The sequence below is a fragment of the Astatotilapia calliptera genome, chromosome 18 (genome assembly GCF_964374335.1).
Source record: "Astatotilapia calliptera chromosome 18, fAstCal68.1, whole genome shotgun sequence".
In the NCBI taxonomy this organism is placed as follows: Eukaryota; Metazoa; Chordata; class Actinopteri; order Cichliformes; family Cichlidae; genus Astatotilapia; species Astatotilapia calliptera.
In genome coordinates, this window is record NC_137439.1 from 31,156,999 (window position 1) to 31,229,087 (window position 72,089).

Consider the following 72,089-nt stretch of genomic DNA (forward strand, 5'->3'; position numbering starts at 1 on the left):
CTTAGCTCAAACAGCTGCAAAACCTGTTTTCCCAGCACGGAGACCTTGAGTTCTATAAGATAAAGCCATAAACATGTTTGTCTGAGTCTTCTATCAAAAGTTACAGCTATTCATATGAAGTTGTACAAAATAGCTTTCTTTCGCCAAGACAGTGCGTTTCTCACTGTTACATGCATTTGAATGGGGAACTCGACCGAAACAAAGTATAGGTTTTCATTATGTGAATAACTTGGAAATCTTAGCTCAAACAGCTGCAAAACCTGTTTTCCCAGCACGGAGACCTTGAGTTCTATAAGATAAAGCCATAAACATGTGTATCCGAGTCTTCTATCAAAAGTTACAGCTATTTATATGAAGTTGTACAAAAACGCTTTCTTTCGCCAAGACAGTGCGTTTCTCACTGTTACATGCATTTGAATGGGGAACTCCACCGAAACAAAGTATAGGTTTTCATTATGTGAATAACTTGGAAATCTTAGCTCAAACAACTGCAAAACCTGTTTTCCCAGCACGGAGACCTTGAGTTCTATAATATAAAGCCATAAACATGTGTATCCGAGTCTTCTATCAAAAGTTACAGCTATTTATATGAAGTTGTACAAAATAGCTTTCTTTCGCCAAGACAGTGCGTTTCTCACTGTTACATGCATTTGAATGGGGAACTCGACCGAAACAAAGTATAAGTTTTCATTATGTGAATAACTTGGAAATCTTAGCTCAAACAGCTGCAAAACCTGTTTTCCCAGCACGGAGACCTTGAGTTCTATAATATAAAGCCATAAACATGTGTATCCGAGTCTTCTATCAAAAGTTACAGCTATTTATATGAAGTTGTACAAAATAGCTTTTAACGCCAAGACAGTGCGTTTCTCACTGTTACATGCATTTGAATGGGGAACTCGACCGAAACAAAGTATAGGTTTTCATTATGTGAATAACTTGGAAATCTTAGCTCAAACAGCTGCAAAACCTGTTTGCTCAGCACGGGAACCTTGAGTTCTATAAGATAAAGCCATAAACATGTGTATCCGAGTCTTCTATCAAAAGTTACAGCTATTTATATGAAGTTGTACAAAATAGCTTTCTTTCGCCAAGAAAGTGCGTTTCTCACTGTTACATGCATTTGAATGGGGAACTCGACCGAAACAAAGTATAAGTTTTCATTATGTGAATAACTTGGAAATCTTAGCTCAAACAGCTGCAAAACCTGTTTTCCCAGCACGGAGACCTTGAGTTCTATAATATAAAGCCATAAACATGTGTATCCGAGTCTTCTATCAAAAGTTACAGCTATTTATATGAAGTTGTACAAAATAGCTTTCTTTCGCCAAGACAGTGCGTTTCTCACTGTTACATGCATTTGAATGGGGAACTCGACCGAAACAAAGTATAAGTTTTCATTATGTGAATAACTTGGAAATCTTAGCTCAAACAGCTGCAAAACCTGTTTTCCCAGCACGGAGACCTTGAGTTCTATAATATAAAGCCATAAACATGTGTATCCGAGTCTTCTATCAAAAGTTACAGCTATTCATATGAAGTTGTACAAAATAGCTTTCTTTCACCAAGACAGTGCGTTTCTCACTGTTACATGCATTTGAATGGGGAACTCGACCGAAACAAAGTATAAGTTTTCATTATGTGAATAACTTGGAAATCTTAGCTCAAACAGCTGCAAAACCTGTATTCCCAGCACGGAGACCTTGAGTTCTATAATATAAAGCCATAAACATGTGTATCCGAGTCTTCTATCAAAAGTTACAGCTATTTATATGAAGTTGTACAAAATAGCTTTTAACGCCAAGACAGTGCGTTTCTCACTGTTACATGCATTTGAATGGGGAACTCGACCGAAACAAAGTATAGGTTTTCATTATGTGAATAACTTGGAAATCTTAGCTCAAACAACTGCAAAACCTGTTTTCCCAGCACGGAGACCTTGAGTTTTATAATATAAAGCCATAAACATGTGTATCCGAGTCTTCTATCAAAAGTTACAGCTATTTATATGAAGTTGTACAAAAACGCTTTCTTTCGCCAAGACAGTGCGTTTCTCACTGTTACATGCATTTGAATGGGGAACTCGACCGAAACAAAGTATACGTTTTCATTATGTGAATAACTTGGAAATCTTAGCTCAAACAGCTGCAAAACCTGTTTTCCCAGCATGGAGACCTTGAGTTCTATAAGATAAAGCCATAAACATGTGTATCCGAGTCTTCTATCAAAAGTTACAGCTATTTATATGAAGTTGTACAAAAACGCTTTCTTTCGCCAAGACAGTGCGTTTCTCACTGTTACATGCATTTGAATGGGGAACTCGACCGAAACAAAGTATAGGTTTTCATTATGTGAATAACTTGGAAATCTTAGCTCAAACAGCTGCAAAACCTGTTTGCTCAGCACGGGAACCTTGAGTTCTATAATATAAAGCCATAAACATGTGTATCCGAGTCTTCTATCAAAAGTTACAGCTATTTATATGAAGTTGTACAAAAACGCTTTCTTTCGCCAAGACAGTGCGTTTCTCACTGTTACATGCATTTGAATGGGGAACTCCACCGAAACAAAGTATAGGTTTTCATTATGTGAATAACTTGGAAATCTTAGCTCAAACAGCTGCAAAACCTGTTTTCCCAGCACGGAGACCTTGAGTTCTATAATATAAAGCCATAAACATGTGTATCCGAGTCTTCTATCAAAAGTTACAGCTATTTATATGAAGTTGTACAAAAACGCTTTCTTTCGCCAAGACAGTGCGTTTCTCACTGTTACATGCATTTGAATGGGGAACTCCACCGAAACAAAGTATAGGTTTTCATTATGTGAATAACTTGGAAATCTTAGCTCAAACAGCTGCAAAACCTGTTTTCCCAGCACGGAGACCTTGAGTTCTATAATATAAAGCCATAAACATGTGTATCCGAGTCTTCTATCAAAAGTTACAGCTATTTATATGAAGTTGTACAAAATAGCTTTCTTTCGCCAAGACAGTGCGTTTCTCACTGTTACATGCATTTGAATGGGGAACTCGACCGAAACAAAGTATAGGTTTTCATTATGTGAATAACTTGGAAATCTTAGCTCAAACAGCTGCAAAACCTGTTTTCCCAGCACGGAGACCTTGAGTTCTATAATATAAAGCCATAAACATGTGTATCCGAGTCTTCTATCAAAAGTTACAGCTATTTATATGAAGTTGTACAAAATAGCTTTTAACGCCAAGACAGTGCGTTTCTCACTGTTACATGCATTTGAATGGGGAACTCGACCGAAACAAAGTATAGGTTTTCATTATGTGAATAACTTGGAAATCTTAGCTCAAACAGCTGCAAAACCTGTTTTCCCAGCACGGAGACCTTGAGTTCTATAAGATAAAGCCATAAACATGTTTGTCTGAGTCTTCTATCAAAAGTTACAGCTATTCATATGAAGTTGTACAAAATAGCTTTCTTTCGCCAAGACAGTGCGTTTCTCACTGTTACATGCATTTGAATGGGGAACTCGACCGAAACAAAGTATAAGTTTTCATTATGTGAATAACTTGGAAATCTTAGCTCAAACAACTGCAAAACCTGTTTTCCCAGCACGGAGACCTTGAGTTTTATAATATAAAGCCATAAACATGTGTATCCGAGTCTTCTATCAAAAGTTACAGCTATTTATATGAAGTTGTACAAAAACGCTTTCTTTCGCCAAGACAGTGCGTTTCTCACTGTTACATGCATTTGAATGGGGAACTCGACCGAAACAAAGTATAGGTTTTCATTATGTGAATAACTTGGAAATCTTAGCTCAAACAGCTGCAAAACCTGTTTTCCCAGCATGGAGACCTTGAGTTCTATAAGATAAAGCCATAAACATGTGTATCCGAGTCTTCTATCAAAAGTTACAGCTATTTATATGAAGTTGTACAAAAACGCTTTCTTTCGCCAAGACAGTGCGTTTCTCACTGTTACATGCATTTGAATGGGGAACTCGACCGAAACAAAGTATAAGTTTTCATTATGTGAATAACTTGGAAATCTTAGCTCAAACAGCTGCAAAACCTGTTTTCCCAGCACGGAGACCTTGAGTTCTATAATATAAAGCCATAAACATGTGTATCCGAGTCTTCTATCAAAAGTTACAGCTATTTATATGAAGTTGTACAAAAACGCTTTCTTTCGCCAAGACAGTGCGTTTCTCACTGTTACATGCATTTGAATGGGGAACTCGACCGAAACAAAGTATAGGTTTTCATTATGTGAATAACTTGGAAATCTTAGCTCAAACAGCTGCAAAACCTGTTTGCCCAGCACGGAGACCTTGAGTTCTACAAGATAAAGCCATAAACATGTGTATCCGAGTCTTCTATCAAAAGTTACAGCTATTTATATGAAGTTGTACAAAATAGCTTTCTTTCGCCAAGACAGTGCGTTTCTCACTGTTACATGCATTTGAATGGGGAACTCGACCGAAACAAAGTATAAGTTTTCATTATGTGAATAACTTGGAAATCTTAGCTCAAACAACTGCAAAACCTGTTTTCCCAGCACGGAGACCTTGAGTTCTATAAGATAAAGCCATAAACATGTTTGTCTGAGTCTTCTATCAAAAGTTACAGCTATTTATATGAAGTTGTACAAAAACGCTTTCTTTCGCCAAGACAGTGCGTTTCTCACTGTTACATGCATTTGAATGAGAACTTGACCGAAACAAAGTATAAGTTTTCATTATGTGAATAACTTGGAAATCTTAGCTCAAACAGCTGCAAGACCTGTTTTCCCAGCACGGGGACCTTGAGTTTTATAAGATAAAGCCATAAACATGTGTATCCGAGTCTTCTATCAAAAGTTACAGCTATTTATATGAAGTTGTACAAAAACACTTTCTTTCGCCAAGACAGTGCTTTTCTCACTGTTACATGCATTTGAATGGGGAACTCGACCGAAACAAAGTATAAGTTTTCATTATGTGAATAACTTGGAAATCTTAGCTCAAATAGCTGCAAAACCTGTTTGCCCAGCACGGCAACCTTGAGTTCTATAAGATAAAGCCATAAACATGTGTATCCGAGTCTTCTATCAAAAGTTACAGCTATTTATATGAAGTTGTACAAAAACACTTTCTTTCGCCAAGACAGTGCTTTTCTCACTGTTACATGCATTTGAATGGAAACTCGACCGAAACAAAGTATAAGTTTTCATTATGTGAATAACTTGGAAATCTTAGCTCAAACAGCTGCAAAACCTGTTTTCCCAGCACGGGAACCTTGAGTTCTATAAGATAAAGCCATAAACATGTGTATCCGAGTCTTCTATCAAAAGTTACAGCTATTTATATGAAGTTGTACAAAAACGCTTTCTTTCACCAAGACAGTGCGTTTCTCACTGTTACATGCATTTGAATGGGGAACTCGACCGAAACAAAGTATAGGTTTTCATTATGTGAATAACTTGGAAATCTTAGCTCAAACAGCTGCAAAACCTGTTTTCCCAGCACGGAGACCTTGAGTTCTATAATATAAAGCCATAAACATGTGTATCCGAGTCTTCTATCAAAAGTTACAGCTATTTATATGAAGTTGTACAAAATAGCTTTTAACGCCAAGACAGTGCGTTTCTCACTGTTACATGCATTTGAATGGGGAACTCGACCGAAACAAAGTATAGGTTTTCATTATGTGAATAACTTGGAAATCTTAGCTCAAACAGCTGCAAAACCTGTTTTCCCAGCACGGAGACCTTGAGTTCTATAAGATAAAGCCATAAACATGTTTGTCTGAGTCTTCTATCAAAAGTTACAGCTATTCATATGAAGTTGTACAAAATAGCTTTCTTTCGCCAAGACAGTGCGTTTCTCACTGTTACATGCATTTGAATGGGGAACTCGACCGAAACAAAGTATAAGTTTTCATTATGTGAATAACTTGGAAATCTTAGCTCAAACAACTGCAAAACCTGTTTTCCCAGCACGGAGACCTTGAGTTTTATAATATAAAGCCATAAACATGTGTATCCGAGTCTTCTATCAAAAGTTACAGCTATTTATATGAAGTTGTACAAAAACGCTTTCTTTCGCCAAGACAGTGCGTTTCTCACTGTTACATGCATTTGAATGGGGAACTCGACCGAAACAAAGTATAGGTTTTCATTATGTGAATAACTTGGAAATCTTAGCTCAAACAGCTGCAAAACCTGTTTTCCCAGCATGGAGACCTTGAGTTCTATAAGATAAAGCCATAAACATGTGTATCCGAGTCTTCTATCAAAAGTTACAGCTATTTATATGAAGTTGTACAAAAACGCTTTCTTTCGCCAAGACAGTGCGTTTCTCACTGTTACATGCATTTGAATGGGGAACTCGACCGAAACAAAGTATAAGTTTTCATTATGTGAATAACTTGGAAATCTTAGCTCAAACAGCTGCAAAACCTGTTTTCCCAGCACGGAGACCTTGAGTTCTATAATATAAAGCCATAAACATGTGTATCCGAGTCTTCTATCAAAAGTTACAGCTATTTATATGAAGTTGTACAAAATAGCTTTCTTTCGCCAAGACAGTGCGTTTCTCACTGTTACATGCATTTGAATGGGGAACTCGACCGAAACAAAGTATAAGTTTTCATTATGTGAATAACTTGGAAATCTTAGCTCAAACAACTGCAAAACCTGTTTTCCCAGCACGGAGACCTTGAGTTCTATAAGATAAAGCCATAAACATGTTTGTCTGAGTCTTCTATCAAAAGTTACAGCTATTTATATGAAGTTGTACAAAAACGCTTTCTTTCGCCAAGACAGTGCGTTTCTCACTGTTACATGCATTTGAATGAGAACTTGACCGAAACAAAGTATAAGTTTTCATTATGTGAATAACTTGGAAATCTTAGCTCAAACAGCTGCAAGACCTGTTTTCCCAGCACGGGGACCTTGAGTTTTATAAGATAAAGCCATAAACATGTGTATCCGAGTCTTCTATCAAAAGTTACAGCTATTTATATGAAGTTGTACAAAAACACTTTCTTTCGCCAAGACAGTGCTTTTCTCACTGTTACATGCATTTGAATGGGGAACTCGACCGAAACAAAGTATAAGTTTTCATTATGTGAATAACTTGGAAATCTTAGCTCAAATAGCTGCAAAACCTGTTTGCCCAGCACGGCAACCTTGAGTTCTATAAGATAAAGCCATAAACATGTGTATCCGAGTCTTCTATCAAAAGTTACAGCTATTTATATGAAGTTGTACAAAAACACTTTCTTTCGCCAAGACAGTGCTTTTCTCACTGTTACATGCATTTGAATGGAAACTCGACCGAAACAAAGTATAAGTTTTCATTATGTGAATAACTTGGAAATCTTAGCTCAAACAGCTGCAAAACCTGTTTTCCCAGCACGGGAACCTTGAGTTCTATAAGATAAAGCCATAAACATGTGTATCCGAGTCTTCTATCAAAAGTTACAGCTATTTATATGAAGTTGTACAAAAACGCTTTCTTTCACCAAGACAGTGCGTTTCTCACTGTTACATGCATTTGAATGGGGAACTCGACCGAAACAAAGTATAGGTTTTCATTATGTGAATAACTTGGAAATCTTAGCTCAAACAGCTGCAAAACCTCTTTTCCCAGCACGGAGACCTTGGGTTCTATAAGATAAAGCCATAAACATGTTTGTCTGAGTCTTCTATCAAAAGTTACAGCTATTTATATGAAGTTGTACAAAAACGCTTTCTTTCGCCAAGACAGTGCGTTTCTCACTGTTACATGCATTTGAATGGGGAACTCGACCGAAACAAAGTATAAGTTTTCATTATGTGAATAACTTGGAAATCTTAGCTCAAACAGCTGCAAAACCTGTTTTCCCAGCACGGAGACCTTGAGTTCTATAAGATAAAGCCATAAACATGTTTGTCTGAGTCTTCTATCAAAAGTTACAGCTATTTATATGAAGTTGTACAAAAACGCTTTCTTTCGCCAAGACAGTGCGTTTCTCACTGTTACATGCATTTGAATGAGAACTTGACCGAAACAAAGTATAAGTTTTCATTATGTGAATAACTTGGAAATCTTAGCTCAAACAGCTGCAAGACCTGTTTTCCCAGCACGGGGACCTTGAGTTCTATAAAGATAAAGCCATTAACATGTGTATCCGAGTCTTCTATCAAAAGAACACGGGGACCTTGAGTTTTATAAGATAAAGCCATAAACATGTGTATCCGAGTCTTCTATCAAAAGTTACAGCTATTTATATGAAGTTGTACAAAAACACTTTCTTTCGCCAAGACAGTGCTTTTCTCACTGTTACATGCATTTGAATGGGGAACTCGACCGAAACAAAGTATAAGTTTTCATTATGTGAATAACTTGGAAATCTTAGCTCAAACAGCTGCAAAACCTTTTTGCCCAGCAGGGGAATCTTGAGTTCTATAAGATAAAGCCATAAACATGTGTATCCGAGTCTTCTATCAAAAGTTACAGCTATTTATATGAAGTTGTACAAAAACGCTTTCTTTCGCCAAGACAGTGCGTTTCTCACTGTTACATGCATTTGAATGGGGAACTCGACCGAAACAAAGTATAAGTTTTCATTATGTGAATAACTTGGAAATCTTAGCTCAAACAACTGCAAAACCTGTTTTCCCAGCACGGAGACCTTGAGTTCTATAATATAAAGCCATAAACATGTGTATCCGAGTCTTCTATCAAAAGTTACAGCTATTTATATGAAGTTGTACAAAATACCTTTCTTTCGCCAAGACAGTGCGTTTCTCACTGTTACATGCATTTGAATGGGGAACTCGACCGAAACAAAGTATAGGTTTTCATTATGTGAATAACTTGGAAATCTTAGCTCAAACAGCTGCAAAACCTGTTTTCCCAGCACGGAGACCTTGAGTTCTATAAGATAAAGCCATAAACATGTTTGTCTGAGTCTTCTATCAAAAGTTACAGCTATTTATATGAAGTTGTACAAAAACGCTTTCTTTCGCCAAGACAGTGCGTTTCTCACTGTTACATGCATTTGAATGAGAACTTGACCGAAACAAAGTATAAGTTTTCATTATGTGAATAACTTGGAAATCTTAGCTCAAACAGCTGCAAGACCTGTTTTCCCAGCACGGGGACCTTGAGTTCTATAAAGATAAAGCCATTAACATGTGTATCCGAGTCTTCTATCAAAAGAACACGGGGACCTTGAGTTTTATAAGATAAAGCCATAAACATGTGTATCCGAGTCTTCTATCAAAAGTTACAGCTATTTATATGAAGTTGTACAAAAACACTTTCTTTCGCCAAGACAGTGCTTTTCTCACTGTTACATGCATTTGAATGGGGAACTCGACCGAAACAAAGTATAAGTTTTCATTATGTGAATAACTTGGAAATCTTAGCTCAAACAGCTGCAAAACCTGTTTTCCCAGCACGGGAACCTTGAGTTCTATAAGATAAAGCCATAAACATGTGTATCCGAGTCTTCTATCAAAAGTTACAGCTATTTATATGAAGTTGTACAAAAACACTTTCTTTCGCCAAGACAGTGCTTTTCTCACTGTTACATGCATTTGAATGGAAACTCGACCGAAACAAAGTATAAGTTTTCATTATGTGAATAACTTGGAAATCTTAGCTCAAACAGCTGCAAAACCTGTTTTCCCAGCACGGGAACCTTGAGTTCTATAAGATAAAGCCATAAACATGTGTATCCGAGTCTTCTATCAAAAGTTACAGCTATTTATATGAAGTTGTACAAAAACGCTTTCTTTCACCAAGACAGTGCGTTTCTCACTGTTACATGCATTTGAATGGGGAACTCGACCGAAACAAAGTATAGGTTTTCATTATGTGAATAACTTGGAAATCTTAGCTCAAACAGCTGCAAAACCTCTTTTCCCAGCACGGAGACCTTGGGTTCTATAAGATAAAGCCATAAACATGTTTGTCTGAGTCTTCTATCAAAAGTTACAGCTATTTATATGAAGTTGTACAAAAACGCTTTCTTTCGCCAAGACAGTGCGTTTCTCACTGTTACATGCATTTGAATGGGGAACTCGACCGAAACAAAGTATAAGTTTTCATTATGTGAATAACTTGGAAATCTTAGCTCAAACAGCTGCAAAACCTGTTTTCCCAGCACGGAGACCTTGAGTTCTATAAGATAAAGCCATAAACATGTTTGTCTGAGTCTTCTATCAAAAGTTACAGCTATTTATATGAAGTTGTACAAAAACGCTTTCTTTCACCAAGACAGTGCGTTTCTCACTGTTACATGCATTTGAATGGGGAACTCGACCGAAACAAAGTATAGGTTTTCATTATGTGAATAACTTGGAAATCTTAGCTCAAACAGATGCAAAACCTGTTTTCCCAGCACGGAGACCTTGGGTTCTATAAGATAAAGCCATAAACATGTTTGTCTGAGTCTTCTATCAAAAGTTACAGCTATTTATATGAAGTTGTACAAAAACGCTTTCTTTCGCCAAGACAGTGCGTTTCTCACTGTTACATGCATTTGAATGCGAACTTGACCGAAACAAAGTATAAGTTTTCATTATGTGAATAACTTGGAAATCTTAGCTCAAACAGCTGCAAAACCTGTTTGCCCAGCACGGGAACCTTGAGTTCTATAAGATAAAGCCATAAACATGTGTATCCGAGTCTTCTATCAAAAGTTACAGCTATTTATATGAAGTTGTACAAAAACGCTTTCTTTCTCCAAGACAGTGCGTTTCTCACTGTTACATGCATTTGAATGGGGAACTCGACCGAAACAAAGTATAGGTTTTCATTATGTGAATAACTTGGAAATCTTAGCTCAAACAGCTGCAAAACCTGTTTTCCCAGCACGGAGACCTTGAGTTCTATAAGATAAAGCCATAAACATGTTTGTCTGAGTCTTCTATCAAAAGTTACAGCTATTTATATGAAGTTGTACAAAATAGCTTTCTTTCGCCAAGACAGTGCGTTTCTCACTGTTACATGCATTTGAATGGGGAACTCGACCGAAACAAAGTATAGGTTTTCATTATGTGAATAACTTGGAAATCTTAGCTCAAACAGCTGCAAAACCTGTTTTCCCAGCACGGAGACCTTGAGTTCTATAAGATAAAGCCATAAACATGTTTGTCTGAGTCTTCTATCAAAAGTTACAGCTATTTATATGAAGTTGTACAAAATACCTTTCTTTCGCCAAGACAGTGCGTTTCTCACTGTTACATGCATTTGAATGGGGAACTCGACCGAAACAAAGTATAGGTTTTCATTATGTGAATAACTTGGAAATCTTAGCTCAAACAGCTGCAAAACCTGTTTTCCCAGCACGGAGACCTTGAGTTCTATAAGATAAAGCCATAAACATGTTTGTCTGAGTCTTCTATCAAAAGTTACAGCTATTTATATGAAGTTGTACAAAAACGCTTTCTTTCGCCAAGACAGTGCGTTTCTCACTGTTACATGCATTTGAATGGGGAACTCGACCGAAACAAAGTATAGGTTTTCATTATGTGAATAACTTGGAAATCTTAGTTCAAACAGCTGCAAAACCTGTTTTCCCAGCACGGAGACCTTGAGTTCTATAATATAAAGCCATAAACATGTGTATCCGAGTCTTCTATCAAAAGTTACAGCTATTTATATGAAGTTGTACAAAATACCTTTCTTTCGCCAAGACAGTGCGTTTCTCACTGTTACATGCATTTGAATGGGGAACTCGACCGAAACAAAGTATAGGTTTTCATTATGTGAATAACTTGGAAATCTTAGCTCAAACAGCTGCAAAACCTGTTTTCCCAGCACGGAGACCTTGAGTTCTATAAGATAAAGCCATAAACATGTTTGTCTGAGTCTTCTATCAAAAGTTACAGCTATTTATATGAAGTTGTACAAAAACGCTTTCTTTCGCCAAGACAGTGCGTTTCTCACTGTTACATGCATTTGAATGAGAACTTGACCGAAACAAAGTATAAGTTTTCATTATGTGAATAACTTGGAAATCTTAGCTCAAACAGCTGCAAGACCTGTTTTCCCAGCACGGGTACCTTGAGTTCTATAAAGATAAAGCCATTAACATGTGTATCCGAGTCTTCTATCAAAAGAACACGGGGACCTTGAGTTTTATAAGATAAAGCCATAAACATGTGTATCCGAGTCTTCTATCAAAAGTTACAGCTATTTATATGAAGTTGTACAAAAACGCTTTCTTTCGCCAAGACAGTGCGTTTCTCACTGTTACATGCATTTGAATGGGGAACTCGACCGAAACAAAGTATAAGTTTTCATTATGTGAATAACTTGGAAATCTTAGCTCAAATAGCTGCAAAACCTTTTTGCCCAGCACGGCAACCTTGAGTTCTATAAGATAAAGCCATAAACATGTGTATCCGAGTCTTCTATCAAAAGTTACAGCTATTTATATGAAGTTGTACAAAAACACTTTCTTTCGCCAAGACAGTGCTTTTCTCACTGTTACATGCATTTGAATGGAAACTCGACCGAAACAAAGTATAAGTTTTCATTATGTGAATAACTTGTAAAATCTTAGCTCAAACAGCTGCAAAACCTTTTTGCCCAGCACGGGAACCTTGAGTTCTATAAGATAAAGCCATAAACATGTGTATCCGAGTCTTCTATCAAAAGTTACAGCTATTTATATGAAGTTGTACAAAAACGCTTTCTTTCACCAAGACAGTGCGTTTCTCACTGTTACATGCATTTGAATGGGGAACTCGACCGAAACAAAGTATAGGTTTTCATTATGTGAATAACTTGGAAATCTTAGCTCAAACAGCTGCAAAACCTGTTTTCCCAGCACGGAGACCTTGAGTTCTATAAGATAAAGCCATAAACATGTGTATCCGAGTCTTCTATCAAAAGTTACAGCTATTTATATGAAGTTGTACAAAATAGCTTTCTTTCGCCAAGACAGTGCGTTTCTCACTGTTACATGCATTTGAATGGGGAACTCGACCGAAACAAAGTATAGGTTTTCATTATGTGAATAACTTGGAAATCTTAGCTCAAACAGCTGCAAAACCTGTTTTCCCAGCACGGAGACCTTGAGTTCTATAAGATAAAGCCATAAACATGTTTGTCTGAGTCTTCTATCAAAAGTTACAGCTATTTATATGAAGTTGTACAAAAACGCTTTCTTTCGCCAAGACAGTGCGTTTCTCACTGTTACATGCATTTGAATGAGAACTTGACCGAAACAAAGTATAAGTTTTCATTATGTGAATAACTTGGAAATCTTAGCTCAAACAGCTGCAAGACCTGTTTTCCCAGCACGGGGACCTTGAGTTCTATAAAGATAAAGCCATTAACATGTGTATCCGAGTCTTCTATCAAAAGTTACAGCTATTTATATGAAGTTGTACAAAAACGCTTTCTTTCACCAAGACAGTGCGTTTCTCACTGTTACATGCATTTGAATGGGGAACTCGACCGAAACAAAGTATAGGTTTTCATTATGTGAATAACTTGGAAATCTTAGCTCAAACAGCTGCAAAACCTGTTTTCCCAGCACGGAGACCTTGAGTTCTATAAGATAAAGCCATAAACATGTTTGTCTGAGTCTTCTATCAAAAGTTACAGCTATTTATATGAAGTTGTACAAAATAGCTTTCTTTCGCCAAGACAGTGCGTTTCTCACTGTTACATGCATTTGAATGGGGAACTCGACCGAAACAAAGTATAGGTTTTCATTATGTGAATAACTTGGAAATCTTAGCTCAAACAGATGCAAAACCTGTTTTCCCAGCACGGAGACCTTGGGTTCTATAAGATAAAGCCATAAACATGTTTGTCTGAGTCTTCTATCAAAAGTTACAGCTATTTATATGAAGTTGTACAAAAACGCTTTCTTTCGCCAAGACAGTGCGTTTCTCACTGTTACATGCATTTGAATGCGAACTTGACCGAAACAAAGTATAAGTTTTCATTATGTGAATAACTTGGAAATCTTAGCTCAAACAGCTGCAAAACCTGTTTGCCCAGCACGGGAACCTTGAGTTCTATAAGATAAAGCCATAAACATGTGTATCCGAGTCTTCTATCAAAAGTTACAGCTATTTATATGAAGTTGTACAAAAACGCTTTCTTTCTCCAAGACAGTGCGTTTCTCACTGTTACATGCATTTGAATGGGGAACTCGACCGAAACAAAGTATAGGTTTTCATTATGTGAATAACTTGGAAATCTTAGCTCAAACAGCTGCAAAACCTGTTTTCCCAGCACGGAGACCTTGAGTTCTATAAGATAAAGCCATAAACATGTTTGTCTGAGTCTTCTATCAAAAGTTACAGCTATTTATATGAAGTTGTACAAAATAGCTTTCTTTCGCCAAGACAGTGCGTTTCTCACTGTTACATGCATTTGAATGGGGAACTCGACCGAAACAAAGTATAGGTTTTCATTATGTGAATAACTTGGAAATCTTAGCTCAAACAGCTGCAAAACCTGTTTTCCCAGCACGGAGACCTTGAGTTCTATAAGATAAAGCCATAAACATGTTTGTCTGAGTCTTCTATCAAAAGTTACAGCTATTTATATGAAGTTGTACAAAAACGCTTTCTTTCGCCAAGACAGTGCGTTTCTCACTGTTACATGCATTTGAATGGGGAACTCGACCGAAACAAAGTATAGGTTTTCATTATGTGAATAACTTGGAAATCTTAGTTCAAACAGCTGCAAAACCTGTTTTCCCAGCACGGAGACCTTGAGTTCTATAATATAAAGCCATAAACATGTGTATCCGAGTCTTCTATCAAAAGTTACAGCTATTTATATGAAGTTGTACAAAATACCTTTCTTTCGCCAAGACAGTGCGTTTCTCACTGTTACATGCATTTGAATGGGGAACTCGACCGAAACAAAGTATAGGTTTTCATTATGTGAATAACTTGGAAATCTTAGCTCAAACAGCTGCAAAACCTGTTTTCCCAGCACGGAGACCTTGAGTTCTATAAGATAAAGCCATAAACATGTTTGTCTGAGTCTTCTATCAAAAGTTACAGCTATTTATATGAAGTTGTACAAAAACGCTTTCTTTCGCCAAGACAGTGCGTTTCTCACTGTTACATGCATTTGAATGAGAACTTGACCGAAACAAAGTATAAGTTTTCATTATGTGAATAACTTGGAAATCTTAGCTCAAACAGCTGCAAGACCTGTTTTCCCAGCACGGGTACCTTGAGTTCTATAAAGATAAAGCCATTAACATGTGTATCCGAGTCTTCTATCAAAAGAACACGGGGACCTTGAGTTTTATAAGATAAAGCCATAAACATGTGTATCCGAGTCTTCTATCAAAAGTTACAGCTATTTATATGAAGTTGTACAAAAACGCTTTCTTTCGCCAAGACAGTGCGTTTCTCACTGTTACATGCATTTGAATGGGGAACTCGACCGAAACAAAGTATAAGTTTTCATTATGTGAATAACTTGGAAATCTTAGCTCAAATAGCTGCAAAACCTTTTTGCCCAGCACGGCAACCTTGAGTTCTATAAGATAAAGCCATAAACATGTGTATCCGAGTCTTCTATCAAAAGTTACAGCTATTTATATGAAGTTGTACAAAAACACTTTCTTTCGCCAAGACAGTGCTTTTCTCACTGTTACATGCATTTGAATGGAAACTCGACCGAAACAAAGTATAAGTTTTCATTATGTGAATAACTTGTAAAATCTTAGCTCAAACAGCTGCAAAACCTTTTTGCCCAGCACGGGAACCTTGAGTTCTATAAGATAAAGCCATAAACATGTGTATCCGAGTCTTCTATCAAAAGTTACAGCTATTTATATGAAGTTGTACAAAAACGCTTTCTTTCACCAAGACAGTGCGTTTCTCACTGTTACATGCATTTGAATGGGGAACTCGACCGAAACAAAGTATAGGTTTTCATTATGTGAATAACTTGGAAATCTTAGCTCAAACAGCTGCAAAACCTGTTTTCCCAGCACGGAGACCTTGAGTTCTATAAGATAAAGCCATAAACATGTGTATCCGAGTCTTCTATCAAAAGTTACAGCTATTTATATGAAGTTGTACAAAATAGCTTTCTTTCGCCAAGACAGTGCGTTTCTCACTGTTACATGCATTTGAATGGGGAACTCGACCGAAACAAAGTATAGGTTTTCATTATGTGAATAACTTGGAAATCTTAGCTCAAACAGCTGCAAAACCTGTTTTCCCAGCACGGAGACCTTGAGTTCTATAAGATAAAGCCATAAACATGTTTGTCTGAGTCTTCTATCAAAAGTTACAGCTATTTATATGAAGTTGTACAAAAACGCTTTCTTTCGCCAAGACAGTGCGTTTCTCACTGTTACATGCATTTGAATGAGAACTTGACCGAAACAAAGTATAAGTTTTCATTATGTGAATAACTTGGAAATCTTAGCTCAAACAGCTGCAAGACCTGTTTTCCCAGCACGGGGACCTTGAGTTCTATAAAGATAAAGCCATTAACATGTGTATCCGAGTCTTCTATCAAAAGTTACAGCTATTTATATGAAGTTGTACAAAAACGCTTTCTTTCACCAAGACAGTGCGTTTCTCACTGTTACATGCATTTGAATGGGGAACTCGACCGAAACAAAGTATAGGTTTTCATTATGTGAATAACTTGGAAATCTTAGCTCAAACAGCTGCAAAACCTGTTTTCCCAGCACGGAGACCTTGAGTTCTATAAGATAAAGCCATAAACATGTTTGTCTGAGTCTTCTATCAAAAGTTACAGCTATTTATATGAAGTTGTACAAAATAGCTTTCTTTCGCCAAGACAGTGCGTTTCTCACTGTTACATGCATTTGAATGGGGAACTCGACCGAAACAAAGTATAGGTTTTCATTATGTGAATAACTTGGAAATCTTAGCTCAAACAGATGCAAAACCTGTTTTCCCAGCACGGAGACCTTGGGTTCTATAAGATAAAGCCATAAACATGTTTGTCTGAGTCTTCTATCAAAAGTTACAGCTATTTATATGAAGTTGTACAAAAACGCTTTCTTTCGCCAAGACAGTGCGTTTCTCACTGTTACATGCATTTGAATGCGAACTTGACCGAAACAAAGTATAAGTTTTCATTATGTGAATAACTTGGAAATCTTAGCTCAAACAGCTGCAAAACCTGTTTGCCCAGCACGGGAACCTTGAGTTCTATAAGATAAAGCCATAAACATGTGTATCCGAGTCTTCTATCAAAAGTTACAGCTATTTATATGAAGTTGTACAAAAACGCTTTCTTTCTCCAAGACAGTGCGTTTCTCACTGTTACATGCATTTGAATGGGGAACTCGACCGAAACAAAGTATAGGTTTTCATTATGTGAATAACTTGGAAATCTTAGCTCAAACAGCTGCAAAACCTGTTTTCCCAGCACGGAGACCTTGAGTTCTATAAGATAAAGCCATAAACATGTTTGTCTGAGTCTTCTATCAAAAGTTACAGCTATTTATATGAAGTTGTACAAAATAGCTTTCTTTCGCCAAGACAGTGCGTTTCTCACTGTTACATGCATTTGAATGGGGAACTCGACCGAAACAAAGTATAGGTTTTCATTATGTGAATAACTTGGAAATCTTAGCTCAAACAGCTGCAAAACCTGTTTTCCCAGCACGGAGACCTTGAGTTCTATAAGATAAAGCCATAAACATGTTTGTCTGAGTCTTCTATCAAAAGTTACAGCTATTTATATGAAGTTGTACAAAAACGCTTTCTTTCGCCAAGACAGTGCGTTTCTCACTGTTACATGCATTTGAATGAGAACTTGACCGAAACAAAGTATAAGTTTTCATTATGTGAATAACTTGGAAATCTTAGCTCAAACAGCTGCAAGACCTGTTTTCCCAGCACGGGTACCTTGAGTTCTATAAAGATAAAGCCATTAACATGTGTATCCGAGTCTTCTATCAAAAGAACACGGGGACCTTGAGTTTTATAAGATAAAGCCATAAACATGTGTATCCGAGTCTTCTATCAAAAGTTACAGCTATTTATATGAAGTTGTACAAAAACGCTTTCTTTCGCCAAGACAGTGCGTTTCTCACTGTTACATGCATTTGAATGGGGAACTCGACCGAAACAAAGTATAAGTTTTCATTATGTGAATAACTTGGAAATCTTAGCTCAAATAGCTGCAAAACCTTTTTGCCCAGCACGGCAACCTTGAGTTCTATAAGATAAAGCCATAAACATGTGTATCCGAGTCTTCTATCAAAAGTTACAGCTATTTCTATGAAGTTGTACAAAAACACTTTCTTTCGCCAAGACAGTGCTTTTCTCACTGTTACATGCATTTGAATGGAAACTCGACCGAAACAAAGTATAAGTTTTCATTATGTGAATAACTTGGAAATCTTAGCTCAAACAGCTGCAAAACCTGTTTTCCCAGCACGGAGACCTTGAGTTCTATAAGATAAAGCCATAAACATGTGTATCCGAGTCTTCTATCAAAAGTTACAGCTATTCATATGAAGTTGTACAAAATAGCTTTCTTTCGCCAAGACAGTGCGTTTCTCACTGTTACATGCATTTGAATGGGGAACTCGACCGAAACAAAGTATAGGTTTTCATTATGTGAATAACTTGGAAATCTTAGCTCAAACAGCTGCAAAACCTGTTTTCCCAGCACGGAGACCTTGGGTTCTATAAGATAAAGCCATAAACATGTTTGTCTGAGTCTTCTATCAAAAGTTACAGCTATTTATATGAAGTTGTACAAAAACGCTTTCTTTCGCCAAGACAGTGCGTTTCTCACTGTTACATGCATTTGAATGGGGAACTCGACCGAAACAAAGTATAGGTTTTCATTATGTGAATAACTTGGAAATCTTAGCTCAAACAGCTGCAAAACCTGTTTTCCCAGCACGGAGACCTTGAGTTCTATAAGATAAAGCCATAAACATGTTTGTCTGAGTCTTCTATCAAAAGTTACAGCTATTTATATGAAGTTGTACAAAATACCTTTCTTTCGCCAAGACAGTGCGTTTCTCACTGTTACATGCATTTGAATGGGGAACTCGACCGAAACAAAGTATAGGTTTTCATTATGTGAATAACTTGGAAATCTTAGCTCAAACAGCTGCAAAACCTGTTTTCCCAGCACGGAGACCTTGAGTTCTATAAGATAAAGCCATAAACATGTTTGTCTGAGTCTTCTATCAAAAGTTACAGCTATTTATATGAAGTTGTACAAAAACGCTTTCTTTCGCCAAGACAGTGCGTTTCTCACTGTTACATGCATTTGAATGAGAACTTGACCGAAACAAAGTATAAGTTTTCATTATGTGAATAACTTGGAAATCTTAGCTCAAACAGCTGCAAGACCTGTTTTCCCAGCACGGGTACCTTGAGTTCTATAAAGATAAAGCCATTAACATGTGTATCCGAGTCTTCTATCAAAAGAACACGGGGACCTTGAGTTTTATAAGATAAAGCCATAAACATGTGTATCCGAGTCTTCTATCAAAAGTTACAGCTATTTATATGAAGTTGTACAAAAACGCTTTCTTTCACCAAGACAGTGCGTTTCTCACTGTTACATGCATTTGAATGGGGAACTCGACCGAAACAAAGTATAGGTTTTCATTATGTGAATAACTTGGAAATCTTAGTTCAAACAGCTGCAAAACCTGTTTTCCCAGCACGGAGACCTTGAGTTCTATAAGATAAAGCCATAAACATGTTTGTCTGAGTCTTCTATCAAAAGTTACAGCTATTTATATGAAGTTGTACAAAATAGCTTTCTTTCGCCAAGACAGTGCGTTTCTCACTGTTACATGCATTTGAATGGGGAACTCGACCGAAACAAAGTATAAGTTTTCATTATGTGAATAACTTGGAAATCTTAGCTCAAACAGCTGCAAAACCTGTTTTCCCATTATGGGGACATTGAGGTCTATAAGATAAAGCCATAAACATGTTTGTCTGAGTCTTCTATCAAATGTTACAGCTATTTATATGAAGTTGTACAAAAACGCTTTCTTTCGCCAAGACAGTGCGTTTCTTACTGTTACATGCATTTGAATGAGAACTCGACCGAAACAAAGTATAGGTTTTCATTATGTGAATAACTTGAAAATCTTAGCTCACATATATCTTTAAAACTGTTTGCTCAACACGGGGATATTGATTTCTATAAGATAAAGCCATAAATACGCATATCTGAGTCTCCTATCAAATGTTACAGCTATTTATATGAAGTTGTACAAAAACGCTTTCTTTCGCCAAGACAGTGCGTTTCTTACTGTTACATGCATTTGAATGGGGAACTCGACCGAAACAAAGTATAGGTTTTCATTATGTGAGTAACTTGAAAATCTTAGCTCACATATATCTTTAAAACTGTTTGCTCAACACGGGGATATTGAATTCTATAAGATAAAGCCATAAATACGCATATCTGAGTCTCCTATCAAATGTTACAGCTAGCTTCATGAAGTTGTACAAAAAGGCTTTATTTTAACGAGACAGTGCGTTTCTGACTATTACATGCATTTGAATGGAGTTCTCGCACGAAACAAAGTATAGGTTTTCATTTTGTAAATAACTTGAAAATCTTAGATCAAACAGCTGCAAAACCTGTTTGCTCAACACGGGGATATCGAACTTTATAAGATAAATCCATAAATATGTGTATATGCGTCTTCTATCAAAAATTACATCTGTCTTAAATGAAAGCATTATAGCAGCTTACCTCGATCATGTGGTAGAACAGACACATGGGCCACCTACGTGTCCTCCTACGTCAGGAGTAGTTGCCCCAAACCTGCAAAACAAAAAGAAATGATCAGGTGACATGAACAGATTTATACAGCCATAAGCAAGAGATTCTTCCTGCCTGTGGGCGTCAAACTGGACCCCCCCCCCCCCCCCCTCCTTACTGTAACTATCAAAACTATCATAGTCTAAAACTATCATCTCATATCAAAACTATTATAGTCACATTATTTCACTTTATCAGTTATAACAATGAGAAATGGTAAACAATTTGGCAAATAAATGACTTATAATTGTGCTTACCTGGTCCAGATGATCCACAGCCCCTTTGCATTTGTTATAATCCAGGATGATGTGGGGCTTTCTCTTCCCAGAGTCCTGGACTTGTAGCTCACTGTGCCTGGTGCTCAATAAGACAACCTTTTTTCTTTGCTTGGGGATGTAGGAAACCACAGCCTTGTCCCCCCTGTAGCGACCTAGAGAGACAATCTTACTGACCGATTAATTTGCTCAAATCTTTTTTTTTTGACATGGTAGCAGGAAACAGAAGAGCCCTGTCTCCCCATTTCACAGGCTTGTTGTCGTTTCATGTTGAGACCTGTACAGGCCAGCCAGCATCACAAGCCCCATGTAAGCCTGCAACTCCTCCTCATCTATGTCCTTCCAGTCTTTTACTGACCTGTTGCCCCTGCAGGTTGGTGAAATGCAGGATTAGCTGCATAATGTCCTCTGCAAAAAAAAAGATGGAAAGTGCTCACAGGGCTGCTGATCCTATACGAATTGCATAATGGGTTGGTCCTGGGGTTAAAATGGGGGGAGGAAAAAATGGCAGGACCTCTTCGTGTGTGGGTTGCCACATGATTTCTCCATTTTTAGATCTCCACTGGCCATCCTCCAGTCTTGTCTCTTCCTCCTGCTCTTCTTCCTCCTTCTCCTCCTCCTCACATGAGCTGCAAAGCTCCTCGGTGCCTGGCAAAAATTCTTCTTCGCTGTCAGAAGTATCTCCACTGCTTGTGGAGAGTGCAAAACTGCAGCAACAGCCTCCTCTAAACTGAGTGCACGCTTCATTGTGTCTGTGCAGAAATGACCACTCAGACCAGGCTGCAAAGTATTCTCATAGACTTCAAAGGTGCACCTGAATAAACATGTTATACCATACATCCAATAAGAGAGAGGAGGCACACTCTAACATAAACGCACGCCTTTGATCTCTCCCCCCCCCCGCCCCTCCCTCTCTCTGTCTTTCTCTCTCACACACACACACACACACACACACGCACACACATGCACATACATACACACACAATACCATTTTGTGGTGGTTAGCTGTTTTATTGTCATGCATTTTACAAGGTAAGATAACCATGTCCTGCATTCAAAACCACTGAAAATGTCTATGGTGGTGCTGTGCCTAATATTGTGCTGGTGTATGCTGGGTAATGGCACAGCTAGGACTGGGTGACTTTATTCACCCGCTTCGGCTGTTATCAGTCCATACAATGGGCGTTATTAGCACAAATCAGTCCCATAGATATGGACCATCTCCTGCTAGATTGTTCAGAAGGTTGTTATCATCCATCCAGATGGAAGATCACTAACAGGAGCGTGGGAAGACTCCAGAATCCACTCTGGCTGCAATCCGGTGGATACAGCAGTGTTTACAGGTAAGACCGTTTAAACAGACAGCATTTATAGAATGACTATTAAAAGTCAGCGAGTGTCAATAATGTTAATGTGGTTATGTTAGTAATACACCGAGTGCTAATATAACAGCTTTAAGATGCATTTGTAGATGTTATTAGGTGTTTTACCGTCTTTATGGTGCTAGCTTAAAGTTACGGTGTAAACGTTAGCTTATATTGGAGTAAAGCTGTTACTGTTTAAACGATGTTAGCACAGAAATATTAGCCTCTGTCATGACTGACGAAGTTACTAGTTAATAAGTTTCCAGTAAAGTGTTTAATCGCAGCCACAGACTGACAGCAAATATCTCGATTAGCTTCAGTGCATCTGTAATAAATATGTGCAAGTTTCAGTGCTTCGTTTAAACTTATACTGACCCAGGGTCAGTGTAAAATACAATCCTAGCTGTGTGAACAAAGCCTGGCTCCTTTAATCCTGCATGAAAAACCTCAGGATGCAGGCTATTATTACTCTTTCCTGCTGTCACACCTGTCACACCTGAGAGTCAGCTAGAAACGTACAGTGACGTGGACATCATGCAAAGACTGCCAGATTCTGTAATACTGCAAATGATCAGTGACTCAAGTTAACACTAAGCTTTAAACGGCACCTCCGTGTCTCTGTGTGCTGAACATTTAGGATTGAGTCAGGCTGCATCTGTGTTAATCCTGTGACAGACTGGTGACCTGTCCAGGTGTGCTCTACCTATGACTACTGGGACAGGCTCTAGCTCCTGTAATAGAAATTTTATGTTATTCTCATTTAAAGCATTTAAGTGCTTAATATGCTTAGTTGTGACACTGTTATAGACTGTTCAATGAAAGTTTCTAAAACTAGATGAACTTACTTCAGCAGTTTGAGAAAACAACTCCCTTTACAGGTGCTGATAACGGCAAGGGCACAAAACAGCATAACCATTGATCCGTTAGGTTTCATAGCGAGACACGTGAAGTGGCAGAGCTGACATGACTGAACTGTGATGTTTGATGTGTGTTTGCTCTCCTGTGCGCAGTAATAAATAGCTTGATCACAGCTCTTTCTGTGTTGCAGACTTTATTTTAAAAATTCCACGACACCCCCCACCCTCCCACTGTGAACCTGAATTGAATATTCAGAAGACATTTGTTTAAATAGTTCTAGAAATCTGAGCTGTTGGTGTGTCCTTGGATTGTGTGGTAATAATATTAGAGCCTGCAATCTTTCTTACTGAATCTCTACTATGAGTCATGTTACCTGAGATTAATTCTATGTTTACCTGTCAGCCTGGACGAATGTGCTGTGTGAAGGAAGTTAAATTAAATCAGATCTGAACATTTAAGGAACCTGTTCATATTTAATTGAAATATGAACCAGTGATTTTTTGATTGCTGATTCCAAGAGAGTCTTTGTGGAAATCCTCTTTGGCTTTTTGTTATTTTAATTCTCTTTTCTGTTTTCCAGAACAGTTCTCCACAGTCACTGTCCATATGGGCCAGTGGGACCAAGAAGCACTCTGCTAATGTGTGGACTCTGACCAGCAAGATCCAGCAAGACCCAGACAGTGTTTTCTATCTCCCAGCTGGAGTTTTTTGTTTGTCTGTGACTGGAGAGTCAGATTTTTGTTGAGCTTCACACTTGCAGAGGTAAGTCAGTTTGCAGAGATCCCTCCCACCCTGGCTTTTATGTGCTAGATTTCTTATCTGAAACAGTAATATTTAAGTGACTGCTGCTTATACCACAGGTTAATACACTCTACTGATCCCTGATAGGAGAATCATCAATTTTGCCAGCAAAGAAGCCTGGTGGATGTTTGTTTACAGTCTGATGGTGGGACATCATGCTCTGCATCTTTAAAGTTTGTCTCTTGATTATTATTCATACCCAGTAATGTGAAGTATGCTCATATCTACTATAACTGAACCAACCTGGTGCTCTTCATTTATGGAGGCTGTTGAGTCTGAATGTTGGATGTTGTGTATCTCGTGTTCTCTGGGCTTTGTTGTCCTCAGTCTTTTTGCAGGATCAGAAAACAAAACCAGGAGGCGCGTAAATGTTTCTTCTCCATGATGTTTCTTCAAATGTTTCTTCTGGATGATGATATGACCGTGACACGGGATGCCACCTTTGGTCTTGTGATGAAGCAAAGCTCAGGAAGAAGTGTGATTAAATGGTACCCACATGTGTGCTGCTGAGAAGGATGTACAGGGGCACCTGCAGCCAAATCCAAGCTTCAGCTTAGTTGTAGTTGCAGAACGCTATAGACTGAGACATCTAAGGCATCAAATGTTTGATTAAACGGATGAAAAAGAGAAGTTTTTTTCCTATAATTATCACTTCTTAAAATCTGTAGCAATTTCAAGTTTTTCAGCATGCTGAGCATGCTCAGAATGTGACAATATATTTTTGTTCAATATTTAATTTATTTCAGTTGCAATTGTTAAATGAAAAAAATATATATATATTCTTATAATTTAGCAAACGAATTTATTAAAAAAAAAAGATATACATATATCTGTATTAGTTTTAATCAATTAATTTGACACCTGTATTGAAAATACCATATTGTATTCATACAGAATCAGTTTGGTATCATTGTTTGTCTGTTCACTGATTGTTGAAGCTAAGAGCTAGTTTTATCTGTTTAGATCTAAAGTATCCAAAGTTGAGCTCTAATGTTTCTTCACCCCTGTGTATGTGATATGTGATTTCCTACATGCTGGCAGAGCAGCAGTTTGTGCTCACAGATGGTGACGGTGTGGAGAGACGGTGGTGTTTCCTCAGAAGCACCAGCTGAGTCACAAAGGACACCAGTCCATCTCACCACCTTGACTTGCTGACTGATGCTCGTCTACACTGCACAGAGGAAATCAACTGACCGAGGTTTGTCCAGTGACGTGTTATGAAATGTATATTTGTTTTATGCTTACAGATATGTTTTTCTTGACAGAGGCTCTGCAGAGGTTAGACAAAGCAGAGAAAACATGTGCTTTACATTTTACTGTGATTTATTGAGATATTTGTTGCCTGATGTTCAGCAGGAATGGAGAAATAGAATCAAAGGGAGATGTTTTTGATGTTTTTGTAATGATGTAAGTAAATCTTCAATATTATTTATTTGCTTGGTTATATTAGGAGTGTTTCTGAGTGAGGGGGAGAGGAGTCATCATCCAGGTAAAGTGACGTGGATCAGTGGATACACTTGTCTCCCCTTTAAAGGAGACGATCCAAGTCATCCTTAAATGTTAGTGCTTTCAAATACACAAACATTTTTAAAGGACAGAAATGAACATCCAACTTTGAGTGTAATACAAAATAAATCTTTGCATCTGTGTTTTCAAACTCTCAGATGGGCAGGATATCAGTCTTGGACTGTCTAACCTGCCGGAGCAGCACTGAATGACCACCGCACGTGAGCATGTTCCTGCAACATTCAGCATCTGATCTGTCATCTGTGTGCTTCTGCTTTTGGTAAGTACAGCTACAGTACCTCTAAACACATGCCATCCATTTCTTTTCTTTCTTTTTTCCTGCCTGTCCCGTTTGGTTCTTTTGCCATCAGAATTATTGTCTAAAGGCGAAGAAAGATGCCCAACGGATTTACTTTACCAAATTGACCATCCCAGCCTTGCCGTAATGGTCTATTTGATATACCTTTTATTGTTTATTTTATTTATTTTTTACTTTCACTTGCTAGATACGGGACAGACTTGAATGAGGAAAAGAAAAGGGAGAAAGGAAGAGGGGGAAAAACAGCAGAGAAGAGGGACGGGAATAAAGAGCAAAAAAACAAAAAACAACTAAATAAGCAGACAAAAAAAAATACATACAATACAATAACCTAGATCACCTGTTGAGAAAGAAAAAAGAAAAACAGCAGAAGAAAAGGAGAGCAATACAATAAACAACATCACGATGATATATGTGAATATAACAGTAAATACTAAATATTAAACATTATTGTGCAGCACATAATATCGACAGCGCACAGTGTACTTTGAGGTAGGAGCCAAAAAGGGTGTAGTTTGTGTGTGTGAGCACCCGTGTGTACACCTGTGAGCATGGACGTGCTTTTTAAAAGGTTCCTTCATGTAATGATCTGCTAGAGCAGGGGTGTCAAACTCAAATACACAGTGGGCCAAAATTCAAAACTGGAACAAAGTCGCAGGCTAACATTAATATAAAAAAAAAAATCTTCCTCCATTCATGAGAATGAATCTTTTCTTATAGACTCAAACAAGTTTTGCTGAAAAACTGAATATGGAACAAGCAAAGCTTAATACTAAACTATATATATTAGCTATTAGAGGTCAGCTCTAATAGTAATTTGGTATGGCTTCGCGGGCCAAATGTAATTAGGCTGCGGGCCAGAGTTTGACACCTATGTGCTAGAGGGTGTGGGGGGCCACAGCCCCGTCCACCAGGGCATGAAGCAGGTATGGAGGAGATCAAAACTGCAGACATCCAGAGGCCCCCAGAACACAAGAGACCAAGGAAGACCAACAGAGGGGCAGCTGCGCCACTTCTGCCATCCATTTCTAACGGCCTGGTTACTCCCTGTCAGTTACTTTAGAAACCATATGGTCACCTGACCTAACACTATTTCTTCTTCTTCCCCTTAATGTTGAAGTGTCAAATGTCAAACAGCTGGAGAGGAAACTACACCAGTGTACTGGGATGTTTCAGCAACATGTGCCAGATGCTGTTCCTTCATGGTGACAGCACCAGAGACAGCCCCACCCACCTCAGGACCTCGCCATTGATCATGATGATTATAATGATGACAGTGAGCGGAACTAAGACTGTTAAAATCCACGACCATAATGTTTAGATGCTTTCTAATGTAATGCAATGTAATGAATACTGAGTTTTTGTCTCTCTTTTTTTTTTCTCATTTGTTACTAACAAAGTTCACCAAACTCACACAGTTTACATTCTGTATGTTTCCATCAAGGTTTATTTTCGTAGAAATCATTGTTTTTCTCCTTTTCTCTTTTTCTCTTTTGTAATTGATGATAATTCAGTGAATATACTGCGCTTCTTCCTTTTATTGTGTCTCACATTGCTTTAAGTTTTTCAGTGTCCAGTTATTTTTTTACTGCTGTTTGAATTCTCTGTATGTTTGACCCTGTAGACTGTTTGATGGACTGCTTGTCTTCCTGTTTGTAACCGCCGCCTGTTTTTGACTAAAGATTTGGATTTCTGACTTTAACACCGCCTCTGCATGTCCTCCCTTTGTGTCCTCTTCCTCTGTGAATGTGTTGCATGTGAGATTCATTTTATTAACAGCTTTCCCACAGTGAGTTGCATCAGCATTCATTCACAGCACATTTCAGAAGGATTCAGATTAATAGAGTGATCTTATAGTCAGAATTATCCTGACAGAGTGCCACTGTAAATTATCTTTCATCAAGTTAAAGTTCAGTATTTCAAAGCAGGAGTTATGAAGAATCATACTGGCATTAGGACTAATAATATGTACTTACAAAGTCAAAGTTTTTTAATTATGCTAGAATATTGGAAGACAATCAACTTTTAGTGTTTTCCGCATATTAATTATTCTGAAATAGAGACGGTGACCCTAACTGTACAGAAGCACAACAACTGACAATCTAACAGACATCATTGGCCTGAGCCGTCATGCACAGTGAGTCTGATCCTTTGCTGTGAGACAGGGCCGGCCCGTGGCATAGGCCGTATAGGCAAATGCTAAGGGCGCCGTCCATCAGGGGGCGCCACGCCAGTGCCACAAATGTTGAAAAAAAAAAAAAAGTTGGTACTATTATTTCTAAATACAAAAAATAATCCCACGTTAATTAAAATGCAATGTAAAGCTTATTTAATAGAAATATTATTTGTTACAACATTACGCCCCCCCCCCCCCCCCCCTCCCCGCACGGTGCGCCCCCTCCCTTCCCGTATCATGGTTCCTTTTGGACGTCACCACATCAAAAAGTCAACACAAGATGTCAAAACGGCCAAAACTGTCAGGTGCCCAGGGAAGAAAAAAGAGAAAAGAAGAGGAGGAGAAACGAGAAAAAGACAGAGGTAGGTAACGTTAGCCTACATGAAATTATTTGTCTGAATGTGATAGTAACCTAAATTTTTAGCATTAAGCTAATGTTACATGATTCGCTAATTGCTAATCAATAAATAGCTAGTTAACTGTTTTAACGTCAGTTAATATTGTGGAGGGGGCTAAATTGTTATGGAAAATAATAATGTAACGTTAGGTAATTACAGTACTCCCACCTTTCCCACCATTCCTCATTTGTATTCATCTTTTAAGCAGGTGTTTTTTGTTTACATTGTTATTGCCTTCTGGTTAGCTAACGTTTACCCTGCAGGTAATAGTCACTTTTCCACCCCTGTATATATTATAGTTGTAAGCCTAGTTGTTAAAGTGCACATCATTAATGTTAATTAAGCAATATCACATGAGAGGGAATGCTGTTTTTTAATATGAGCACTGCTGTGATTCGGTCAAAGATAATCATAGCGTTCTCACTCCCGAGGCGTAACATGTCGACGTTTTGTCACGTCCCGCGGCGTTCCTGAGGAACGCGAAAGGAGACCTTCGGCGTTCTTATGGTACGCGGCGGGTTATTGCTGGAATCCAGTGCAATGACGCTCCCGCGGTAGTAGACGTTCCAGCCCTGTATTCCAGCCCTAAACCTAACCTTATCCCTAGCCCTGACCATAACCGTATTCCTGACCTTAACCAGGACTTTAATGATGTTAAATAGTGTGTTTCTAAGCGATTTGAAGAAAAAGAGCGAACATGTGTAGGTTCAGTCCAGACGGTTCTCATATTTCCTCTTTTTCCGAGGTCGTCATTTAGGAACGTGGTGGGTAGCCGAAAACATAATATGGTGACGATTTGTCACCTAGCGTAAAATGTTACGCTTTGGGAGTGAGAACGGGTTGTCATAACATAACATTCTCATATGATATTATACTGTTACTTTGCATTCTGCTATTCAGCATTTCACTGTAATGATGACAATAAATTGAATCTAATCTAATTTGCATATCAGTTAACATCATACATATATCTCTTTGGTTTTTCATTTATATTATATAATTTCATTTTATTCCTGGAATCATATGTTTTTATTATTAGACTTTAATACTCAGTGGTGTCACATACTCCTCTCTTCAGATGCACTGTTGAAGTTTCTAAATCCCACCCCTGGGCCATCTACCACATCTACTGCTGCTGCCTCCACTTCAGCAGCACAACCCACCAGTGATGCAGCTTTAGCAGCACAACCCAGCCATGATGCAGCAGCATCAAGCGGTCTTCCTGTTGCCTCCACCTCAGCAGCACAACCCACCAGTTTTGCAGCAGCAGCAGCATCAAGCGGTGTTATTGTATTTCATATATTCATTTTTTAATTTTTTGTATTCATTTATTTATTCATATATTTTTTTTATCTTGTTAATTATTCTGATTGTGAATTTGCTTTCTTTAAGTAAAAAAAAAAGGTCAAAGACAAAGCTATTCGGTTTCTTGTGAGTACATACACTACACTGCCGATGTAGGGGGGCGCCACCTAAAATCTTGCCTAGGGCGCCAGATTGGTTAGGGCCGGGCCTGCTGTGAGAGTATGACAAGCATGTTTCTGGTCAGTTTGGAACAAATAATATCACAATGTTGATCTTTTTTTCAATATTCCTTCTCTTTTACAACATAAACTGTGATCAAAGCTACTTATGTTCACAGCATGTAATAATACTGACAGTCCAGGGCATTGTGGTCTGTTGAGCTAGGGTTAGGGTTAGCAATTCAGACATATGTAATAAATATTAAACGTCTCTGACGTGGGCCACTGTCCGCAGTGTTGGGAAATCCATACCAGGCTGGAATGAGTCAAGGTAGGTGAGCATCCACGAGAAGACACAGCAGATGCATCCTACTAATACTGACAGGACCAGGAGACTCCAGAAACCGAGCATCTTCTCTTCAGTGCCATCCTCTCCTGTCACCCTCTCTGCCCGCAGCTCTTTGAGTATGGGGTGGAGAAGGGCGCAGAGAAACCCTTATTACTAATTCGTATTATAATTCAATTTTCATGAAATATTCATATTCAGCATTGGTCCTTTTATATTATAACCACGGATCCACCCAGGCTCATGGTGGGGCAAGGCTCTGTCCTGGGATGCTTGAGTGAAAGGTAATGTACACCCTGATGAGGTATCCAGTCTGTCAGAATTATTTTCAATATTTGGTTCAAAAACATGAGTGACAACAAAAATCCAACTAGGATTCTTGCATATGATGAATGAAGTCTGACTTTGACTGTATTGTCCAGCTGATCCATCAAACCCCCAGCAGGTGAACCTTATTCATGACATAACACGGCAACAATCTAAAAAATTAAACAGCAACAGTCTAAATATAAAGTGCATTCTAAACTCCTCTTCAATAAATTATATGCAAAGAGTCATTCAGGTGTGTAAAACGTGAACTACAAAACCCAGAGTCTTCATCATTAAATCGCTGGTTGCTTCATTTTTCTATACTATATCAGATACTTTAAAGGTTAGGTTAGGTAAAGTTACACTGTCATTGTGAGGCAAAGTGTTTTGTGTGTGTGTGTGTGTGTGTGTGTGTGTGTGTGTGTGTGTGTGTGTGTGTGTGTGTGTGTGTGTGTGTGTGTGCGTGTGTGTGTGTGTGTGTCATGAACGGCTATAAAAGGCCTATAATTAAAGAACAAAGCGGGGTTTGAGTTCGAGTTGCGGCAGAATGTCACTACTTGTAAATGGAACGCAGCCTTCCTACGGCGGACAGCTAATAACAGGAATCGGATGAGGTCCAGCCAAGTCCACAGCAACCACCATAGCAACCGCCTAGCATGACCTTAAAAACATATTCTGTCTTCATAACTATCAAACACGTGAAATGATTTTCAAAGTGTGAAAGTGTTACAGCTGCAGAGAGCTATGGCGGTATCTATGGAAGCTGTTTACATAGCTAATAATATACGATGTAACTATGGAGACAGTCAGTCACGTGAGCTAGCGGTGCATGTTTACTACAGTGAATAAGGTGATTGTGTGCACCGCGTCCACACGCTGCAGGGGGTAAAGACATTACTTCAATATTGTTTTATATTGTGATATATATTTGCCTTCTGTTGACCATCACCTCAGGTTCACCATTACAGTTTCAGCATACAAATGCACACTGTCTAAACACATTCAAAAACTCATGTCTCAGAAATAAGCACAGCTGTTCATGTTTGTCATTATAGTTTTATTTGTAAGAAAATTATGAACTTCATATTGTTTATCAAATAAAAGAACATTTCACAACTCTGAGTCAACAGAAACAGGTAACAGAAATGTCCCTAATGTGTACAGTGTAGTGTAAGCATTAAAAGATTTTAAAGGAAACACTAATATTTATGTGAAACTAATTGTAATAAAAAATGAGCAGGTGCTTTATAGATTTAAAAAAAAGAATCTGAAAACAACACTTTTTGGTCTAAGTGATCAAAGTAGAAAACAGAACTGATATTACATTCATATGAAGTTGTACAAAAACGCTTTATTTCACCAGTTAGTGCGTTTCTCGCTATTACATGCATTTGAATGGAGTTCTCGCACGAAACAAAGTATAGGTTTTCATTATGTGAATAACTTGAAAATCCTAGCTCAAACAGCTGCAAAACCTGTTTTCCCAGCACGGAGACCTTGAGTTCTATAAGATAAAGCCATAAACATGTGTATCCGAGTCTTCTATCAAAAGTTACAGCTATTTATATGAAGTTGTACAAAAACGCTTTCTTTCACCAAGACAGTGCGTTTCTCACTGTTACATGCATTTGAATGGGGAACTCGACCGAAACAAAGTATAAGTTTTCATTATGTGAATAACTTGGAAATCTTAGCTCAAACAGCTGCAAAACCTGTTTTCCCAGCACGGGAACCTTGAGTTCTATAAGATAAAGCCATAAACATGTGTATCCGAGTCTTCTATCAAAAGTTACAGCTATTTATATGAAGTTGTACAAAAACGCTTTCTTTCGTCAAGACAGTGCGTTTCTGGCTATTACATGCATTTCGATGGGGAACTCGCCCGAAACAAAGTATAGGTTTTCATTATGTGAATAACTTGAAAATCTTAGCTCAAACAGCTGCAAAACCTGTTTGCCCAGCACGGCGATATTGAATTCTATAAGATAAAGCCATGAATACGTATATCTGAAACTTCTATCATAAGTTACACCTATCTATACGAAGTTGTGCAAAAACGCTTTATTTCGCCAAGACAGTGCGTTTCTCGCTATTACATGCATTTGAATGGGGAACTCGCACGAAACAAAGTATAGGTATTCATTTTGTGAATAACTTGAAAATCTTAGCTCAAACAGCTGCAAAACCTGTTTGCCCAGCACGGGGATATTGAATTCTATAAGATAAAGCCATAAATATGTATTTCTGAGTCTTCTATCAAAAGTTACAGCGGTCTTTATGAAGACCATTAAAACGCTTTATTTCACCAGTTAATGCGTTTCTCGCTATTACATGCATTTGAATGGAGTTCTCGCACGAAACAAAGTATAGGTTTTCATTATGTGAATAACTTGAAAATCTTAGCTCAAACAGCTGCAAAACCTGTTTGCCCAGCACGGGGATATCGAATTTTATAAGATAAAGCCATAAATATGTATTTCTGAGTCTTCTACCAAAAGTTACAGCTGTCTTTATGAAGACCATGAAAAACGCTTTATTTCACCACGTTAGTGCGTTTCTCGCTATTACATGCATTTGAATGGAGTTCTCGCACGAAACAAAGTATAGGTTTTCATTATGTGAATAACTTGAAAATCTTAGCTCAAACAGCTGCAAAACCTGTTTGCCCAGCACGGGGATATTGAATTCTGTAAGATAAAGCCATAAATATGTATTTCTGACTCGTCTATCAAAAGTTACACCTGTCTTTATGAAGACCATTAAAAACGCTTTCTTTTGTCAAGACAGTGCGTTTCTGACGATTACATGCATTTGAATGAGGAACTCGCACGAAACAAAGTATAGGTTTTCATTATGTGAATAACTTGAAAATCTTAGCTCAAACAGCTGCAAAACCTGTTTGCCCAGCACGGGGATATTGAATTCTATAAGATAAAGCCATAAATATGTATTTCTGAGTCTTCTATCAAAAGTTACAGCTGTCTTTATGAAGACCATTAAAAACGCGTGATCAAGTGATCAAGATGGCGCCGAGTATGGCAGCCTCGTCGCGAGCTCCCCCAAGCAACGGCTTTCTTCTGTGTTTAATTTTACTTTTCCTTTATTTTTTCACGAGCAGCACTTGTCTCCTTGTGTACAACCGACAAACCTTACTGGACATAAAAGACGGTCTTTCTTATAACTTTCCGGAGTTCAAGTTTTGCAACACGGACGCTCCGTTTGCAGACCCCCCATTCATCTCACCTGAGACGCCTTTGTTCTCTGGCCCTGGAGGCCGCAAACGCCGACGCAGAGGGAGAAGATCTGGCGTTCTGGTTCGACTGAGACGGCGCACTTACAGACCACCGTTACCCAGTTTATTACTGGCTAATATGCAGTCTCTGGAGAACAAGCTGTGCGAGCTTCGGGCACGGATCTCATTCCAGCGAGAGATGCGGGACTGCTGCGTGATCTGCCTCACAGAAACCTGGCTATCGGACAAAGTACCGGACTCCGCAATACAACTGCCGGGGTTCTCTGTGCACCGCGCGGACAGGTCACAGGATCTTACTGGGAAAAGCAGAGGCGGTGGTGTGTGTTTCATGATCAACAACAGCTGGTGTGATTATGCGAACGTGCACCCGGTCAAATCCTTCTGCTCACCCGACCTGGAGTACCTGATGATTAAGTGCCGGCCATTCTGGCTACCGAGGGAATTTACAGCAGTGATTATTACGGCTGTTTACATTCCCCCACAAGCCGACACTGACCGTGCACTCAGGGAACTGTACAGCGCGATCAGCAGCGAGGAAACCGCACACCCAGAGGCAGCGTTTATCACAGCCGGAGACTTTAATAAGGGAAACCTGAAGAAAGTCTCACCAAAACTCCATCAACACATCCTTTTCAACACACGTGGAAACCGGCAACTCGACCACTGTTACACCTCTTTCCGGGATGCGTACAAAGCCCTCCCCCGCGCCCCATTCGGCCAATCAGATCACTGCTCCATCCTGCTCCTGCCCGCCTACAGGCAGAAGCTGAAACAGGAAGCTCCAACCCGGAGGGCGGTGCACTGTTGGACGGACCAATCGGAGTCTGCGCTGCGGGACTGTTTTGATCACGCGGACTGGGAAATGTTTCACGTGGCCGCCAGAGACGTTGATGAATACACAGACTCAGTCTGTGGATTTATCAGGAAATGCGTGGAAGATGTCGTCCCATCCAGAACAGTCAAATCCTTCCCAAATCAAAAACCCTGGATTAACGGAGATGTTCGCGCGGCACTGGCGGCACGGAGCACCGCCTTTGCCTCCGCGAACACATCGGACTACAAACACGCACATTACCTTTTTTTTTTTTTTTTTTTATTAATATTTTTGGATGGACAGAAACATTAATAAATAAATATACAACTGCAATAATCATACTGTCAGTTCTCTGTCCGTTTCTAAACAAACAAACAAACTAAGACAAGCAAACAAACAACACACTAACAAACAAAAAAAAAAAAAAAAAAAAAAATTACATAAATAAATAAATAAATAAAATAAATAAAACCCAGGAGAAACAAAATAATACACCGCCTCCTGGAAAACATCAGCAAAAACAAAAACGAATAAGGGTAAAACCCCCTGGTGCAAAAAAAAAAAAAAAAAGAAAAAAAAAAAAAAAAAAAAAAGACAACAACCAAAATACCAATGACACATGAAATATCCCTCTAAGAAACCATTTATCATAATGTCTAAGAGACATTGTCAATGTACCGCAAAAAGGGACCCCAGACCTGCTCAAAAATATCTTCTCTTCCCTTCATTCTATACATAACCCGTTCATATGATGCCATCCTAGACATTTGTTCGGTCCATTCCTTGAAAGAACAGGGGCTGGATGACTTCCAATGCCTAAGAATTACCCTGCAACCAGTTATGAAAGCCAGACGCATCCACAATCTCTGTTTTTTTGAGAGAATGTTATCGTCAGGTAGTAGGCCCAGGACGCATATAGCTGGAGATTTAGAAAGATTAAGTTTAAAAATATCATTCACCAAGTTGATGATCCCATCCCACAAATAATCATTTTTCCGACATGTATACAACATATGAACTAGAGTCCCGACTTCCTGCTGACATTTCCAACAAATGTCCTTATCTGCGAGCTTCAACCTGACTAATTTACTGGGTGTCCAATAGTTTCTGTGAAGCAACTTGTACTGGATAAGTTGAGACTGTGTTTCAGGTGAGCAAACATACCATGATGAGATCAGCATCTTCCAACTGTCCTCTGAGATCTGGATACCCAGATCTTTCTCCCAACACCGCCTCAGTCCCCCCAAACTGGGAGCGTGTGCCTCTCTGAAGCTCCCATAAAATTTAGATGCCCTGATTCTGTTATTGTCAGGGGTTGCAAACATCTTCTGAACACTAGATGGAGGGTCTAGATTATTTTTCAAAATGGCTTTAATACAATGTCTTATTTGAAAAAACCTCCAAATTTCCCTTGGATCCAAATTGAATTCTCGTCTGATTTCTGCAAACGATTTCATGCCAGTCTGCCCAAATAGGTCCCCCATCTGATTAATACCTGTCCTAGCCCAGGCCTCCCACCAGACCGGTTTCTTACCTATTAATACTTTCTTATTATACCAAATAGAGGCTCTAGCGGTGAGATAAGGGCTGCTGTTGGTATATTGGTGAGCTCTAAGCCAGGTCTCTTGCATGAAAGACAGTACTGGATCTTTAAACGGTACTGGCCTTCCCTTCTGAGTAAGGAAGGCCTCTAAAGACGAAGGGGCCACAAGACTTTCCTCAATCCCAACCCATGATGGCTTATCAGTAGAGGAATTATGTATCTTAACTAACTGAGAGAGGGAGAAAGCATAATGATACCAGACCATCTTAGACAATGCCAACCCACCACTCTCTTTAGCAGCATATAATTTAGACCGATTGAACAATGGCTTTTTACCTGCCCACACAAAACCCTCTACACATGTATTATAAAGCTTTAGCAAATTATGTGGGACTGCTATCGGTAACATGTGAAGAAAGTACTGAAGTTTAGGGGCAATAATCATCTTCACCAAATTAATTCTGCCCAAAAGGGACAGATTTATTTTAACCCAATTCTGCAACAGCGAACGGATGTTTTGAATCACTGGGGAAATATTTACTTTCATTATGTTGTCTAAACCAGGGGTCAATTTAATCCCCAAATAAGTCAGACCCTCGGGCATCCACTTGAAATGCCATGAACTCCTCATAACAGGCGGACACAATTTAGAAATAGGCATAGCTTCAGACTTAGACCAATTTATAGTGTATCCAGAGATTACAGAGAAAGAATCAATAATTGAGGAAATTGCAGGAACGGCCTGTTCTGGGTTAGTTGAAATCAGTAAAATATCATCTGCATACAAAAAAGTTTTATGTTCTTCTTGACCCAAATCCACCCCTCTAATTTTCTTACATTCACGTAAAGCTATGGCTAAAGGCTCCAAAAACAGAGCAAAAATGAGAGGTGATAAGGGTGAACCTTGTCTAGTACCCCGACTTAACGAAAATGAGGGTGACATTATCCCATTGGTAATAACTGTAGCCATTGGATCTGTGTATACCACCTGAATCCACTGCCTAAAAAAGGGACCGAAACCAAATCTCTTCAAGGTATGAAACAGAAAAGGATACTCAACTTTATCAAAAGCTTTCTCTGCGTCCAAAGAGAAGGCAACGACAGGGTCTAGCTTAGTCCTGCTCTTCCAGAGTATATGCAATAACCTACGTAGATTATCCGCAGAGCTTCTATTTTTCACAAAACCGACCTGATCCCTATGCACCAAATACGGAAGAACTTTTTCAAGCCTAAAAGCTAATATCTTAGAAATAATTTTTTCATCCACATTAATTAATGAAATTGGGCGATAATTCCCACAATGCTGTGGGTCTTTCCCTTTTTTATGTAATAACGTGATCACTGCCGATCGCATACTAAACGGTAGTCTCCCTCTTTGAAACGCATCTTGATATACCGACAGTAGTCTTGGAGCTAGTTCGTCCACAAACACCTTATAAAAATCTGATGGAAATCCATCATTACCTGGAGATTTACCCACTCTAAGGCTGCCGATTGCCTGCTTAACTTCAATTAATGTAATCTTACCTTCTAATATACTTCTTTGATCTTCCGACAGGCTGGGAATTTTAATAGAAGAGAAGAAATCTGACAGCCTCTGTTCCTCCACCAGTCCATTAGAGGTGTACAGCTCCTGATAATATTTAGTAAAAATATCATTTATTTCTTTTTTACTAGTAGTCAACTTATTATTATTACTAGGATCAAAAATAGATGGTATAAGGTTACTAGATTTTATCTGCTTAACCCTATGTGCCAACATTTTACCTGTTCTCTCCCCTTGTTCAAAGTACTTCTGATTTAGACAAAACATTGCATATTCCACTTTTTTCTCCAATATGCTATTCATCTCAAATTTAAATTTAATTAATTTGTTCCATAAGTCCCTCTCTGGGAGCAACATATGTTGTTTTTCAAGCTCCTTGATATCCTGTTCCAACTTCATCAGCTTATCCCTCTCAGCTTTTTTAATCAAGGAGCAATATTGAATAAGGCGCCCCCTCAAATAGGCCTTAAAAGCATCCCAGGTCATTCCAACGTCGTCAATAGAGCCCTCATTGTACAACCAAAACTCCTTTATCATTTCCCTTATACATTCGCAATGACCCTTATTCTTCAGTATTGAGTTATTCAAGCGCCACCTAGGTGACGGTTTAATATTATCAGTGTCAGTAAGAACAAGGTCAATGGGAGCATGATCCGATATAGCAATGTTACCAATAGAGGACCCAATAGTTTGACTTGCCAAAGAACGGGACACCAAAAAGTAATCTATCCTGGAGTAGGTTGAGTGAGGATGCGAAAAAAAGGTATAATCTCTTTCTTGAGGATGAAGAAGTCTCCATATATCTACTAGACTCAGTTCCTCTGACATCACGTCCACCGCAGCGTTTGTTGGGTCCTTGCTTAGTCCAGTACAAGAAGATTTATCCAATAAGACATCCCTGACCCGGTTAAAATCTCCCCCAATTACAATGTGTGTGTTACCTATAGTCCGCACCATGTTACAGACTTCATGAAAAAATTGTGGCTGAGGAGAATTAGGAGCATATATATTGACCAATGTCATTTTCCGCCCCTGTAAACATGCATCCAAAACCACCCATCTACCCTCCTGATCTGTATAATGCTTAAAGACCTGAAAATCCAAATTTCTTCTAATCAATATGACCACCCCTCTTTTTCTAGCCGAAAATGCACTAAAATAAACTTGCGCCACCCAGTCTCTTTTAAGCTTTAATGATTCGGCCTCATCAAGATGGGTCTCCTGAATCTTACAAACCTTACTGGACATAAAAGACGGTCTTTCTTATAACTTTCCGGAGTTCAAGTTTTGCAACACGGACGCTCCGTTTGCAGACCCCCCATTCATCTCACCTGAGACGCCTTTGTTCTCTGGCCCTGGAGGCCGCAAACGCCGACGCAGAGGGAGAAGATCTGGCGTTCTGGTTCGACTGAGACGGCGCACTTACAGACCACCGTTACCCAGTTTATTACTGGCTAATATGCAGTCTCTGGAGAACAAGCTGTGCGAGCTTCGGGCACGGATCTCATTCCAGCGAGAGATGCGGGACTGCTGCGTGATCTGCCTCACAGAAACCTGGCTATCGGACAAAGTACCGGACTCCGCAATACAACTGCCGGGGTTCTCTGTGCACCGCGCGGACAGGTCACAGGATCTTACTGGGAAAAGCAGAGGCGGTGGTGTGTGTTTCATGATCAACAACAGCTGGTGTGATTATGCGAACGTGCACCCGGTCAAATCCTTCTGCTCACCCGACCTGGAGTACCTGATGATTAAGTGCCGGCCATTCTGGCTACCGAGGGAATTTACAGCAGTGATTATTACGGCTGTTTACATTCCCCCACAAGCCGACACTGACCGTGCACTCAGGGAACTGTACAGCGCGATCAGCAGCGAGGAAACCGCACACCCAGAGGCAGCGTTTATCACAGCCGGAGACTTTAATAAGGGAAACCTGAAGAAAGTCTCACCAAAACTCCATCAACACATCCTTTTCAACACACGTGGAAACCGGCAACTCGACCACTGTTACACCTCTTTCCGGGATGCGTACAAAGCCCTCCCCCGCGCCCCATTCGGCCAATCAGATCACTGCTCCATCCTGCTCCTGCCCGCCTACAGGCAGAAGCTGAAACAGGAAGCTCCAACCCGGAGGGCGGTGCACTGTTGGACGGACCAATCGGAGTCTGCGCTGCGGGACTGTTTTGATCACGCGGACTGGGAAATGTTTCACGTGGCCGCCAGAGACGTTGATGAATACACAGACTCAGTCTGTGGATTTATCAGGAAATGCGTGGAAGATGTCGTCCCATCCAGAACAGTCAAATCCTTCCCAAATCAAAAACCCTGGATTAACGGAGATGTTCGCGCGGCACTGGCGGCACGGAGCACCGCCTTTGCCTCCGCGAACACATCGGACTACAAACACGCACATTACCAACTCCGGAAGACGATCAAAGCAGCCAAACGTGAGTACAGGGACAGGGTGGAACAACAGTTTGACAACCCTCGGAGTATGTGGCAGGGACTAAACACGATCACAGACTTTAGAGGGAAAACCAGCACACCGCAGACCACGGCCTCTCTGTGTGAGGATGTAAACGTATTCTACGCTAGATTCGACACAGCGAACACCATGAGACCGGACAATGTGCGCACCGCGGATGACGTCAGTGCGCACACTGTGTCTGAGGAGGATGTGCGGAAGTGCTTCAGGAAGGTGAACGCACGCAAAGCTACTGGTCCGGACGGGATTCCCGGCCGCGTCCTCAGGTCATGCGCGGCTCAGCTGGCTGGAGTGTTCACGCACATCTTCAACCTTTCCCTCTCTCTGTCTGTAGTCCCAGCCTGCTTCAAAATGGCCACCATCGTCCCTGTACCCAAATCCTCCACCATCTCCTCATTGAACGACTGGCGACCTGTAGCCCTGACCCCCATCGTAAGCAAATGCTTCGAGAAGCTGGTCAGGGACTTCATCTGCTCTGCACTACCCGACTCACTGGACCCTCTACAGTTTGCATACCGCCACAACAGGTCCACTGATGATGCCATAGCCCTGACACTACACACTGCCCTGTCACACCTGGAGAAGAGAGACACGTATGTGAGGATGCTGTTTGTAGATTACAGCTCAGCATTCAATACCATCGTTCCCTCGAAGCTGGACAGGAAACTGCAGGATCTAGGACTGAGCAGCTCCCTCTGCAGCTGGATCCTTAGCTTCCTGTCTGACAGACGCCAGGTGGTCAGACTGGGCAGCATCACCTCATCCCCCATCACACTGAACACTGGTGCTCCACAGGGGTGTGTACTGAGCCCTCTCCTGTACTCACTCTACACCTACGACTGCACAGCCACTAACAGCTCCAACATCATTGTGAAGTTTGCGGACGACACTACAGTGGTGGGTCTTATCACCAACGGTGATGAGACGGCTTACAGGGAGGAGGTCAGCGCCCTGACCCACTGGTGTCAAGACAACCATCTCACCCTCAACGTCGCAAAGACAAAGGAGTTGATAGTGGACTTCCGGAGGTGCAGAGAAGTACACACCCCCATCACCATCAACGGCGCTGCTGTGGAGAGAGTGAGCAGCTTCCGGTTCCTTGGCGTACATCTGGCTGAGGATCTTACGTGGTCAGTACACACAAACAAAACAGTGAAGAAGGCGCAGCAGCGCCTCTTCTTTCTCAGGAGACTGAAAAGATTCGGCATGAGCCCCCGCATCCTCAGGACCTTCTATCGCTGTGCCATTGAGAGCATCCTCACTGGATGCATCACCACCTGGTATGGCAACAGCACCGCCTACAACTGCAAAGCTCTCCAGCGAGTAGTGCGGTGCTCTGAACGGATAATTGGAGGTGAGCTTCCCTCCCTCCAAGACATCTACAGGAAGCGGTGCCTGAGGAAAGCGGGGAGGATCATCAAGGACTCCAGTCACCCCAGCCATAAACTGTTCAGACTGCTTCCATCAGGAAGGAGGTTCTGCAGCATCCGGTCCCGTACCAGCAGACTGAGAGACAGCTTCTTCCATCAGGCCATCAGACTGCTGAACACGTCATAGACACCTCAGCTTCACTACTGGAACTTCAACATTATGCACTCCACACTGCATATAAATGCCACTTGTTTTGCACATATTCAACTCTGTATATTTTATATATTTTATTATTATTATTATTATTATTTTATTTTATTTTTTTACTATTTAATTTGTAAAAATGTGTATACACACACACACACACACACACACACACACACACACACACACACACGTAGGAAAATATTGAGTATACACATCCAGAAATGCATACACTATTATATATTGTACATATATTTATTAGTTTCAGGTTGGCCATTCTTGTATTTTGCTCGTTTGTGTTGTTGTGTTTGCACATCTCTGTTGCTTGTGGGGCTCGCACACAAGAATTTCACTCGCATGTGCTGTGCCAGTGTGCCTGCACATGTGATGTGACAATAAAAAGTGATTTGATTTGATTTGATTTGAAACGCTTTATTTCACCAGTTAGTGCGTCTCGCATGCATTTGAATGGAGTTCTCGCACGAAACAAAGTATAGGTTTTCATTATGTGAATAACTTGAAAATCTTAGCTCAAACAGCTGCAAAATCTGTTTGCCCAGCACGGGGATATTGAATTCTATAAGATAAATGCATACATATGTATTTCTGAGTCTTCTACCAAAAGTTACACCTATTTATATGAAGTTGTACAAAAACGCTTTCTTTTGTCAAGACAATGCGTTTCTCGCTATTACATGCATTTGAATGGCGTTCTCGCCCGACACAAAGTATAGATTTTCATTATGTGAATAACTTGAAAATCTTAGCTCAAACAGCTGCAAAACCTGTTTGCCCAGCACGGGGATATTGAATTCTGTAAGATAAAGCCATAAATATGTATTTCTGAGTCGTCTATCAAAAGTTACACCTGTCTTTATGAAGACCATTAAAAACGCTTTCTTTTGTCAAGACAGTGCGTTTCTGACGATTACATACATTTGAATGAGGAACTCGCACGAAACAAAGTATAGGTTTTCATTATGTGAATAACTTTAACATCTTAGCTCAAACAGCTGCAAAACTTGTTTGCCCAGCACGGGGATATTGAATTCTTGAAGATAAAGCCATGAATACGTATATCTGAATCTTCTATCAAAAGTTACAGCTGTCTTTATGAAGACCATTAAAAACGCTTTATTTCGCCAAGACAGTGCGTTTCTGACGATTACATGCATTTGAATGGGGAACTCGCCCGAAACAAAGTATAGGTTTTCATTATGTGAATAACTTGGAAATCTTAGCTCAAACAGCTGCAAAACCTGTTTTCCCAGCACGGGAACCTTGAGTTCTATAAGATAAAGCCATAAACATGTGTATCCGAGTCTTCTATCAAAAGTTACAGCTATTTATATGAAGTTGTACAAAAACGCTTTCTTTCGTCAAGACAGTGCGTTTCTGGCTATTACATGCATTTCGATGGGGAACTCGCCCGAAACAAAGTATAGGTTTTCATTATGTGAATAACTTGAAAATCTTAGCTCAAACAGCTGCAAAACCTGTTTGCCCAGCACGGCGATATTGAATTCTATAAGATAAAGCCATGAATACGTATATCTGAAACTTCTATCATAAGTTACACCTATCTATACGAAGTTGTGCAAAAACGCTTTATTTCGCCAAGACAGTGCGTTTCTCGCTATTACATGCATTTGAATGGGGAACTCGCACGAAACAAAGTATAGGTATTCATTTTGTGAATAACTTGAAAATCTTAGCTCAAACAGCTGCAAAACCTGTTTGCCCAGCACGGGGATATTGAATTCTATAAGATAAAGCCATAAATATGTATTTCTGAGTCTTCTATCAAAAGTTACAGCTGTCTTTATGAAGACCATTAAAACGCTTTATTTCACCAGTTAATGCGTTTCTCGCTATTACATGCATTTGAATGGAGTTCTCGCACGAAACAAAGTATAGGTTTTCATTATGTGAATAACTTGAAAATCTTAGCTCAAACAGCTGCAAAACCTGTTTGCCCAGCACGGGGATATTGAATTCTATAAGATAAAGCCATAAATATGTATTTCTGAGTCTTCTATCAAAAGTTACAGCTGTCTTTATGAAGACCATTAAAAACGCTTTCTTTTGTCAAGACAGTGCGTTTCTCACTGTTACATGCATTTGAATGGCGTTCTCGCACGAAACAAAGTATAGGTTTTCATTATGTGAATAACTTGAAAATCTTAGCTCAAACAGCTGCAAAACCTGTTTGCCCAGCACGGGGATATTGAATTCTATAAGATAAAGCCATAAATATGTATTTCTGAGTCTTCTATCAAAAGTTACAGCTGTCTTTATGAAGACCATTAAAAACGCGTGATCAAGTGATCAAGATGGCGCCGAGTATGGCAGCCTCGTCGCGAGCTCCCCCAAGCAACGGCTTTCTTCTGTGTTTAATTTTACTTTTCCTTTATTTTTTCACGAGCAGCACTTGTCTCCTTGTGTACAACCGACAAACCTTACTGGACATAAAAGACGGTCTTTCTTATAACTTTCCGGAGTTCAAGTTTTGCAACACGGACGCTCCGTTTGCAGACCCCCCATTCATCTCACCTGAGACGCCTTTGTTCTCTGGCCCTGGAGGCCGCAAACGCCGACGCAGAGGGAGAAGATCTGGCGTTCTGGTTCGACTGAGACGGCGCACTTACAGACCACCGTTACCCAGTTTATTACTGGCTAATATGCAGTCTCTGGAGAACAAGCTGTGCGAGCTTCGGGCACGGATCTCATTCCAGCGAGAGATGCGGGACTGCTGCGTGATCTGCCTCACAGAAACCTGGCTATCGGACAAAGTACCGGACTCCGCAATACAACTGCCGGGGTTCTCTGTGCACCGCGCGGACAGGTCACAGGATCTTACTGGGAAAAGCAGAGGCGGTGGTGTGTGTTTCATGATCAACAACAGCTGGTGTGATTATGCGAACGTGCACCCGGTCAAATCCTTCTGCTCACCCGACCTGGAGTACCTGATGATTAAGTGCCGGCCATTCTGGCTACCGAGGGAATTTACAGCAGTGATTATTACGGCTGTTTACATTCCCCCACAAGCCGACACTGACCGTGCACTCAGGGAACTGTACAGCGCGATCAGCAGCGAGGAAACCGCACACCCAGAGGCAGCGTTTATCACAGCCGGAGACTTTAATAAGGGAAACCTGAAGAAAGTCTCACCAAAACTCCATCAACACATCCTTTTCAACACACGTGGAAACCGGCAACTCGACCACTGTTACACCTCTTTCCGGGATGCGTACAAAGCCCTCCCCCGCGCCCCATTCGGCCAATCAGATCACTGCTCCATCCTGCTCCTGCCCGCCTACAGGCAGAAGCTGAAACAGGAAGCTCCAACCCGGAGGGCGGTGCACTGTTGGACGGACCAATCGGAGTCTGCGCTGCGGGACTGTTTTGATCACGCGGACTGGGAAATGTTTCACGTGGCCGCCAGAGACGTTGATGAATACACAGACTCAGTCTGTGGATTTATCAGGAAATGCGTGGAAGATGTCGTCCCATCCAGAACAGTCAAATCCTTCCCAAATCAAAAACCCTGGATTAACGGAGATGTTCGCGCGGCACTGGCGGCACGGAGCACCGCCTTTGCCTCCGCGAACACATCGGACTACAAACACGCACATTACCAACTCCGGAAGACGATCAAAGCAGCCAAACGTGAGTACAGGGACAGGGTGGAACAACAGTTTGACAACCCTCGGAGTATGTGGCAGGGACTAAACACGATCACAGACTTTAGAGGGAAAACCAGCACACCGCAGACCACGGCCTCTCTGTGTGAGGATGTAAACGTATTCTACGCTAGATTCGACACAGCGAACACCATGAGACCGGACAATGTGCGCACCGCGGATGACGTCAGTGCGCACACTGTGTCTGAGGAGGATGTGCGGAAGTGCTTCAGGAAGGTGAACGCACGCAAAGCTACTGGTCCGGACGGGATTCCCGGCCGCGTCCTCAGGTCATGCGCGGCTCAGCTGGCTGGAGTGTTCACGCACATCTTCAACCTTTCCCTCTCTCTGTCTGTAGTCCCAGCCTGCTTCAAAATGGCCACCATCGTCCCTGTACCCAAATCCTCCACCATCTCCTCATTGAACGACTGGCGACCTGTAGCCCTGACCCCCATCGTAAGCAAATGCTTCGAGAAGCTGGTCAGGGACTTCATCTGCTCTACACTACCCGACTCACTGGACCCTCTACAGTTTGCATACCGCCACAACAGGTCCACTGATGATGCCATAGCCCTGACACTACACACTGCCCTGTCACACCTGGAGAAGAGAGACACGTATGTGAGGATGCTGTTTGTAGATTACAGCTCAGCATTCAATACCATCGTTCCCTCGAAGCTGGACAGGAAACTGCAGGATCTAGGACTGAGCAGCTCCCTCTGCAGCTGGATCCTTAGCTTCCTGTCTGACAGACGCCAGGTGGTCAGACTGGGCAGCATCACCTCATCCCCCATCACACTGAACACTGGTGCTCCACAGGGGTGTGTACTGAGCCCTCTCCTGTACTCACTCTACACCTACGACTGCACAGCCACTAACAGCTCCAACATCATTGTGAAGTTTGCGGACGACACTACAGTGGTGGGTCTTATCACCAACGGTGATGAGACGGCTTACAGGGAGGAGGTCAGCGCCCTGACCCACTGGTGTCAAGACAACCATCTCACCCTCAACGTCGCAAAGACAAAGGAGTTGATAGTGGACTTCCGGAGGTGCAGAGAAGTACACACCCCCATCACCATCAACGGCGCTGCTGTGGAGAGAGTGAGCAGCTTCCGGTTCCTTGGCGTACATCTGGCTGAGGATCTTACGTGGTCAGTACACACAAACAAAACAGTGAAGAAGGCGCAGCAGCGCCTCTTCTTTCTCAGGAGACTGAAAAGATTCGGCATGAGCCCCCGCATCCTCAGGACCTTCTATCGCTGTGCCATTGAGAGCATCCTCACTGGATGCATCACCACCTGGTATGGCAACAGCACCGCCTACAACTGCAAAGCTCTCCAGCGAGTAGTGCGGTGCTCTGAACGGATAATTGGAGGTGAGCTTCCCTCCCTCCAAGACATCTACAGGAAGCGGTGCCTGAGGAAAGCGGGGAGGATCATCAAGGACTCCAGTCACCCCAGCCATAAACTGTTCAGACTGCTTCCATCAGGAAGGAGGTTCTGCAGCATCCGGTCCCGTACCAGCAGACTGAGAGACAGCTTCTTCCATCAGGCCATCAGACTGCTGAACACGTCATAGACACCTCAGCTTCACTACTGGAACTTCAACATTATGCACTCCACACTGCATATAAATGCCACTTGTTTTGCACATATTCAACTCTGTATATTTTATATATTTTATTATTATTATTATTATTATTTTATTTTATTTTTTTACTATTTAATTTGTAAAAATGTGTATACACACACACACACACACACACACACACACACACACACACACACACGTAGGAAAATATTGAGTATACACATCCAGAAATGCATACACTATTATATATTGTACATATATTTATTAGTTTCAGGTTGGCCATTCTTGTATTTTGCTCGTTTGTGTTGTTGTGTTTGCACATCTCTGTTGCTTGTGGGGCTCGCACACAAGAATTTCACTCGCATGTGCTGTGCCAGTGTGCCTGCACATGTGATGTGACAATAAAAAGTGATTTGATTTGATTTGATTTGAAACGCTTTATTTCACCAGTTAGTGCGTCTCGCATGCATTTGAATGGAGTTCTCGCACGAAACAAAGTATAGGTTTTCATTATGTGAATAACTTGAAAATCTTAGCTCAAACAGCTGCAAAATCTGTTTGCCCAGCACGGGGATATTGAATTCTATAAGATAAATGCATACATATGTATTGCTGAGTCTTCTACCAAAAGTTACACCTATTTATATGAAGTTGTACAAAAACGCTTTCTTTTGTCAAGACAATGCGTTTCTCGCTATTACATGCATTTGAATGGCGTTCTCGCCCGACACAAAGTATAGATTTTCATTATGTGAATAACTTGAAAATCTTAGCTCAAACAGCTGCAAAACCTGTTTGCCCAGCACGGGGATATTGAATTCTGTAAGATAAAGCCATAAATATGTATTTCTGAGTCGTCTATCAAAAGTTACACCTGTCTTTATGAAGACCATTAAAAACGCTTTCTTTTGTCAAGACAGTGCGTTTCTGACGATTACATACATTTGAATGAGGAACTCGCACGAAACAAAGTATAGGTTTTCATTATGTGAATAACTTTAACATCTTAGCTCAAACAGCTGCAAAACTTGTTTGCCCAGCACGGGGATATTGAATTCTTGAAGATAAAGCCATGAATACGTATATCTGAATCTTCTATCAAAAGTTACAGCTGTCTTTATGAAGACCATTAAAAACGCTTTATTTCGCCAAGACAGTGCGTTTCTGACGATTACATGCATTTGAATGGGGAACTCGCCCGAAACAAAGTATAGGTTTTCATTATGTGAATAACTTGGAAATCTTAGCTCAAACAGCTGCAAAACCTGTTTGCCCAGCACGGGGATATTGAATTCTATAAGATAAATGCATACATATGTATTTCTGAGTCTTCTACCAAAAGTTACACCTATTTATATGAAGTTGTACAAAAACGCTTTCTTTTGTCAAGACAATGCGTTTCGCGCTATTACATGCATTTGAATGGCGTTCTCGCCCGACACAAAGTATAGATTTTCATTATGTGAATAACTTGAAAATCTTAGCTCAAACAGCTGCAAAACCTGTTTGCCCAGCACGGGGATATTGAATTCTGTAAGATAAAGCCATAAATATGTATTTCTGAGTCGTCTATCAAAAGTTACACCTGTCTTTATGAAGACCATTAAAAACGCTTTCTTTTGTCAAGACAGTGCGTTTCTGACGATTACATACATTTGAATGAGGAACTCGCACGAAACAAAGTATAGGTTTTCATTATGTGAATAACTTTAACATCTTAGCTCAAACAGCTGCAAAACTTGTTTGCCCAGCACGGGGATATTGAATTCTGTAAGATAAAGCCATAAATATGTATTTCCGAGTCTTCTATCAAAAGTTACAGCTGTCTTTATGAAGACCATGAAAAACGCTTTATTTCACCACGTTAGTGCGTTTCTCGCTATTACATGCATTTGAATGGGGAACTTGCCCGAAACAAAGTATAGGTTTTCATTATGTGAATAACTTTAACATCTTAGCTCAAACAGCTGCAAAACTTGTTTGCCCAGCACGGGGATATTGGATTCTTGAAGATAAAGCCATGAATACGTATATCTGAATCTTCTATCAAAAGTTACAGCTGTCTTTATGAAGACCATTAAAAACGCTTTATTTCGCCAAGACAGTGCGTTTCTGACGATTACATGCATTTGAATGGGGAACTCACCCGAAACAAAGTATAGGTTTTCATTATGTGAATAACTTGGAAATCTTAGCTCAAACAGCTGCAAAACCTGTTTGCCTAGCACGGGGATATTGAATTCTATAAGATGAAGCCATAAATATGTATTTCTGAGTCTTCTATCAAAAGTTACACCGATTTATATGAAGTTGTACAAAAACGCTTTCTTTCGCCAAGACAGTGCGTTTCTCACTGTTACATGCATTTGAATGGCGTTCTCGCACGAAACAAAGTATAGGTTTTCATTATGTGAATAACGTGAAATTCTTAGCTCAAACAGCTGCAAAACCTGTTTGCCCAGCACGGGGATATCGAATTCTATAAGATAAATGCATACATATGTATTTCTGAGTCTTCTACCAAAAGTTACACCTATTTATATGAAGTTGTACAAAAATGCTGTCTTTCGTCAAGACAGTACGTTTCTTCTGTTTCCTCTTACATGCGCCGATATCATGCACATTTTACCAGGGCCAGTATTGTTAGATGAGGCCATCCTGTGCTACTGGCTGAGGCCATCCACATTACACCAGGGCGTTTGCTGTGCCAATACCATCCACATTTCACCAGGGCCAGTGTTGTTGGCTGTGGCCATCCATATTTCATCAGGGCCAGTGCTCTCTGTGAGGACATCTTCACAACACCAGGGCCTGTGCTTATACCTGAGACCATCCACATTTCACCAGGCCCTGTGTTTTAGGTTTAGGCCAACTATATTTCACCAGGGCCAGTGGTGCTACTCATTGATGCCATGCACATTACACAAGGGCCTGTGGTTTTGGTCGTTACCATTTACATTTTTACCAGAGCCTGTACCACTGGCTGATGCAATCCACATTGCACCAGGGCCTTTGCTGTGCCAATACCATCCACATTTCACCAGGGCCAGTGGTGTTTGCTGTGGCCATCCACATTACACCACTGCCAGTGCTTCCTGTGAGGCCGTCTTCACAACACCAGGGCCTGTGCTTATACCTGAGACCATCCACATTTTACCAGGCCCTGTGTTTCAGGTTTAGGCCAACTATATTTCACCAGGGCCAGTGGTGCTACTCATTGATGCCATGCACATTACACAAGGGCCTGTGGTTTTGGCCGTTACTATCCACATTTTTACCAGAGCCTGTGCTATTTGCTGATGCAATCCACATTGCACCAGGGCCAGTGCTCCCTGTTAGGCAATCGTCACCACACCAGGGCATGTGGTGCTGGCTAAGGCCATCCACATTACACCAGGGCCTTTGCTGTGCCAATAACATCCACATTTCACCAGGGCTTGTGTTGATGGCTGATGCGATCCACAATACACAAGGGCCTGTGCTACTGGCTGAGGACATTCACATTACACCAGGGCCTTTGGTGCTGGCCAATACCATCAACATTTCACCAGGGCCAGTGTTGTTGGATGAGGCCATCCACATTACACCAGGGCCTGTACCACTCGTTGATGCCATCCACATTACACCAAGGCTTGTGGTGCTGGCAAATACATCCACATTTCACCAGGGCCAGTGTTGTTGGCTGAGGCCAACCACATTACACCACTGCCAGTGCTTCCTGTGATGCCATCATCACCACACCAGGGCCTGTGGTGCTTGCTGAGGACATTCACATTACACCAGGGCCTTTGGTGCTGGCCCATACCATCAACATTTCACCAGGGCCAGTGTTGTTGGATGAGGCCTTCCACATTACACCAGGGCCTGTAACACTCGTTGATGCCATCCACATTACACCAAGGCTTGTGGTGCTGGCAAATACATCCACATTTCACCAGGGCCAGTGTTGTTGGCTGAGGCCATCCACATTACACCACTGCCAGTGCTTCCTGTGATGCCATCATCACCACACCAGGGCCTGTGGTGCTTGCTGAGGACATTCACATTACACCAGGGCCTTTGGTGCTGGCCAATACCATCAACATTTCACCAGGGCCAGTGTTGTTGGATGAGGCCATCCACATTACACCAGGGCCTGTAACACTCGTTGATGCCATCCACATTACACCAGGGCCTGTGGTGCTGGCTGAGGCCATCCACATTTGACCAGGGCCACTGTTTTTGGCTGAGGCCATCCACATTACACCAAGGCTTGTGGTGCTGGCCAATACCATCCACATTTCACCAGGGCTTGTGTTTCTGGCTGATGACATCCACAAAACACAAGGGCCTATGATACTGGATGGTGCAATTCACATTACACCAGGGCCTGTGCTTCCTGTGAGGCCATCATCACCACACCAGGGTGTGTGTTGCTGGCTGATGCCACCACATTACACCAGGGCCAGTGGTGTTGGCCGAGAAAATTCACATTTCACCTGGGCCTGTGGTGCTGGCCAATACCATCCACATTTCGCCAGGGCCACTTTCAGAATCAGAATCAGAATCAGAAAGGGTTTTATTGCCAAATGTTGAGCGGGTTTAGCGGGTTTACAACATTAGGAAATTTGGCTTAGGCTATACAATTTACACCAAGGACAGTGGTTCCTATGAGGCCATCTTCACATCACCAGGGCCTGTACTGTTGGATGAGGCCAACCACATTACACCAGGGCCTGTGCTACTGGCTTCTACCATCCACATTTCACCAGGGCTTGTGTTGCTGGCTGATGCGTTACACAATACACAAGGGCCTGTGCTACTGGCTGAGGACCTTGACATTACACCAGGGTCTGTGCTGGCCAATATCATCCACATTTCACCAGGGCCACTGTTGTTGGCTGAGGCCATACACATTACACCAGGGACAGTGCTTCCTGTGAGGCGATCTTCACCACACCAGGGTCTGTGCTTTTGGCTGAGGCCATCCACATTACATCACGGCTCATTGATCCCATCTAGATTACACCTGGGCCTGTGGTGCTGACCGATATCATGCACATTTCACCTGGGCCAGTGGTGTTGGCTAAGGCCATTCACATTACACCAGGGTGTGTGGTGCTGACCGATACCATCCATATTTCACCAGGGACAGTGTTGTTAGATGAGGCCATCCACATTACAACAGCTTCATGCTAAACTTCCTCAGCCTCCTCAGGAAGTAAAACCGCTGGCGAGCCTGATAGCAGTGTCTGTGTGAAGGGTCCAGGAGAAGTCCTCAGTGATGTTGACTCCAAGGAACTTGAAGCTGCTGACCCTTTCGACCTTGACACCGATGATGTGGTTGGGCTGGTGTTCTCTGACTGGTCGTTTCCAGTAGTCCACTATCATCTCTCTAGTTTTGCTGATGTTGAGATTCAGGTTATTTTCCAGGAACGACTCGTTCAGCGCCATCACCTCCTCTCTATAGGCCATCTCATCGTTGTCTGTGATGAGGCCTACCCATTGTAGGCCTCATCACAGAGGCCTACAATGCTGTGCTGTGCTTTCTAAATCATAGCTTGACTTTTTGGGTTTGTTAAAAATGGAAAACCTTATAAAAGGCCCTGAGAAATAATGGTGTAGTTCAAGTAGACCAAGTAGTATAAATTTGTCGTTCCTAACATCACTTCTGTGTGCACAGCTGAGTCCACTGAACGAGCGACTGAGGGAGATGCCTGGTGCCAAGATGGTGGTGGATGTTGTGCAGGTTATTGCTACCACAGTTGCTACCCAGCTGAGGAAAGTGGTGCAGTTGTGTCATCTGCAAACTTGATGATGATGTTGGACTCTTGTTTAGCAACACAGTCGTGTGTGAACAGGGAATATAGGAGGGGGCTAAGCACACAACCCTGTGGCGTACCTGTGTTTAGGATGAGTGATGAGGAGGTGTGCTTACCAACTCTCACCACCTGGGGCCTGTTTGTGAGGAAGTTTAGAATCCATCTGCAGATCGGTGCTCCCAGCCCAAGGTCGACGAGCTTCGTGGCAAGTTTTGAGGGGATGATGGTGTTAAATGCCGAGCAGTAGTCGATGAAGGGCATCCTTGCATATGTATTCCCTTTCTCCAGGTGAGTGAGGGTGGTGTGCGTTGCCAGGGCGATGGCATCCTCTGTGGCTCTGTTTGTCCGATAGGCAAACTGAAGAGGGTCCAGTGTGTCAGGGAGGGAGGAGCAGATATGACCTTTGACCAGCCGCTCCAGGCACTTCATGATGACGGATGTCAGTGCAACAGGAAGGTAGTCATTCAGACAGGAAACCACTGATTTTTTGGGAACGGGAATGATGGTGGATGCTTTGAGGGACGTGGGGACCACTGACTGCCTCAGGGAGAGGTTGAAGATGTTGGTGAACACCTCTGCCAGCTCGACTGCACACACTCTGAGTAGCCGGCCTGGGATGCCGTCTGGTCCTGGAGCTTTGTGAGGATTTACCTTTTTAAAGGTCCATCTCACAGCTTCTGTTTTCAGAGTTAGAGTTGCAGCCTCACTGTCCTCCTGAGGGTAGAGGATCTGCTCTCTGTTGTCTGCGTCAAAACGAGCATAGAAGTTGTTAAGCTCGTCTGCAAGAGATGCAGTGGGCTGAACACTGACTGTGTTGACCTTCTTGTAATCAGTGATGCAGTGCAGTCCATTCCACAGTCGCCTGGTGTCAAAGCTGTGGTAGCTAGACTCCATTTTGTCCCTGTAGTCCTTTCTGGCCTTTTTTATGGACTTTCGGAGGTCGTACCTGGCTGCTTTATATGCATCAGCATCCCCGGAGTTAAAGGCAGAGGTCCGCACTTTTAGCTTGGCGCGAACGTCTTTATTTACCCAGGGTTTCTGATTTGGATATATGCGGACAGTGGTTTTTGTGATGGTATCATCCATGCACTTTCCAATATATCCAATGACAGAGTCTGTGAGTTCATTGATGTTGCCATCAGCTGCATCCACAAATATCTGCCAGTCAGTTGTGTCAAAGCAGTCCTGCAGGACCTCCTCAGCCTCACTGTCCCATTTGTAAATAACCCTGGAAGCTGGTTTTTCCTGTTTCAGTCTTTGTCTGTATGCAGGCAGCAGCAGTATGGAACAATGGTCTGCCTTACCAAAAGCTGGGCGGGGGAGGGGTTTGTAGCACTCTTTGAATGGAGTGTAACAAATCAAATCAAATCACTTTTATTGTCACATCACATGTGCAGGTAGGTACATTGGTACAGAACATGTGAGTGAAATTCTTGTGTGCGAGCTTCACAAGCAACAGAGTTGTGCAAAATACAATAATGTAAACAAGCAAAATACAAGAATGGCTACATCTGAAACTAATAAATATATGTACAATATATAATAGTATATGCATTTCTGGATGTGTATACTAAATATTTTTCTACGTGTGTGTGTGTGTGTGTGTGTGTGTGTACATATTTTACAAATTAAATAGAATAAACAATAAATAAAATATATAAAAATATACAGAGTTGAGACATGTACAGTATACTGTACAGTATGGAGTGCATAATGTTAAAGTTCCAGTAGTGAAGCTGAGGTGTCTATGACGTGTTCAGCAGTCTGATGGCCTGGTGGAAGAAGCTGTCTCTCAGTCTGCTGGTACGGGACCGGATGCTGCAGAACCTCCTTCCTGATGGAAGTAGTCTGAACAGTTTATGGCTGGGGTGACTGGAGTCCTTGATGATCCTCCCCGCTTTCCTCAGGCACCGCTTCCTGTAGATGTCTTGGAGGGAGGGAAGCTCACCTCCAATTATCCGTTCAGAGCACCGCACTACTCGCTGGAGAGCTTTGCAGTTGTAGGCGGTGCTGTTGCCATACCAGGTGGTGATGCATCCAGTGAGGATGCTCTCAATGGCACAGCGATAGAAGGTCCTGAGGATGCGGGGGCTCATGCCGAATCTTTTCAGTCTCCTGAGAAAGAAGAGGCGCTGCTGCGCCTTCTTCACTGTTTTGTTTGTGTGTACTGACCATGTAAGATCCTCAGCCAGATGTACGCCAAGGAACCGGAAGCTGCTCACTCTCTCCACAGCAGCGCCGTTGATGGTGATGGGGGTGTGTACTTCTCTGCACCTCCGGAAGTCCACTATCAACTCCTTTGTCTTTGCGACGTTGAGGGTGAGATGGTTGTCTTGACACCAGTGGATCAGGGCGCTGACCTCCTCCCTGTAAGCCGTCTCATCACCGTTGGTGATAAGACCCACCACTGTAGTGTCGTCCGCAAACTTCACAATGATGTTGGAGCTGTTAGTGGCTGTGCAGTCGTAGGTGTAGAGTGAGTATAGGAGAGGGCTCAGTACACACCCCTGTGGAGCACCAGTGTTCAGTGTGATGGGGGATGAGGTAATGCTGCCCAGTCTGACCACTTGGCGTCTGTCAGACAGGAAGCTAAGGATCCAGCTAGAGAGGGAGCTACTCAGTCCTAGATCCTGCAGTTTCCTGTCCAGCTTCGAGAGAACGATGGTATTGAATGCTGAGCTGTAATCTACAAACAGCATTCTCACATACGTGTCTCTCTTCTCCAGGTGTGACAGGGCAGTATGTAGTGTCAGGGCTATGCCATCATCAGTGGACCTGTTGTGGCGGTATGCGAACTGTAGAGGGTCCAGTGAGTCGGGTAGTGCAGAGCAGATGAAGTCCCTGACCAGCTTCTCGAAGCATTTGCTTACGATGGGGGTCAGGGCTACAGGTCGCCAGTCATTCAATGAGGAGATGGTGGAGGATTTGGGTACAGGGACGATGGTGGCCATTTTGAAGCAGGCTGGGACTACAGACAGAGAGAGGGAAAGGTTGAAGATGTGTGTAAACACTCCAGCCAGCTGAGCCGCGCATGACTTGAGGACGCGGCCGGGAATCCCGTCCGGACCAGTAGCTTTGCGTGCGTTCACCTTCCTGAAGCACTTCCGCACATCCTCCTCAGACACAGTGTGCACACTGACGTCATCCGCAGTGCGCACATTGTCCGGTCTCATGGTGTTCGCTGTGTCGAATCTAGCGTAGAATACGTTTACATCCTCACACAGAGAGGCCGTGGTCTGCGGTGTGCTGGTTTTCCCTCTAAAGTCTGTGATCGTGTTTAGTCCCTGCCACATACTCCGAGGGTTGTCGAACTGTTGCTCCACCCTGTCCCTGTACTCACGTTTGGCTGCTTTGATCGTCTTCCGGAGTTGGTAATGTGCGTGTTTGTAGTCCGATGTGTTCGCGGAGGCAAAGGCAGTGCTCCGTGCCGCCAGTGCCGCGCGAACATCTCCGTTAATCCAGGGTTTTTGATTTGGGAAGGATTTAACTGTTCTGGATGGGACGACATCTTCCACGCATTTCCTGATAAATCCGCAGACTGAGTCTGTGTACTCGTCAATGTCCCTAGCAGCCACGTGAAACATTTCCCAGTCCGCGTGATCAAAACAGTCCCACAGCGCAGACTCCGATTGGTCCGTCCAACAGTGCACCGCCCTCCGGGTTGGAGCTTCCTGTTTCAGCTTCTGCCTGTAGGCGGGCAGGAGCAGGATGGAGCGGTGATCTGATTGGCCGAATGGGGCGCGGGGAGGGCTTTGTACGCATCCCGGAAAGAGGTGTAGCAGTGGTCGAGTAGCCGGTCTCCACGAGTGTTAAAATGGATGTGTTGGTGGAGTTTGGGTGAGACTTTCTTCAGGTTTCCCTTATTAAAGTCCCCGGTCATGATAAACGCTGCCTCTGGGTGTGCGGTTTCCTCGCTGCTGATCGCGCTGTACAGTTCCCTGAGTGCTCGGTCAGTGTTGGCTTGTGGGGGAATGTAAACAACCGTAATAATCACTGCTGTAAATTCCCATTCTGGCTACCGAGGGAATTTACAGCAGTGATTATTACGGCTGTGGTCCAATGTTTGATCACATCTTGTGGGGAAGGAGATGTGCTGATAGTATTTGGGGAGAACCTTCTTCATGTTGGCTCTGTTGATGCCACCACATTTCACCAGGTCCAGTGTTCTTGGATGAGACCATCCAGATTACACCACTGCCAGTGCTTCCTGTGAGGCCATAATCACCACACCAGGGTGTGTGTTGCTGGCTTAGGCCATTCACATTACACCAGGGTGTGTGGTGCTTACCAATACCATCCACATTTCACCAGGGACAGTGTTGTTGGCTGAGGCCATACACATTACACCAGGGACAGTGCTTCCTGTGAGGCCACCTTCACCACACCAGGGCCTACGTTGCTGGGTCATACCATCCACATTACACCAGGGCCTGTGGTCATGGCTGAGGCCAACTACATTTCACCAGGGCCTGTGGTCATGGCTGATGCCATCCACATTACACCAGGGCCAGTGGAGTTGGCTGAGGACATTCACATTACACCAGGGACAGTGCTTCCTTTGAGGCCATCTTCACCACACCAGGGCCTGTGCTTTTGGCTGAGGCCATCCACATTACATCACGGCCTGTGACTCCGACTTCTACCATCCACATTACACCAGGGACAGTGCTTCCTGTGAGGCCATCTTCACCCCACCTGGCCCTCTGCTGCTGACCGATATCATGCACATTTAAGGACAGTGTTGTTAGATGAGGCCATTCACATTACACCAGGGTGTGTGGTGATGACCAATACTATCCATATTTCACCAGGGACAGTGTTGTTAGATGAGGCCATCCACATTACAACAGGGCCTGTGCTACTGGCCGAGGACATTTACATTTCACCAGGGCCTGTGGTCATGGCTGAGGCCAACTACATTTCACCAGGGCCTGTGGTCATGGCTGATGCCATCGACATTACACCAGGGCCAGTGGTGTTGGCTGAGGCCATCCACATTACACCACTGCCAGTGCTTCCTGTGAGGCCATCATCACCACACCAGGGCCTGTAGCGCTGGCTGAGGCCATCCATGTTTCACCAGGGCCAGTGCTCCCTGTGAGGCTGTCTTCACCACACCAGGGCCTGTACTGCTCTCTGAGGCCATCTACATTACACAAGGGCTTGTGTTGCCGGCTTAGACCAATTAAATTTGACCAGGGCCTGTGCTACTCGTTGATGCCATGCACATTACACCAGGGCCTGTGGTGCTGGCCAATACCATCCACATTTCACCAGGGCCAGTGTTGTTGGATGAGGCCATCCACATTACACCACTGACAATGCTTCCTGTGAGGCCATCATCACCACACCAGGGCATGTGGTGCTGGATGAGGCCATCTTCACCACACAAAGGCCCGTACTGTTGGATGAGGCCATCCAAATTACACCAGGGACAGTTCTTCCTAAGAGGCCATCACCACCACACCAGGGCCTGTGGTGCTGGATAAGGCCATCCACATTACACCAGGGCCTGTGCTATTCGATGATACCATCCACATTTCACCAGGGCTTGTGTTGCTGGCTGATGACATCCACAATATGCAAGGGCCTGTGCTACTGGCTTAGGACATTCACATTACACCAGGGCCAGTGGTGCTGGCCAATATCAACCACATTTCACCAGGGCCACTGTTGTTGGCTGAGGCCATCCACATTACATCACGGTTTGTGATGCCGGCTACACTTTAATCACACTCTAGATCTTGTTTTAACATATGGCATCGAACCTGAACATTTAACAGTGTTTCCTGAAAACCCTCTCCTGTCTGATCATTTCCTGATAACATTTACTTTTACAATAATTGATTACACAGCGGTGAAGAGTAGACTTTATCAAAGTAGATGTCTTTCTGAAAGCACTGTAACTAAGTTTAAGAATATAATCCACCCACTGTTATCATCTCCAATGCCCTGTACCAACACAGAGCAAAGCAGCTATCTGAACGCTACCCCAACAGAGGTCGATTATCTTGTTAATAATTTCACCTCCTCACTACGTACGACTCTGGATACTGTAGCTCCTGTGAAAACTAAGGCCTCAAATCAGAAGTACCTGACTCCGTGGTATAATTCTGAAACACGTACCCTAAAGCAGATGACTCGTAATCTGGAGAGGAAATGGCGTGTCACAAATCTAGAGGATCATCATTTAGCCTGGAGAAATAGTTTGCTGCTTTATAAGAAAGCCCTCCGCAAAGCCAGAACATCTTACTATTCATCACTGATTGAAGAAAATAAGAACAACCCTAGGTTTCTCTTCAGCACTGTAGCCAGGCTGACAAAAAGTCAGAGCTCTTTTGAGCCAACCATCCCTTTAACGTTAACTAGTAATGACTTCATGAACTTCTTCACAAATAAAATTTTTATCATTAGAGAAAAAATTACCAATAATCATCCCACAGATGTAATATTATCTACAGCTACTCTTAGTACCATTGATATTAAGTTAGACTCTTTTTCTCCAATTGATCTTTCTGAGTTAACTTCAATAATTACTTCCTCCAAACCATCAACGTGTCTTTTAGACCCCATTCCTACAAAACTGCTCAAAGAAGTCCTGCCATTAATTAATTCTTCGATCTTAAATATGATCAACCTATCTCTAATAATCGGCTATGTACCACAGGCCTTCAAGCTGGCTGTAGTTAAACCTTTACTCAAAAAGCCATCTCTAGACCCAGCAGTCTTAGCTAATTATAGGCCAATCTCCAACCTTCCTTTCATATCAAAAATCCTTGAAAGAGTAGTTGTCAAACAGCTAACAGATCATCTGCAGAGGAATGGTTTATTTGAAGAGTTTCAGTCAGGTTTCAGAGCTCAGCACAGCACAGAAACAGCTTTAGTGAAGGTTACAAATGATCTTCTTATGGCCTCTGACAGTGGACTCATCTCTGTGCTTGTCCTGCTAGACCTCAGTGCAGCGTTCGATACTGTTGATCATAATATCCTATTAGAGCGATTAGAACATGCTGTAGGTATTACAGGTACTGCACTGCAGTGGTTTGTATCATATCTATCTAATAGACTCCAATTCGTGCATGTAAATGGAGAGTCCTCTTCACACACTGAGGTTAATTATGGAGTTCCACAGGGTTCAGTGCTAGGACCAATTCTGTTTACATTATACATGCTTCCCTTAGGCAGTATCATTAGAAGACATAGCATACATTTTCACTGCTATGCAGATGACACCCAGCTCTATCTGTCCATGAAGCCAGATAACACACACCAATTAGTTAAACTGCAGGAATGTCTTAAAGACATAAAGACCTGGATGGCCGCTAACTTTCTGCTTCTTAATTCAGATAAAACTGAGGTTATTGTACTCGGCCCTGAAAATCTTAGAAATATGGTATCTAATCAGATTCTTACTCTGGATGGCATTACCTTGGCCTCCAGTAACGCGGTGAGGAACCTTGGAGTCATTTTTGACCAGGACATGTCCTTCAACGCACATATTAAACAAATATGTAAGACTGCTTTCTTCCATTTGCGCAACATCTCTAAAATTAGAAATATCCTGTCTCAGAGTGACGCGGAAAAACTAGTTCATGCATTTATTACTTCCAGGCTGGACTACTGTAATTCATTATTATCAGGATGTCCAAAAAACTCACTGAAAAGCCTTCAGCTAATCCAAAATGCTGCAGCAAGAGTCCTGACAGGGACTAGAAAGAGAGAGCATATTTCTCCTGTTTTGGCTTCCCTTCATTGGCTTCCTGTTAAATCCAGAATTGAATTCAAAATCCTGCTCCTCACATACAAGGTCTTAAATAATCAGGCCCCATCTTATCTTAATGACCTTGTAGTACCATATCACCCTATTAGAGCGCTCCGCTCTCGCTCTGCAGGCCTACTTGTTGTTCCTAGAGTATTTAAAAGTAGAATGGGAGGGAGAGCCTTCAGTTTTCAGGCCCCTCTTCTGTGGAACCAGCTTCCAGTTTGGATTCGGGAGACAGACACTATCTCTACTTTTAAGATTAGGCTTAAAACTTTCCTTTTTTCTAAAGCATATAGTTAGGGCTGGACCAGGTGACCCTGAATCCTCCCTTTGTTATGCTGCAATAGATGTAGGCTGCCGGGGGATTCCCATGATGCATTGAGTTTTTCCTTTCCAGTCACCTTTCTCACTCACTATGTATTAATAGACCTCTCTGCATTGAATCATATCTGTTATTAACCTCTGTCTCTCTTCCACAGCATGTCTTTATCCTGTCTTCCTTCTCTCACCCCAACCGGTCGCAGCAGATGGCCGCCCCTCCCTGAGCCTGGTTCTGCCGGAGGTTTCTTCCTGTTAAAAGGGAGTTTTTCCTTCCCACTGTCGCCAAAGTGCTTGCTCATAGGGGGTCATATGATTGTTGGGTTTTTCTCTGTATCTATGAAGCGCCTTGAGGCGACTTTTGTTGTGATTTGGCGCTATATAAATAAAATTGAATTGAATTGAATTGAATACATTTCACCAGGGCCTGCGTTGCTGGCTCATGCCATTCACATTACACCAGGGCATGTGGTGCTGGATAAGGCCATCCACATTACACCAGGGCCTGTGCTACTCGATGATACCATCCACATTTCACCAGGGCTTGTGTTGCTGTCTGATGACATCCACAATACCCAAGGGCCTGTGCTACTGGCTTAGGACATTCACATTACACCAGGGCCGGTGGTGCTGGCCAATAGAGATTGACAGACCACGTGACTTTCGCGCATTGCATGCCGGTAACTCGTGGCAAAACAATCCAAGTACCTGCATCAAATGCAAGCATTTGCAGCACCGCAAAACGTTCATTCTTCGGTTCCAATAAATTCTTGCTTTTTCTTTGCCCCCCAAAAAGGTATGTACAAAACAAAGGAGAACAATGCTGGTCCGTACAAAGACAGAGTTAATGAAAAGTCAAAGAAAAGATACGAGGAAAAAAATCAAACCAGTGAAAGTGTTAGATCCTTACGAGCACACAGAGTGGACAAAAGACGTTAGCGTGCTGCCCAACTTCACCACGCTCATATTTATAATTATACAGTTCTTGGAGTGAGTGCATACACGGTGGCACGGTGGTTAGCACTGTTGCCGCACAGCAAGAAGGTCCTGAGTTCAATTCCAACATCAGGCCGGGGTCTTTCTGTGTGGAGTTTGCATGTTCTCCCCGTGTTTGCGTGGGTTCTCTCCGGGTACTCCGGCTTCCTCCCACCGTCCAAAGACATGCAGCTTGTGGGGATAGGTTAATTGATTAATCCAAATTGTCACTAGGTGTGAATGTGAGTGTGAATGGTTGTCTGTCCCTATGTGTTAGCCCTGCGACAGACTGGCGACCTGTCCAGGGTGTACCCCGCCTTTCGCCCTATGACAGCTGGGATAGGCTCCAGCGCCCCCCGCGACCCTGAAAAGGATAAGCGGAAGCGAATGGATGGATGGATGGATGGACGGTTCTTGGAGTGAGTGCATACACTCGTGAAGTTTAGTAACTTCAGGTCACTGCAACAAGCCCAGGTACAGTTTACCGACGGATCGTACAGGACCTTGAAATGCACCGTGTAGAAAGTAAAGACCATCGTACATATCATAAGTTTACCAGTCTCACAAATCGTCTTCATAAATACACATTCGTTAACAGTGTATTAATAGGACCTTTGAGCTCAACTGTAATTAATTAGTAGTAGAAATCATTTCTGGTAGCATTACAGAAATGTAGCAGTGACAATAATAATGCATGCTGTAATCGCACTGGACAATTAGTGATACAAAACAACTGTTTTATCCTGTGAATAAAAGTATATGTTTTTGTCAATGTACCATGGTAATAACAGAAGCGAAACGCAATATTGTTTCAGGACAATTTACTATTTATGCACAATAAACACAATAAATAAAGGAGCATAGCGCGACAATTTCTGTTCAGCGCCAGACTTGCTTGTAACCTATATCACCAATTATGGTATGAAAAATGACGCATTAACTACAACAGCAGACTGACCTTTGTGGAAATGCTTGGAGCAGACTAACCTGTGAGCTGGAGTGTTCTGAGACGTTATATTTTGTCTTTGAATGGCTGCAATCCAGTCGCCTCTTTGTTACTTCGGAAACATGGCTCGAACAATTTCTCTTCAACGACGTAATCCGATAACAACCGATCTCTTTACCCGTCGGCTTCTCGTGGCTGTCATGCGACCGGCTATTGCAGTTAATAATACAACAGCTTCTTGACATTTTTTGTGTTTCTTTTTATCGCTGTATAACTGATTTCAATTGAAAGCCTGCGTGCGCTAGTACCTCTTGCCACGAGTTCCCAGAATTCTTTGCTGTTTTACCCCTGAGTGACGTCACATTTTCAATCTCTATATCAACCACATTTCACCCGGGCCACTGTTGTTGGCTGAGGCCATCCACATTACATCACGGTCTGTGATGCCGGCTTCTACCATCCACATTACACCAGGGACAGTGCTTCCTGTGAGGCCATCTTCACCCGACCAGGGCCTCTGCTACTCGTTGATGCCATCCACATTTCACCAGGGCCAGTGGTGTTGGCTAAGGCCATTCACATTACACCAGGGTGTGTGGTGCTGACCAATACCGTCCATATTTCACCAGGGACAGTGTTGTTAGATGAGGCCATCCACATTACAACAGGGCCTGTGCTACTGGCTGAGGACATTTACATTTCACCAGGCCTGAAATGTAGTTGGCTGAGGCCAACTACATTTCACCAGGGCCTGTGGTCATGGCTGATGCCATCCACATTACACCAGGGCATGTGGGCCTGTGGTGCTGTCCGAAAACATCCACATTTCACCAGGGCCTGTGATTCTGGCTGATGCCATCCACATTACACCAGGGCCAGTGGTGTTGGCTGGGGACATGCACATTACGTCAGGGCCTGTGGTGCTGGCCAATACCATCCCCCGAGAGGCCCGGGGCACCCCACCTCCGAAGTGGCCCGGGCGAGCCCCAGGTTCCAGGCCCCGATAAGCGGCCGCCAAGGAGTGAGCCGGTGTGTACCTGGACGCCCATCCCCGGACACAAAGAACCACCAACGCACCGATGTCTGAGGGAGTCCGCCACTGGCAGGGGAAGTGGTGGTAGGGGGAGATAGGCCTCCAAACCTTGGAGGGCCTAAGATGTCCCCAGAGAGGTGGCGCCTGACACCCAACCTGACATATAGACACAGAAATACAGGCACACACATATACAAACATCCATTCCCACCCTCATGCTCTCATATGCACTTACTCCACACTCAACCAACGTGGAGACAGACATAAAGAGACGCTGTACACACGATCACACTCCCCAAGCGTACTCTACAAACCGGGTCTAGGTACCCTTGCCCCTGGAGGGGGGAACTGCACCCAGACCCAGGTGGTGTTACCCTTTTCCCTGCGGTGGGGGGAGGCAGACCGCCCCGACTCCGCAGCAGCAGGGAGGCCCCACACTCCAGACCGCAGTCGGACGGCCAACTCCTTCTCCTAGCCCCCCTCCTCCAGCAGGTCGCAGAGAACGGGGGTGAGAGAAGACTCCAAACCTCCCTCCACCCGCTCATTGTAGTGTTGATGCATGTGTGTTCTAAGGTGCATTTAAAACCCAGGAGGGCATGGAGCTACCTGCCAGAGAGCAGCAGGTAAGCGCATGGTCCCTCCTGCTAGCCCTCAATGTCTACGTGTATTTAACATTGAGAGGTGGGCAACGACGCCAGGGGTGGGGTGTACACCCTGATGGTACTTTGGATTCCGTGTATCATGCCCACCCCCAAGATCCTATATGTATGTGTAATGAGAGTGTGAGTAATGTGAATGTCTAAGTTGTGGGATAAAATTGAGGCAGAGGCAGCCAGAAGGGGACAGAGGGGGGGGGGGGGGGGGTAGCCTCCTCTGCACCCTGGTGACATACCCCTACTCCAAGGTCCTGCATGTGCGGGTGGTTGTGGTGGAGCGGGAAGAGGGAGGCAGCTGGAGATGGGGAGGGAAGGAAGGGAGGGGCAAGTGACCCCTCCCTGGGGCCAGCTCCCCCGCTGACCCCAGTAGGCACCCCCATAATCCGCGACCCGCCAGGGAAAGGAGGCCCAGGCCCATCCAGACCGGGGCCCAGTGCAGCAGCGCCTCCCGGCCCCACAAAGCCCGGGACAGTCCACCCACCCAACCCCACCACAGAGAAAACTGCACCCACCCCACCATCCACTCATCTTCCAGACTACATAAGACAATAAACACCCAGGCTGAGATCTTCCTCCACCTCTCCTGTATCTCCCCCTCCTGCAGAGAGAGCTCCTGAGGAGAGGAAAGCTCCTGCAAGATGTGCAAATCTTCCCCACCAGTTGAAGAGCCCCCCAGGTGGCTAGATGCACCGGCGGCACCCTGCTCCAGGGCTGGGCCCCCATCAGGGCCTGTGCTACTCGTTCATGGCATCCACATTACACCCGGGCATGTGGTGCTTTCTGAAACCATCCACATTTCACCAGGAATTGTGTTGCTGGCTAATGACATCCACAAAACACAAGGGCCTGTGGTGCTGGCCAATACAATCCACATTTCACCAGGGCCTGTGGTGCTGTCCGAAAACATCCACATTTCACCAGGGCCTGTGATACTGGCTGATGCCATCCACATTACACCAGGGCCAGTGGTGTTGGCTGAGGACATTCACATTACACCAGGGACAGTGCTTCCTGTGAGGCCATCATCACCACACCAGTGCATGTGGTGATGGATGAAGACATCTTCAATACACCAAGGCCCGTACTGTTGGATGAGGCCATCAAAATTACACCAGGGAATGTTCTTTCTAAGAGGGCCTTTGGTGCTGGCCAATACCATCCACATTTCACCAGGGCCTGTGGTGCTGTCCGAAAACATCCACATTTCACCAGGGCCTGTGATACTGGCTGATGCCATCCACATTACACCAGCGCCAGTGGTGTTGGCAGGGGACATGCACATTACGCCAGGGCCTGTGCTGCTTGCCAATACCATCCACATTTCACCAGGGCAAGTGTTGTTGGCTAAGGCCAATCACATTACACCAGGGTGTGTGGTGCTGACCAATACCGTCCATATTTCACCAGGGACAGTGTTGTTAGATGAGGCCATCCACATTACAACAGGGCCTGTGCTACTGGCTGAGGACATTTACATTTCGCCAGGTCCTGTGGTCATGTCTGAGGCCAACTACATTTCACCAGGGCCTGTGGTCATGGCTGATGACATCCACATTACACCAGGGCCAGTGGTGTTGGCTGAGGACATTCACATTACACCAGGGACAGTGCTTCCTGTGAGGCCATCTTCACCACACCAGGGCCTGTGCTTTTGGCTGAGGCCATCCACATTACATCACGGCCTGTGACGCCGACTTCCACCATCCACATTACACCAGGGACAATGCTTCCTGTGAGGCCATCTTCACCCCACCAGGGCCTCTGCTGCTCATTGATGCCATCCACATTACACCTCGCCCTGTGCTGCTGACCAATACCATCCATATTTCACCAGGGACAGTGTTGTTAGATGAGGCCATCCACATTACAAAAGGGCCTGTGCTGCTGGCCAATACCATTCACATTTCACCAGGGCAAGTGTTGTTGGCTAAGGCCATTCACATTACACCAGGGACAGTGCTCCCTGTGAGGCCATATTGACCACACCAGGGCCTGTGCTGCTGGGTGATACATCCTCATTTCACCAGGGCCTGCGTTGCTGGCTGAGGCTATCCACATTTCACCAGAACTACGTTGCTGGCTCATGCCATCCACTTTACATCAGGGCCTGTGCTACTGGCTGAGGACATTTACATTTCACCAGGGCCTGTGGTCATGACTGAGGCCAACTACATTTCACCAGGGCCTGTGGTCATGGCTGATGCCATCGACATTACACCAGGGCCAGTGGTGTTGGCTGAGGACATTCACATTACATCACGGCCTGTGACGCCGACTTCTACCATACACATTACACCAGGGACAGTGCTTCCTGTGATGCCATCTTCACCCTACCAGGGCCTCTGCTGCTCATTGATGCCATCCACATTGCACCTGGCCCTGTGCTGCTGACCGATATCATGCACATTTAACCAAGGACAGTGTTGTTAGATGAGGCCATCCACATTACAACAAGGCCTGTGCTACTGGCTGAGGACATCTACATTTCACCACGGCCTGTGTTTGTGGCTGATTCCATCCACATTATACAAAGGCCTGCGTTGCTGGCTGATGCCATCCATATTACACCAGGGCCTGTGGTCATGGCTGATGCCATCCACATTACACCAGGGCCAGTGGTGTTGGCTGGGGACATGCACATTACGCCAGGGCCTGTGGTGCTGGCCAATACCATCCACATTACACCAAGGGACAGTGCTCCCTGTGAGGCCATATTGACCACACCAGGGCCTGTGCTGCTGGGTGATACATCCTCATTTCACCAGGGCCTGCGTTGCTGGCTGAGGCTATCCACATTTCACAAGAACTACGTTGCTGGCTCATGCCATCCACTTTGCATCAGGGCCTGTGCTACTGGCTGAGGACATTTACATTTCACCAGGGCCTGTGGTCATGACTGAGGCCAACTACATTTCACCAGGGCCTGTGGTCATGGCTGAGGCCATCATCACCACACCAGGGCCTGTGGTGCCTGCTGAGGCCATCCATGTTTCACCAGGGCCAGTGCTCCCTGTGAGACTGTCTTCACCACACCAGGGCCTGTGCTTTCTTTCTGAGACCATCTTCACCAGACCAGGGTCTGTGCTACTGCCTGATGCCATCAACATTACACCAGATCCAGTGCTACCTGTGAGAACATCTTCACCAGATCAGGGTTTTGCTAGTGCCTGATGCCATCCACATTATATCAGGGTCACTTGTGGTTTTGGCGGTTACCATCCACATTTTTACCAGGGCCAGTGTTGTTGGATCAGGCCATCCACATTACACCAGGGACAGTGCTTCCTGTGAGGCCATCTTCACCCCACCAGGGCCTCTGCTGCTCGTTGATGCCATCCACATTACACCTGGTCCTGGGGTGCCAACAGATATCATGCACATTTCACCAGAGCCAGTGGTGTTGGCTAAGGCCATTCACATTACACCAAGGTGTGTGGTGCTTACCAATACCATCCATATTTCACCAGGGACAGTGTTGTTAGATTAGGCCATCTTTACCACACAAGGGGCTTTACTGCTTTCTGAAGCCATCTACATTACACAAGGGCCTGTGTTGCTGGCTTGGACCAATTAAACTTCATCAGGGCCTATGCTACTAGTTGATGCCATGCACATTACACCAGGGCCTGTGGTTTTGGCGGTTACCATCCACATTTTTACCAGGGCCAGTGTTGTTGGATCAGGCCATCCACATTACACGAGGGACAGTGCTTCCTGTGAGGCCATCATCACCACACCAGGGCCTGTGCTACTCAATGATACCATCCACATTTCACCAGGGCTTGTGTTGCTGGCTGATGACATCCACAATACGCAAGGGCCTGTGCTACTGGCTTAGGACATTCCCATTACACCAGGGCCAGTGGTGCTGGCCAATATCAACCACATTTCACCACGGCCACTGTTGTTGGCTGAGGCCATCCACATTACATCACGGTCTGTGATGCCGGCTTCTACCATTCACATTACACCAGGGACAGTGCTTCCTGTAAGGCCATCTTCACCCCACCAGGGCCTCTGCTGCTCGTTGATACCATCCACATTACACCTGGGCCTGGGGTGCTGACAGATATCATGCACATTTCACCAGGGCCAGTGGTGTTGGCTAAGGCCATTCACATTACACCAAGGTGTGTGGTGCTGGCTGAGGACATTTACATTTCACCAGGGCCTCTGGTCATGGCTGAGGCCAACTACATTTCACCAGGGCCTGTGGTCATGGCTGATGCGATCCACATTACACCAGGGCCAGTGGCGTTGGCTGAGGACATTTACATTTCACCAGGGCCTGTGGTGCTGGCCAATACCATCCACATTTCAGCAGGGCCTGTGGTGCTGTCCGAAAACATCCACATTACACCAGGGCCAGTGGTGTTGGCTCGGGACATGCACATTACGCCAGGGCCTGTGGTGCTGGCCAATACCATCCACATTTCACCAGAAAAAGTGGTTTTGGCTGACGCCATCCACATTACACCAGGGACAGTGCTCCCTGTTAGGCCATATTGACCCCACCAGGGCCTGTGCTGCTGGGTGATGCATCCTCATTTCACCAGGGCCTGTGTTACTGGCCAATACCATCAACATTTCACCAGGGCCACTGTAGTTGGCTGAGGCCATACATTTTACACCAGGGACAGTGGTACTGACTCATGCCATCCACATTACAACAGGGCTTGTGTTTTGATGGCTGCTGCGATCCACAATACACAATGGCCTGTGCTACTGTGAGGCTGAGGCCATCCACATTACACCTGGGCCTGTGGTGCTGACCGATATCATGTACATTTCACCAGGGCCAGTGGTGTTGGCTAAGGCCATTCACATTACACAAGTGTGTGTGGTACTGACTCATGCCATCCGCATTACAACAGGGCTTGTCTTTTGATGTCTGCTGCGATCCACAATACACAATGGCCTGTACTACTGGCTAAGGCCATTCACATTACACCAGGGCCTGTGGTGCTTTCCGAAACCATCTACATTTCACCAGGGCCTGTGTTGCTGGCTGTGAACATCCACAATACACAAGCGCCTTTGATACTGGCTAATGCCACCACATTTCACCAGGTCCAGTGTCCTTGGATGAGGCCATCCACATTACACCACTGCCAGTGCTTCCTGTGAGGCCATAATCACCACACCAGGGTGTGTGTTGCTGGCTTAGGCCATTCACATTACACTAGGGTGTGTGGTGCTTACCAATACCATCCACATTTCACCAGGGCCACTGTTGTTAACTGAGGCCATCCACATTGCACCAGGGCCAATGCTCCCTGTGAGGCCACCTTCACCACACTAGGGCCTACGATGCTGGGTCATACCATCCGCATTTCACCAGGGCCTGTGCTTCTGGCTAATGTCATCCACATTACACCACTGCCACTGCTTCCTGTGAGGCCAAATTCACCACACCAGGGCCTGTACTGCTTTCCGAGGCCATGTAAATTTGACCAGAACCTGTATTACTAGCTGATGTCATCTACATTACACTTGGGCCTGTGGTGCTGACCAATATTATGCACATTTCACCAGGGCCAGTGATGGTGGCTAAGTCCATTCACATTACACCAGGGACTGTGATACTCGCTGAGTCCAACTACGTTTCACCAGGGCCTGTGCTACTCGTTGATACCATCCACATTTCATCAGGGCTTGTGTTGATGGCTGATGCCATCCACAATACACAAGGGTCTGTGCTACTGGCTTAGGACATTCACATTACACCAGGGCCTTTGGTGCTGGCCAATACATCCACATTTCATCAAGGCGACTGTTGTCGGATGAGGCCATCCGCATTACAACAGGGACGGTGCTTCCTGTGAGGCCATCTTCACCACACCAGGGCCTGTGCTACTGGCTGAGGACATTCACATTACATCACGGCCTGTGATGCCGGCTTCTACCATCCACATTACACCAGAGACAGTGCTTCATGTGAGGCCATCTTCACCCCACCAGGGCATCTGTTGCTCGTTGATGCCATCCACATTACACCTCGGCCTGTGGTGCTAACCGATATCATGCACATTTCACCAGGGCCAGTGGTGTTGGCTAAGGCCATCCACATTACCTGTTCTACTGGCTGAGGACATTTACATTTCACCAGTGACTGTGTTGGTGGCTGATCCCTTCCACAATATACAAAGGCCTGTGCTACTGGCTGATGCCTTCCACATTACACCAGGGTCAGTGCTCCCTTTGAGGCCATATTCACCACACCAGGGCTTGTGTGTCATGGTCCCCGTGCCTGCCCAGCCGGCCTCACAAGGCTACACTTGTGTTTTTTTTCTCTTTCTCCCCCTATCTCTCTGCCTGGGCGGAGCTCACAGCTGGCTCCCGCCCTTGGCTCTCACAGCTGTTGGCGATCAGCTGATTATCCGTCTTCTATTTGAGGCTGGGTCACAGATCCTCTCATCGCGGGATGATTGCGCTACTGACGTTAGTCTACCTTTCCAGCTCCCGTGGTCTTACACCTTTATGCCTTCGTGATTTGTGAGTGATTTCTCCCTTTCCCTGTTCCAGCTTATCTTCCCGGACCTGTGACCTCCCCGCGGTACGAACGTGTGTGAGGACGTGAGCGAGCGTGAGAGAGAGAGAGCCTTCCCCTAATCCCCTGGAACCCTGAATTTCCCGTCACTGTATATATTATTGCACGGGTGTGTAAATAAATCGTGTTCTGAGACATCAACCTGCTCTGCGCTTGAGTCCCTGCTTTCAGCTCGTGACAGAATCATCCCGCCAGGAAATGGACTCAGCAGACTCGGCGGCCTCCACTCCCACTCTCGCCACCCTGGCCGCAATGCTGGAGCGACACGAACAGATGTTTGTTCATCTCCGTGGCGAGCTCGCTGCTCTCACGCAGGCTGTGGCCCAACGAACACTCCTGCCGGCAATTCCACCTGCCGCCGCTCCTCTCCAGGAAGCCTCGGCCTCAGCAGTAAGTGCCACACCTCCTGCTTCTTCACTTTCCCAAGCTAACAGATTTCTACCCACACCGAATGCTTTCTCCGGAGAAATTGATAAATGTGCTGGCTTCCTCACTCAATGTGCCCTTCAGTTTCGTCAGCAACCGCAAGCTTTTGCTAACGATGGTGCTAAGATTGCATATATAGTTCAACTACTCCAGGATCGGGCTCTGATTTGGGCTCAAGCTGTGCTTCACGCCAACCCTGACATAACGTATTCTGACTTTTTGGATAAGTTCAAAGGCGTCTTCGATAGAAAATCCACCACGCTCACAGCCGGCCAGCGCCTGCTCGCGCTCAAACAAGGCAAGCGGAGTTTGGCTGATTTCTCTATTGACTTCTTCACCTTAGCTGAACAGATGGAGTGGGGGGAGGAGGCTTTAAAGAGTACTTTGCTTTCTAATGTTAACGAAGACATAAAGAAAGAACTGATGCTTCGTGAACTGCCTTCTTCCCTAGACGCGCTTATGACCCTGTGCGTTCGGCTGGATGACAGAGTACGTGCACACCGGAGCGCGCACACACGGACGGGACAGGAATCACTGGATTATCACGGGGCCTCTCCAGCCGGCCGCGGGCCG

General features: G+C 43.3%; 2 long non-coding RNA genes across 5 annotated transcripts; both read left to right on the top strand.

Annotated features, from left to right (window-relative positions):
• The first annotated feature begins 21,968 nt into the window (after positions 1-21,968).
• On the top strand, positions 21,969-28,556 carry LOC145422019 (uncharacterized). 4 transcript variants are annotated; one of them, XR_013903391.1, is made up of 7 exons: positions 21,972-22,360; positions 23,820-24,001; positions 24,128-24,528; positions 25,082-25,238; positions 25,491-25,599; positions 25,705-25,826; positions 26,986-28,556. It is a non-coding gene; the product is annotated as an uncharacterized LOC145422019 (long non-coding RNA). The 4 variants fall into 4 exon arrangements; XR_013903389.1 differs by having other exon boundaries at positions 21,969-22,360; positions 24,100-25,238; XR_013903388.1 differs by having other exon boundaries at positions 21,969-22,360; positions 24,128-25,238.
• Positions 28,557-70,820: 42,264 nt separating this feature from the next.
• LOC113021736 (uncharacterized) lies at positions 70,821-71,231 on the top strand. Its single transcript, XR_003272343.2, has 2 exons — positions 70,821-70,981; positions 71,066-71,231. It is a non-coding gene; the product is annotated as an uncharacterized LOC113021736 (long non-coding RNA).
• The last annotated feature ends 858 nt before the right edge of the window (positions 71,232-72,089 follow it).